At 35.2% G+C, this 71397-nt stretch overlaps 8 protein-coding genes and 1 long non-coding RNA gene across 12 annotated transcripts in view; 1 reads left to right on the plus strand and 8 right to left on the minus strand.

Moving 5' to 3' along the window:
- Positions 1–5343: 5343 nt before the first annotated feature.
- On the minus strand, positions 5344–8883 carry LOC11418331 (GRAS family protein TF80-like). The gene is made up of 2 exons (XM_003598826.3): positions 8626–8883; positions 5344–6809 (listed from the first exon to the last, which is right to left on the minus strand). The coding sequence occupies exons 1-2, from the start codon at positions 8633–8635 to the stop codon at positions 5503–5505; spliced, it is 1317 nt and encodes a 438-aa protein (XP_003598874.1). The 5' UTR covers positions 8636–8883; the 3' UTR covers positions 5344–5502.
- Positions 8884–12704: 3821 nt separating this feature from the next.
- LOC11417347 (crossover junction endonuclease MUS81) lies at positions 12705–22851 on the minus strand. Its single transcript, XM_003598827.4, has 15 exons — positions 22514–22851; positions 21144–21232; positions 20959–21037; positions 20741–20827; positions 20514–20639; positions 19456–19681; positions 18513–18696; positions 18306–18424; positions 16508–16656; positions 15937–15994; positions 15183–15341; positions 14455–14534; positions 13662–13899; positions 13301–13387; positions 12705–13124 (listed from the first exon to the last, which is right to left on the minus strand). The coding sequence occupies exons 1-15, from the start codon at positions 22705–22707 to the stop codon at positions 13020–13022; spliced, it is 1980 nt and encodes a 659-aa protein (XP_003598875.2). The 5' UTR covers positions 22708–22851; the 3' UTR covers positions 12705–13019.
- A 3373-nt stretch (positions 22852–26224) lies between these two features.
- LOC11431011 (disease resistance protein RGA2) lies at positions 26225–30905 on the minus strand. Of its 2 annotated transcripts, XM_013603589.3 has the most exons (4): positions 30739–30905; positions 28502–30371; positions 26856–28393; positions 26225–26753 (listed from the first exon to the last, which is right to left on the minus strand). In XM_013603589.3, exons 2-3 carry the CDS (start codon positions 30315–30317, stop codon positions 26889–26891), a joined length of 3321 nt encoding a protein of 1106 aa, XP_013459043.1. In that variant the 5' UTR covers positions 30318–30371; positions 30739–30905; the 3' UTR covers positions 26225–26753; positions 26856–26888. The 2 variants fall into 2 exon arrangements, with proteins under 2 accessions (XP_013459043.1, XP_003598877.1); XM_003598829.4 differs by having other exon boundaries at positions 26856–30371.
- A 388-nt stretch (positions 30906–31293) lies between these two features.
- On the minus strand, positions 31294–35297 carry LOC112420044 (uncharacterized). Its single transcript, XM_039831864.1, has 5 exons — positions 35073–35297; positions 33725–34442; positions 32703–32923; positions 32294–32603; positions 31294–31705 (listed from the first exon to the last, which is right to left on the minus strand). The coding sequence occupies exons 1-5, from the start codon at positions 35295–35297 to the stop codon at positions 31605–31607; spliced, it is 1575 nt and encodes a 524-aa protein (XP_039687798.1). The 3' UTR covers positions 31294–31604.
- A 3165-nt stretch (positions 35298–38462) lies between these two features.
- LOC112420045 (uncharacterized) lies at positions 38463–40451 on the plus strand. Its single transcript, XM_024778648.1, has 5 exons — positions 38463–38814; positions 39010–39227; positions 39379–39516; positions 39672–39809; positions 39924–40451. Exons 1-5 carry the CDS (start codon positions 38463–38465, stop codon positions 40449–40451), a joined length of 1374 nt encoding a protein of 457 aa, XP_024634416.1.
- A 3506-nt stretch (positions 40452–43957) lies between these two features.
- On the minus strand, positions 43958–48842 carry LOC11425395 (putative disease resistance protein RGA3). Its single transcript, XM_003598832.4, has 3 exons — positions 48667–48842; positions 44425–47903; positions 43958–44322 (listed from the first exon to the last, which is right to left on the minus strand). Exon 2 carries the CDS (start codon positions 47863–47865, stop codon positions 44458–44460), a length of 3408 nt encoding a protein of 1135 aa, XP_003598880.2. The 5' UTR covers positions 47866–47903; positions 48667–48842; the 3' UTR covers positions 43958–44322; positions 44425–44457.
- Positions 48843–50082: 1240 nt separating this feature from the next.
- Positions 50083–56725, minus strand: LOC11421884 (disease resistance protein RUN1). The gene is made up of 6 exons (XM_003598833.4): positions 56572–56725; positions 55119–55652; positions 53665–54763; positions 53086–53361; positions 52218–52973; positions 50083–51048 (listed from the first exon to the last, which is right to left on the minus strand). Exons 2-6 carry the CDS (start codon positions 55634–55636, stop codon positions 50212–50214), a joined length of 3486 nt encoding a protein of 1161 aa, XP_003598881.2. The 5' UTR covers positions 55637–55652; positions 56572–56725; the 3' UTR covers positions 50083–50211.
- Positions 56726–57453: 728 nt separating this feature from the next.
- LOC112419949 (uncharacterized) lies at positions 57454–59823 on the minus strand. Its single transcript, XR_003010092.2, has 2 exons — positions 59286–59823; positions 57454–57926 (listed from the first exon to the last, which is right to left on the minus strand). It is a non-coding gene; the product is annotated as an uncharacterized lncRNA (long non-coding RNA).
- Positions 59824–60779: 956 nt separating this feature from the next.
- Positions 60780–71397, minus strand: part of LOC11423848 (putative disease resistance protein At3g14460) — a 15323-nt gene continuing 4705 nt past the window's right edge. The window contains exons 1-4 of one of the 3 annotated variants that reach the window (XM_039832410.1): positions 64849–64904; positions 64637–64750; positions 61437–64546; positions 60780–61277 (exon numbers count right to left, since the gene is read on the minus strand). In XM_039832410.1, coding sequence (XP_039688344.1) covers positions 61470–64546; positions 64637–64750; positions 64849–64873 — 3216 coding nt within the window. In that variant the 5' untranslated portion in view covers positions 64874–64904 and the 3' untranslated portion in view covers positions 60780–61277; positions 61437–61469. Of the gene's footprint in view, positions 61278–61436; positions 64751–64848; positions 64973–71397 lie in introns of those variants that run through there. The other 2 variants (XM_024779727.2, XM_039832409.1) reach the window with 2 other exon arrangements.

The raw sequence follows: 71397 nt of genomic DNA on the forward strand, positions 1-71397 counted from the left end.
TCGAACCTAAAGGTTAGTGTGGCAACCCCATACGCTTTGAGTTTTACATGCATGATCATTAAACATTTCAGGTTTCAAGTGCAGCAGCCTCTTCCCAACAAACTAGTTATATAACAATCTTTAGGTTCGATTTATATGGCTGCTTCATTGAAAGAAATGACTTCTGACTTTGTTAAGTTGGAAAAGTTTGATGGGGAAAATTTCATCCGCTGGCAAAAGAAGATGAAGTTTCTTCTTACAACATTGAAAGTGGCATACGTTCTGAACATGGCAAGGCCTGAGGAGAAGGATGATGAAACCGTTGCTGAGACAAGAGACAGACAGAAATGGGACAACGATGATTACATCTGCTTAGGACATATCCTGAATGGTATGTCTGACTCTTTGTTCGATATCTACCAGAGCAGCCCTTCTGCAAAAGACTTATGGGACAAATTGGAAACCAAATACATGCGTGAAGATGCAACAAGTAAGAAATTCCTTGTCTCTCATTTTAATAATTACAAAATGGTAGATAATAAGTCTGTTATGGAACAATTATATGAGATTGAACGTATTCTTAACAACTACAAACAACATAACATGAATATGAATGAAACAATTATTGTATCATCCATAATTGACAAACTTCCTCCTTCTTGAAAAGATTTCAAACGAACCATGAAACATAAGAAGGAAGACATTTCTCTTGAGCAACTTGGCAATCACCTTCGTTTAGAAGAAGAATACCGAAAACAAGAAGGTATTAAGAATCATGTTACTCAAGAGAAGGTTCATGTTATGGAAGAAGGAAATTCAAGCAAATCTTCCAAAAAGAGAAATCATGAAAATGATAAGTCTCATCATAACCACAATGGTAATAACAACAAAAAGAAAAGGAAAGGTGAATGTTACTTTTGTGGGAAAGAAGGACACTTCAAGAATGAATGCAGGTTCTTTAAAAAGAAGAACAAAGAAAAGAATTCAAGGGCAACAAATGATGATTTTGTTGCGGTCATTTCTGAAATCAACATGATTGAAGATGTTGATTCATGGTGGATAGACTCTGGTGCTACTCGCCATGTGTGCAAAAACAAGAAAATGTTCAAGACCATCAATAAAGATGTGAGTGTTTTGTACATGGGAAATGATTCAACTGTGCAAGTCCAAGGAAAAGGGACCATAGAGATTGAATTCACTTCTGGAAAAACACTTACTCTTAAAGATGTATTTTATGTTCCTGAAGTTAGGAAGAACTTGATTTCTGTACCATTACTTAATAAGAATAGGTTCAAATCTGTATTTGAGGGAGATAAATTTATCCTCTCAAAGGGGGGTGTGTTTGTAGGAAAGGGATATTTGTGTGAGAATATGTTCAAATGTAATGTTGCAAATATTAATAATAATAATAATATGATTTCTGCTTATATTGTTGAGTCTTGTGATTTATGGCATATGCGATTGGGACATGTTAATTGAAGGATATGATGAAATCAAATCTAATTCCTAATTTTGATAAAATTTTTGATTCATTTACTACTTGCATGTTGACTAAAATTACAAGACAACCTTTTAAAAGTGTTAAAAGAAGTTCTAGGGTGCTAGATTTAATTCATTCAGATGTATGTGATTTACATGGTTGGCCCACCATTGGTGGTAAAAAGTATTTTGTTACTTTCATTGATGATTGCACTCGATTTTGTTATGTTTATTTAATGCATTCGAAAGATGAAGTTTTAGATAAATTCAAAATATTTAAAGCACAAGTAGAACTTCAACATGAAACTTTCATTAAATGCTTTAGAAGTGATAGGGGAGGAGAGTTCTATCATCCGAGTTATTTTGAATCCACTGGTATTGTGCATCAAGTAACTGCACCATACACCCCACAACAAAATGGAATAGCAGAAAGGAAGAATAGAACTTTGGTAGAAATGGTTAATGCCATGTTGTCCTATTCTGGATTATCTAAAGGATATTGGGGTGAAGCAATGCTAACAGCATGTTACATCCTCAATAGGGTTCCAAACAAAAGGAACAAAATAACCCCATATGAACTTTGGAAACAAAGAAAGCTTACTCTTAATTATTTGAAAGTTTGGGGTTGTAGAGCAATTGTGAAAGTGTCTGAACCAAAAAGAAAGAAATTGGATGAAAGAGGAATTGAATGTGTATTTTTAGGCTATGCAGAAAATAGCAAAGCATACAGATTCTTGACTATTGAATCGAATGACTCATATTCTGTTAATACAGTAATTGAGTCAAGAGATGCAATTTTTCAAGAAGATAGATTTAACTCAATTTCTTATCCCAAGGATATTGTTCATTCTAATGTTCAAAATTTAGAAAACAATGAATCTGATATAGATACATTGGATGGTTCAGAACTTAGAAGAAGTAAGAGGATCCGGAAAGAGAAAGATTTTGGATCTGATTTCTTCATGTTTCTTGTAGAAGGAACAGGTAAATCCATAAATAGTTATGGACCAATTTGCTTTAACCTTGAGAGTGATCCGGTAACATATGAAGAGGCTATAAAATCTCAAGATTAAGATTTTTGGAAAGAAGCTATTCAAGAAGAAATGGATTCAATTATGGGTAATAAAACTTGGAAAGTGGTAGATCTCCCACCCGGATCCAAACCGATAGGCTGTAAATGGATCTTTAAAAGGAAAATGAAAGTGGATGGTACCATTGATAAATTCAAGGCTAGACTAGTTGCTAAAGGGTTTACGCAAAAAGAAGGCATTGATTATTTTGATACATATGCACCTGTTGCAAGAATTGCATCAATCAGAATGCTAATTGCACTGGCATCCATCCATAAGTTTGTAATCCATCAAATGGATGTTAAAATTGCTTTCCTAAATGGAGAGTTGGATGAAGAGGTATATATGAAACAACCGGAAGGGTTTGTGATCAAAGGTCAAGAAGATAAAGTGTGTAAATTAACTAAGTCTTTATATGGGTTGAAACAAGCACCCAAACAATGGCACCAAAAGTTTGACCAAGTTGTGTTAGCCAACGGATACATCATAAATGAATCTGACAAGTGTATTTACAGTAAATTCCAAAATGGAAAAGGTGTCATGATTTGCTTATATGTAGATGACATGTTGATCTTTGGTACAAGTATAAATGAGGTTGAAGAAACTAAAGCTTTCTTATCCAACAATTTTGATATGAAAGATTTAGGAGAAGCTGATGTGATTTTAGGAATTAAAATCATAAGAGATGGTAACCATATTGGTTTATCCCAATCTCATTACATAGAAAAGGTGCTTCAGAAATTCAATCATTTAGATTGTAAACCGATCTCTACCCCATTTGACCAAACTGTCAGTTTGCAACCAAACAAAGGTTGTCCTGTGGCACAACTTGAATATTCTAAAGTAATCGGATGCTTGATGTATGCTATGACTTGTACTAGACCTGACATAGCATATGCTGTTGGAAGGTTAAGTCGGTATACTAGCAATCCAAGTAAAGAACACTAGCACGCTGTGAAAAGAGTATTAAAATACTTAAAGGGAACAATGAATTATTGTTTAACATATAGTGGAGACCCTTATGTTTTGGAAGGATACACAGATGCTAGTTGGGTAACGTATGTTGAAGATCATGCTTCCACAAGTGGATGGATCTTCAACCTTGGTGGAGGTGCAGTTTCTTGGGGTTCAAAGAAACAAACATGCATTGCCGACTCCACCATGGCTGCAGAATTTATTGCATTGGCTGCAGGGAGTAAAGAGGCAGAATGGCTAAGAAATTTATTGTATGACATACCAATTTGGCAAAAGCCAATGGCGCCGGTATCCATACATTGTGATAGTCAATCCACACTATCAAAAGCTTATAGCCAAGTTTATAATGGGAAATCAAGGCATATTGGTTTAAGACATAGCTATGTAAGAGACTTGATTTCTAATGGAATAATTTCCATCATGTTCGTAAGAACAGAGAAGAATCTTGCGGATCCTTTGACGAAAGGTCTGACAAAGGATATGGTGTTGAAGACATCATTGGGGATGGGACTCAAGCCCATATCTAATTGATTACCAATAGTGGAAACTCAACCCACACTTGAGTAGCATCAAGTCTTGGGTTCAATGGTGAAAGTACACTATTAGAGTAATTGTAGTACTTGACAATAGATACATCCCAAAGGTAAAAGTACTTGGACCATAAGAAGAAAAAAGGTAGGATGAGGTTTTCCTCTTAATGGACATATAGCATATATTTGCTGGAATGCATACTTATGGAGCATTCCCGATATAGTCTACCTATGTGAGAATGAAGTTTGGCCGCTTCACGGAGTTCAAGGGCTTGACTCTTAAATTCTCATGAAAAGGGATATATGACACAAGGTCTTCTTAATGTGTCATCTTACAAGTCTCTTTATCAATGGTACCGAGATTCTATGTGTAAGTTATGCACACTTGTTCTAATGGATAGTTGGTTCAAAGCTTGCCTACCATACTATTTGGGAATGAGCGAAAACTTAACTTACTAAGTAATGGTTCAAATCGCGAGATACCATTATCTGAAGGCATGGAATTTCCGGATTTATGTGATTTAGTATTTTGAAAATGGTGGGGGATTGTTGGTGATTTCCAAAATAATGGAATCACTTTAGAACCAAAAGTTGTAACTCTTCATGGGAACCATTCATATACATTGGAACATTATTATTTATTATTAATAATGAACCATGACATTGATTCAAGTATATATGGTTATAACCTTTGGCAAAAGGGTGCTTGATGAATCATGGCATTGATTCAAGTTAAAGAGGTGATTTCTCTCATGTGAAGAGTCATATAATGCACTATAAATGCTTGACATTTGGGCATTAGTTGGATATACAAAAACCACACAACTACACACAATTTGGACAGAATTTTGTTACATTAACAACATAATTCTTCATCATTCTATTATTCTAAATCATCCATCAATTCTCTAATGCATGAGTGAATTGCTGGAACCATAAATCTGTAAAATACTGTTAGGAGATACGCTTGGTGTGGTTGTGCAATACACGTCAAGGAACTCATAGTATCTTGAAGGGGATTTGCCGGTCATTCCTATTGCATCCAATATACATTTATTGGTGGGGGCGAATCGAACCTAAAGGTTAGTGTGGCAACCCCATACGCTTTGAGTTTTACATGCATGATCATTAAACATTTCAGGTTTCAAGTGCAGCATCCTCTTCCCAACAAACAAGATATATAACAATATGCACCTTTTAATTAACCAATTTCATACATGTCATCTACTTCAACTAGCATGCAGTATATTTATGAAACTAAGAGCACTCACATTTGTGATTAATTTTCATATTTCAACAAAGGTGGGAGCTAAAATTTATTATACAGAAATAAATTGATATTAACATTAACAACAATACAATAAGGATATGTTGTTTTACTTCTTTGAAACACTTATAAAATCCAGAAAATAAAAACATTTAATCTTCTAACTTTGACTTTCATATTCCGGCATGTATATCAAGAATCATCACCTAAATTTCCAGGCCGATACAGAAAAAAGTGGTCTGTCACTCCAACAAACAAGTAAACAATCATTTTCTTCTTTAAACTTGTATTTATGACTATATCGCTGCAATAGATTTGTCGCTTCTATCCTCCCATTGTAACTCAAAGGTACCTTCACAAATCCAGCCATTTTAAGTCTTTGAATCCATTGCTCGAGCTTCTCATGCCTTTCCTTTCTATCGACTCCCTCACAAGTAATGATGTTCTTTATTTGCTCTCCAAGAAGCATGCTCTCGAGTTTTTGTCTCTCGACTGATGTTCTTGTAACAGTAGATTCCAAGCAGTCAAAAAGTGAACCGTAAAAGTACAATGCTCGGTCGATTCTCTCCGTTAAATTACATCCATTCAGATTTGATTCCTGTTCAGTAATCACTAAAAGTTTTGGTTGTAGTTTTCGCATAGCGTTAAGAAAGATCCCCATCTTAGGTGAAGCACCTAAAAAAAGAGGTGATAATGCTGAATCCGGACTCAAGATATATGCATTGATCATGTCTCTCTCTAGCCACTCTGCAAAAGTCCTCTGACCCAAGTGCGCTGCTCTCTGCATATTGAAAGATGCTGCACCTGATGAGGAGACCATTTCATCATCAGTAGCAAGGAGAGAATGCAGCTGAAGAACAGAAGAAATTGCAACAGCATCTCCTGTCTTGACAGGCAAGTTTTCAAAATCGACATCTTCAAGTTTGCTAATTATTGGATTGAACTGTAAAGGAAAATCCAAAATCCCTGCTTCGGTTGTCAAATGAAAGCTCATTTGCTCCAATGCCTCTTTCTTTTCATTAATTCCTGTAATTTTCAGAAAGGGCGGACCTCCCGGACGTTTCTTTAAAGTTTGTATAAGATTTATCCATTGTGCTGGCTCGGAACAATGGAGATCAATAATATGCACCACCTTTTCACGTTCCATCGATTCGATAATTGCTTGATTTGTGATCAGGTATGAAAACTTCAAAAAAGGACACAGATCATAGAAGTATTTTTGAACAAGGATGTCGTCTGAAGACAATGATATTTTCGAGGAATTGAGAGCTTTGTATACGCCAGGTAAATGTTTAACTATCTTGTATCCAAGTGCTTCACTGAAATAAGTGACCATTCTTTGTACACCATTACCATGAGGTGATGAAATCTGAGAAATATACTCAAGTCCAATATCAGCAGTTTTTATGCTTCCAGATGCAACACATTTTGCACACTCAATAAGAGGGATCATTGGATTTGAGCCATGAGAGTCATATCTCAATTCCCTCAGCCAGTGATATGGCGAACCTAGTGCATAACAGCTGAGTTGCATAAGTAAGATTGATATGGATGAAGCAAAAACAAAAGATGCTCATTCCACTTAAAGCATCTATATATAATCTCCCTATTAGACAAGATAAATGATTTTTGTGCAACTAACTTTAGACAACTTTTGCGACAAATTTTTAATTGGTTAGTACAATTCAAATAGGTGGTTAATTACAAGGTGTCAAAACTCATTAATTTCCAAGGTAACTTCATTAACCCCGAACTTGGACGTGGTTCATGAGTTTTGACATCTTGTACGTTCATTAACCATCTACTAAATGTAATTAACCGCCTATTTGAAGTCTATTTGACTCTAATGTAATGACTATAAAATGAAAGTTTGTTGAAGAGATATATTAAATGTTCATGAAAAATGAATAGAAAAGGATAAACATTTTTAATGCTGGGATATCTCTCCTTAGGTAATTGATCAACTTATCAGTATCATGCAGTGTGATTATTTGTTATAGATTTGTTCAGATATAGTATTGACGTCTATGATTGAAGAAACTGTATCTATGGTATCACTTTTTCATTTGACAATTCAAGTATATATCATAAAATAATCTCCAAAGTATGATGACCAAGCTTAGTTTTGTGTTTTAGTGATGACTTTGGTTTACTATTTTCTGATATATTTTTCACACTTCTCCCTATGTTAGCTTTGAATTTTTGTTTAGGTTTTTGGTGAACTCAAATTTTTAACTACTATTGAATAATCTTTTAGTTAAGAGATTGAAGGATATGCCCTTTCAGTGTAAAGTTACTTTAATCTGGCATCCAATTACAACTCTTCAATTCGCCACATCATATTATTATTTTTTTCACAAAAAACTCAAGAAGAGGTTATGCAATTGTTTGTTGTCTTGACAAGTTGTAAAAGGTTGTCAAAATTGGGATTTTGCTTCAGGTCGAAAGGGAATAGTAAAATCATAAAATCGCAATCAAAATCGATGGATTCTACCAAAACAAAAATAAAGCTAACTATATGTTATAAATTGTCTATAGTCATAAATGATTCGAAGTTTAAAGTGCACAAAACATTTATACATATATGACTCAAAACCTAGATGCCAAATATTATTTAGTAATCATAATAATGCTAAACAACCTAGACAAAATACTCAAAGGCGAATCCTAGATGTCTGACAAAACACTTGATCATAAGTGATTAAGTGACTATTAAATTTCAAAGTAAGAGACTAGATGCCTAACAAAATACATAAAGGCAAAGTCTAGATGCAATAATAAATCGTCAATTATATTGATTATCCTCCATCACTTCAACAAATTCGTCTTCATCAATCTCTTAAGGTGAAGAGATTGTGTGGCGTGAAAGTATAAAAAAAACTTGGTCATTTATGTATTTACAGAACCGGGTCACATGTATAGACCAAGCCAATTGAAGAACCAAATTAAAATTGACCCGTATCATAAAAATAGACAGAATCCTTTAAAATCCCATATGAATTTCACGATTTTGTGCAATTTTACTAGGAATTTTCCTGTTTTGGGATTCTTATATGGATTTGAATCGTTGAAGTTGAGTAACAATGAGTCAAGCCTTCTAATCTCTAATATTTTTTTCTGTCTGATTTTAATGCAGCATATTCTTTAGCCATATTCTTTACACTACCAGTACATGCCTTTTAATCTCTATTAAAATAAGTGATCCATACGAACAATTTGAAATTTCTAATATTTTTTCATGTCTGATTTTAATGCAGCATATTCTATAGCCATGAATTTCTTGAAGGATAAAGAGAAAGAAAATTGTGGCCAAGAATGTTATTACCTGAATCCATATGGTGATTTATCTTGAAGAATTGGTTAAGCAAACCTCCAACTTCAAACTATCAACAGTAGGGTAATCTTGTAAGGGCCTAAAAGGCCTCAATGAGCAACCAAAAGAAAGGTCCCTAATGTTTCTCTGCTAAGTGTAAACCTCTACAGTGTTTATGATGTGGTGTTTTTATAGCCACAAGTTGGTTCAATTGAAGCTCTTGTCTTGAAAAGTTTCAACATAATGGACAAAAGAAAAGGTTGATTTTGTCACCTTTTTATCCCAAAATTGTCTTTATAAACACAAACATGAGCTTTGGTTGTTTTTTAGTGGTTGGTGATGAGCATTGCAAGGAAAATCTTAGGAAGATTCTCCAAAAAAATATTGGATTCATGTTGGAAGGTTACCCTACACTTGGGGAGTTCTCCTTGAAATAAAAAGAGACATACAAGTCAATGTGTAGATTTGTATGTTTTATATGCATATTCTCCAACATAGAAAGTGATTTTCATTGTGTTATACACTCTATGGAACAAATAATATTCTTCTAAGTAAACCTTCGGAATTATAAATATATATTTGATCAACATGCTTAGAAATAAGCTTCAAGCTTCATTCCAGATGCATTATCATTGGTTAATAGTTAGAGGATTTTGGAATTATATATTATCTAATAGGGATAAGCAAGGTAGAGGAAGAAAACAAGTACTATCATGCCAAAACTTTGTCACAAATGCACACTCTAATACACATCAGATTTATCATACTAGATAAATCAATTGGATTATGTTATTTAATAGTCACATACTATATTAGATCTTCTAGAAGTTCTAGGATCAATCAATTGGATTATGTTATTTAATAGTCAGGTATGCATTATTTGATGCAGTCTCACAATCTAGATTGTCAGATTAAGATCAGACACTTTACCTTGAGTTTGGATAATCCGATGTGAAATACGAAGTTGAAACTTAACCATCTAATTTTCAATTTGAATGTCTTAAATGGTGATATGTCATCATGTGAATGTAGGAAACATAAATCCTAGTTAATAGAATTCAGAAATAAAACACTTTTTTTATTCAATGACAAAAACTCAAATCAACCTTGTTTTTTCCAATCTTGGTATCCCCATCTAACTATTTTTTTAATACACATGATTGAGTGCAATACCATTATATTTTTGTGTGCAATACAGCAAGGCAAATAAAATAGTGAAAATACTACACTCGTGAGGAAAACTGAAATTCAATCCAAAACTCTAAATTCTTAAAACTAAATAATTGATTATTTCCTTAGTGGTCTATATTAATTCAACACCCTTTCATCGCTTCATATGTATGATGAGTCCAGAAAAATGAAACACGTGAATTCTTATGCACAATTTCATAAGAGAAAGATTTGAGACTCGAGGCTGATAAGAAATTTGACACCGTATAAAATACGGTGTATTTTATATGGTGTATGCGACATTTTTCATATGGTGAAAATTAAACTTTTATCTTGTCCTAAGACAGTTATATGTGTATGAGTATGACATTCTAAACCGTATTCTATAGACGTTTCCATGTTTGTAACTTTCTGCTTGGACATGGTATATTTTTCCTTTTAGTTATACTCTCTCTTTAACAACGTTTTAGTAAACATAGTTTTCAATAGTTTATTTGTCTCGCAATGACATAGTTTGGATCATAAAATTTAATAGTTTATTATGTCATGAAGCGGTTGTTTTTATTTGGTTGTATTATCATTCTTGGTAGAAATTCATTATTAGTGGGATGTTTTCCACTTATTTTCTCTGTAAGGTTTTAATAAGTCATATTTTTAGTGTTGACCCTCTGGTTTTAAAGAAAATGAGACTCTGCTAATCTGAAGTTCGTCCAAGAGGTAAGTAAAATCTTATCAAGAATTATTCAATCCAATAATCGAACTTGGGTTCTGATAAACCATTTATTCTTGGTGGAACTCATTAACCACTTGAGGCCTAATTATTTGATATTTTTACAAATTATGAGCAAGCTTCAGGTCATACTATTAACTTCATCGAATCGGTTATAGCTTTCAGTGCTAACACCTATCCAAACGATGTATCCTCCATCACAACCTCCCTTGGTGTTTCTGGTAATATTGGTAGCGAGAAATATTTAGTTCTACCATCTATGGTGGGCCGTAGTAATAAGACCCTTTTTTCCTATGTCAAAGATCGTATTTGGAAAAAATGTCAATCTTGGAGCGCTAGATCCATCTCTTGTACTGGGAAAGAAATCTTGATCAAATCAGTTGTCCAAGCTATTCCCTCCTATTGTATGGGGGATTTTCTCCTCCCCACCTCCTTATGCGAAGAGATTGAAAGGATGATGAATTCTTTCTACCGGTGTTCAAAAAAAAATGCAAGGCACGACATAAATTGGATGCATTGGGACAAACTCACACTTCGCAAAAGTTTAGGAGGCTTCGACTTTCGTAACTAGGAAGAATTCAACCTCTCTATGCTTGGTAAGCAACGCTGGAAACTTCTCATCGACTCCACCTCTTTACATGCTAGAGTCCTCAAAGTTAAATATTTCCCCCGACGGGATTTTTTGGATGCCAACCTTGGCCACAATCCAAGCTATACGTGGAGCCATCATTGGAGTATCCAAAATTTACTTACCATAGGCCTTAGAAGGAAGATCGGTGATGGTTCTAAATCAATGTGTGGAGTATGCCATGGATCCGTAACCTTTCTTCCCTAAAACCGTCTTCACCAACATTGCAAAACTTTGATGATCTTACGGTTAATTATTTATTGAATTCGGGCTTGAATTCTTGGAACAATACCCTTGTACTCGCCATTTTTACCTCCTCTAATGATGCTGCCATTTTAGATATGCCTCTTTATTCGCGCTCTACTCTTGACCTACACATATGGAAGCCTACATTTGATGGCTCCTACATTGTCAAATCTGCCTACCGTATTTGTTCGGATCTTATCCATACAAACAGCCCTTCCCATGGTTGTACTCGGTGGAAGAGTATTTGGAACATAAAAATTCCACCAAGAGTTCGTGCCTTTATTTCGCATTTGGCACACCAATGCTTGCCTACGTGCGCTAATCTCCGCAATCATGGAATTTCGTGTGAATACTCGTGTTTCTTATGATCATTTTGAGGAAACGCAAATGTATACATTTTTTGTTTGCTCGAAGTGTAATCAATATTGGAATCTACTTGGGCTCAATGACACCATCCAGGCGCTCCTCCCATCTACTAACAATTTGACAACAATGTTGTTTGCTTTATCTGACAGGTTACAAGTGCAATATCAAGTTCTAACCGCAATGACCCTCTTGAGCTTATGGAAGAGCCGTAATACCAATCTTTAAGAAGCCATTGACACAACATATAAATTAAAGAACATTGTTGTCATTAAAATAAGTTAAATTAAAGATTTAAATAATATGATACAACATATAAAATTGTAATTAAAATAAGTTAAATGAAGGGAAAAATTGAAAGCTAAAAAGTCAGCTCAAAATCATGTATCTCATTCATATATAGATGATTTTGCAAAAAAAAATTAATTCAATTGAGGGAAAGAAAAAAAAAAAAACACATTTTACACCGACTTAAGATTTTTATTTTTATTTTTGACAAAACACCAGCTTAAGATCTCTAGTTCAATTTCTATTTTTTTTTTTCATAAAAGTTTGATTATATTTTACTACACGAGGTTCCTTTTGGTTAATAAAATGCGTCCATGGTTCCTTTTGGTTAATAAAATGTGTCCGTAGATATAAATTCAATTTCAATTACTATATACTTATACTACTAAAAAAAAATACAGAATAAGTCATAATCTTAAGCAAATATTATTTTAAACTAGGTTAATAAATGTATCCCTAAATAATAAAATGTTTTTCAAAAACCACTCAGTAGCTTTTAAAATAATTAGATTGGATGTAATTCTTAAAAATTCTGCTTTTATTTTTCAGAAACTTACGCAAATACGCCAAAAACACAAAAATAAAAGTTCAAAAGTAATTTATTTTCATCAAAAGAAACTGAAATAGACGAACTATGAAAGACCAGAAAGCTCATATAGGAATTGATTCCACTAAAGTTGCGAGTTCGAAGCCTGAATGCATGTCACCAAATATAATATGATACGTCAATTACGACATTCTAACATTTGATTAATGTAACCAATCCTGCTCAGTATGAACAATACTTTGATTGGTGTTGTACACGATTTTCCTTTACAAAATATACAGATGACCAATAAACTAAAACTCAAACTAATAATAATTTTACATACACATTACAATAAAGAGAACTTACTAAAGTGAAATCTCAAAAAAATGGTATTCACCTTTGCTTATTGGATTGGCATCCAAAAACTCAATTTTGAGCTGAAATACAAGAAGTCAGCTACCCCAAACAAGCTGGAAAATGTTCCTACTAGCAGATCCATTGATCACATTATTACTTTGTCTTTGAAGCATCTGCTCTTGGGTGCGAGAATTGCCATCCTAATCAAATCAAACAATTGGAGTGGGTAAACTTAGAGGTGTCCAAGGGAAGATAAAGTTAGTTTAATGACAGAATCTTGAGAGAATCTAAACTAGAGTCCCATTATACCAGTGCTACTTCCCAAGGTTATCATGAACTAATTTATCATAATTCGGAGAAAAGAATGAGGACTCACAAGTAGTGAGTAGGCACGGGCAAGAGACATAAGTGTGGGATACAAATCCAACACAGCCATGGCAATCTCCTCTGTAACCTGTGGGACCTGCATTTATGAGTTTCAAAATAAGTCTAAATCGTCATCATTTAATAAATTAGTTACTCATCCAATTTATTAAGAAATTACAGCTCTTTATGCAAAGCATAGGCGTAAGGACAAAAAGCATGATGTAGTGACATTTGAAAGCAAACTATAGTAGAAGGTAGTGTAAATGTGATGTAAATTAAAAGGATACCCAAGGTCAACAAATTCAATTCAGCTAAACAAATTCAAGAATTGCAAGATAACGGTTCAAAATTAATTTTGAAATAGTTGGTACCTGCATAAGCTGGATGGCAAATACATCACTAACTGTCATTTTTTCGAGGTCTTGACACCTTCTAACAAATTCATCATACGGAGGACATATTGCAGAGCATTTATTATTGTCTTCAAAAAAATCTGACTTGTAATATTGATAAATTGCTTGGGTAAGATGACCATACTTCCTTAGGGTGTCACCTAAGCCACTTGTTCTCTGTACGTCAAATCCCTCCAGAATCTCTGTTGTAAAACAGCTGCACAAGGCCGGAATAAATAACATTAAATTTCGCATAACTCTTAACCAGAAAATGTAAATGTAATGATTTTTTTTTAAAGATATGACTGTGTCTTCGACAAACAAGGTGGCAGACTTAATTTCATCCAGAGGAAAGCTTAACTCAAGCAAAAACAAATAACCCATAGTCCCATATTCATCTCTTGGAACAGAATCCTAATGAAAGAACGCGCCAGAACAAAACATAAGAACTCTATCCACAACACCAAATTAACAAACAAGATCATGGAGTGATAACTGATAAGGTGGCTTAGTTGTTTGCGAGAGGAACATAGGGGTTGGAGTAAGGGTGTCATGATGGAATCAACTCCCCCCAATATCAAAATAGCAACTAACATTTGTAATTTTTTTTTTTTTTTTGGAAATTTCATTATTAAATAGTTGCTCATTCGCTCCAAGCAAAAGCAAGTCAGAAATGATACTTTCAATATTACACTACAAGAAAAAAGTGCACAAAAAATCACGCAGAAGCAACCAAACCAAATTCATGAATTCAATGAAGACATGTACTTACGCTGTTTTTATGCTTTCAGCAGCTTCAGAAGAATTTGGATCACCTTCGACAAGATATATCAGCTTCTTAAGCCCACATCTCTACAATGTCCATATGAATTTGAAAATAGGGGTCGGAGAAGTTACATCAGTATAGCATGTTTAAATTTTGCAACCGAGCAAGAGAAATAAAATAAAAATATTTCAACCTGCAAAGTGCAAATAATGTGCAAGTTCCTTATGAAAATATGCCATATTCTTAGCCACCGGTGACATTGAATGGCAATATAATGCTCTAATTCATGTACAGAATGATGAGATTCATCAACATCTTACCAAAAACAGATAGGAAATCGTAGTGAAGAAGCCATTCATTGGATGATATGTTTAACAGATTTCTAAAACCAAATGGATTTATTTTGTATGCACCGACAGTCAAAAATATTTTTACACATGCAACGAATCAAATCACCTCACATAGATATTTGTTGAGATATTTTAGAAACTAACCTATAAAGTGGCCCTATAGTGTGATTTGATCGGATGCATGTGTACAAAATAATTACACCGTCAGTGCATAGAAATTAATCTCAAGCCAAACACGCAAAACTCCATTTTCTTCAGAAAAGGAAAAAAATGCAGAACATTAATCACTGACCATATATGCATGCTCCAATACTCAAATCATCAACTTGTTCAAACAATAAAAAGTAAAAAAACAGTCCAAACTATCTTAGAAGGAATACTTACCACAAGTCGTAACTTCTGATCCTTGTAGCGGTTATCCCTAATTGAACTGCGTAAATCATCAATTTTCTTCCTCTCAACAATAAAATCCAACACATATTCACTGCCAAGAGTTTTATGGCGCGCGATCCAAATCCCATCTCCAACAGGCAGACGCCGAACCTATATATGAATAAATTTCTTGACGATTTTAACAATCTTCCAAACAGAGAAGTGAATATTCATTCACAAAATCAAATTAGTCTAATCCAAGTCCAAGTTTGTAACATTAATAAAACATCATATTTGTTTCACAATCAAATAAGTTGTCACTTGTCAGAAAAAGCTTAATTGAAAGTCTCCAACTCCATTAATAAATCAAAAGAGGTAATGGGTTCAAATTGAAGAACAATTTTTACAACTTACTGGTGGTTTATTTCTTGAAGTATGTCATAAACTGTAAAACATTTTCATTTATGCAGTGGACCACAGGGAAAAAAATTCTTAAATTGTGGTTTTTTTTCAAAAGCTTATCCAAAATCTAGACACTAAATTATACAAATGATATTTTCAAAGGAAAAACGGTCATGAAAAAGCTTAAATAATTGCACTTGTAATCAAGTAATAGATAAACAAGACATATACATAGTGACCACATGGATTAATTATAATTTTATTTGACAAATAGTAGCATCGACATTCAGTAAATAATATATATGCTTTACAGTTTGGAAATTAACAAGAACTACTTGTACATGGTAAAGAAATAAAAAATCACCTCTATTTGGATTTTGAAGTTGCTACAAATATTCTCAATAATTTTCCTAGATCGCGATCTGAAACAACCAACAATAGAAATATAAAGTTCATTGGAGCCATTAATTAGAAACAACTCACACAATGTACCAAACTGCTGTAAATACAAATAAACTCCTGCCTCCATCCCTAAATATAGGACTCTTGAGAAATTTTCTTGTCCATTTTTATAAGATTCTCTTTGAATTTTCAACTACATAAACTATTTCTTTACCAAAATACCCCTAATTATTTTACCTCTTTTCTACGATTTACTAAACTACTATCATGGGAACATAAATAAATTTTCTCTCTTAAAGGATAAACTTGTTAGAACAACATCAACATCAACTAGTAACAAATTTATTACTACTACCAACTTTTTTAATTTCCGTGATTTAGTCAATGGTGTCCTATATTTGGGGACAGAGATAGTATACATTATGTCACAAATACTAAAATGAGTATCAAATAAATAAATAAAGTATATAACATATGATACAAATCATACAAAAACCTTGAGTGAAAAAGGTCTTTCAATTTAGGTTACTAACCCCTTAGTAGCAAATTGCTCCCGATCATCCAATATTAAAATTACTTCATAAGCATCTTCAAACCTCTCCCCAAAGCTCAATGGTGGCACACTTAAAATGTTCATCTTTGATTTAATCTCATCCTTGTTTGGCTTTTGTATTGTATTACCCTAAGATATTCGCCAGGACAAGTACCAAAAAGAAACACTTCAGGAACTATATGTTAATAATGATGCATAAGTATAAATTAAGATAAAGACAAAGGAATACAAAACAAAGTTACCCACAAATTTGACTTTCAATTTGTATTTTCCACCCTAAGTATCAAAAACATTAGACCCTAATATTGAATACAAGCCATCATAATCGCCTCCCTTCCATCAAAAATAGTTGTTTACAATTAACATAATAAAATGAAGATGTGCCATGAACTTTTTAAAAGACAATTATGCTCTAATACACACATTACTTTCATGAATATTTACCTTTAATTATTTTATGGTTTAATAAAAAAAATTAGTGACTCAAAAAGCCTAAAGTTATAGTGATATAATTAGGTTCTAATGTATTTAAACCAAGGAGGATAGTACAACTAAAATAGTATAGTTAACCATGGTGAGTGTAAAGTGCAGCTCATCTTACTCTTTAAGAATATGCATTTGCAACTGAATGTACCAAATAAAGGGAACAATTGTTGTAAGGCTGTCAAACTTGCAAAGTACACATTAACTCAGCTTGTACACTTGAAAGAGCTGATAGAAATATAACATTTGAAAATGTTTAACAAGCTCACTAAATGTTCCCACTCAATGCCAGACCTAATTCCAGGAATACCTACCTATTCCTTGAGGACCATGACCAGTTTCACATATTCCATAATAATAGGGACAAATACAACATTGCAAGTTTAGAATTGATGGATAAAGGTGATATGTAGGAACAAAATGGCGTAAGATGAAATAAATCACTAAGTGGATATAGGTTCATTTCAAACTTCCAAAGCGTTGAAAACATTATTCAACAAAAGAGAAAGAGTTACACAATGGTTGCGGGAAAAAGGAAAAGGCAAAGGATTTAGAGCCTCACACTAGAAAGATGCGGCAAGATAGAGTGGACTGTGCAGTGTGCAGTTTGTGACTGGGTTCATGGATGAAGCTCATTCATGCTGCGTATTTTGCTGTGAGATGAAGATGACACTTGAATTGGGTTCATGTTGAGACACTAGTTCATGGAGAAACCATGTTTACACTGAGACTCAGACTGGGATCTGTTGAAGGTAGGGAATGTGGGATGCACCTGATTTTGTCAAAAGGAATAAGGGTTTGTTCGAGGAAGGGAAGGTTGTTTAGAGGTCAGAGCAGCTGGTCCGATGAAAAATTGAAGTTAAGGCCATAAAACATAAAGTGCGGTCCTTTAGAATCTAAACTCTTAACTCATGAGTAAACTCAAAAGTTTGACCAAGTATATATAGATCAACTTGAGACTGCCCGAGTGTGCAACGAGTTTTCAGGCGAGTTAACTTAGTCTCCCTACATAGTATCGTAGACTCACACAATTTATAGTTAACTGGTGAGTTTGACAACTAGGAAAGGGAACGAAGCAAATATCAATGCAACATGTAACTTCTATGACATTTTGCAACACAAAATTGAAATCTGTTCAAGAATGGTACTTCTTAGTGGTCAGTGGTCACCCATTTTAATAATTTTCAAAATCATTATTAAAAGAAATCAACATATTCTCCGTTTACTATCAGATTAAAAATCCAACTTTACAAGAAATGATGTTCAAGGTCAATAATAAAAGGAACAAACCATACAGCTGATGAGCAAGCTCTCATGGAAAAAGGTGGAATATCAGGAGAACATAAGTTTGCCACATTCCCACCAAAGGATGAACTCAGGGTTCTGCTCTGTTTTCCAATGGGGCCTTTGGGATCTGGTCATATATGAAATGATTTACTGAGATAAAATTTATTCATTCATCTGTGACATTAAGAAACACTGAAACATGGAAGAAGAAATACCATTTACAACAGTATTAGCATTCATCAATATTTGAGATTCTGGCTGTGAACCATAGACTTGCTCCTCTCTAAGTTGACATAAAACAGCCGGCCACAGAGATGAGACATCTTTATTTGGATGGCTTCTGGAAACCTCCTTAAAAGCACTAATAATTTGCTCCTTGGAGTAGCCCATGTTTGTAAACTACAGGAAAAAAAAAACATTTTAATTACATGGCAGCAACAATAAAAGACAAAATCATCTGCAAATGAGCTGACATGACAAGAACATGTTAATTAGATAAGGTAATCTTAATACATAAACTTCACGGACCTTCTTTTCAAAAGATGTGTAAGCTATGAAACACCAACATTGACACAAAACACGTTGAATCCCAAAATATGTAAGACACGTAGCAAGACACACACACACACACACACACACACACACAGATATATATATATATATATATATATATATATATATATATATATATATATATATATATATATATATATATATTTAACTTTTAAGTTACATTGTTTATTAATTGGACAAGTGGTATTTTATATTTCCCAATGTTCACATAAACACTAGAGTTTGTTTGTCCTCTGCTGAACTTGCGTTGCATATATTCTGTTTTACTATCAAGTCTTAAACATAGAAAATGAGACAAGAGGATGAACTTAACCATGAGAATTTACTCAGCATAAACAACTAATACAAGAAACACAGGTTTATGAAGATTTATCAATTACACTTGACTATAACTATGAGCAACGATCCAATTGTAAGTTCATGAAAATGAATTAAAAAAAGAGCACTAAATCAAAATTTATACCATAGCATCACACATACTTTAGAGATTTCCACATAAAAGGAGCAAGAAAAGGGCCGAAGCATATAGTATGAATATGAAGAAACAAAAGAAAAAACAAGGACTTTGAATAAGAGGAAGCATACCCTCTCAAGGGAATCAAGAGGAACATCCAGTGGCTTCTTTTGGCGATTCAATGGTGATGTCACTTCAGATTCCAAATCATATGCACTGACTTCTATATCTAATGAGTTTTGTTTATCCATATGAACAGAAATTTCAACAGAAGCCGACTTGTCCAGAGATTCTGCCATTCCAGATCTTTTAAGACAGTCACATGCTGCTTCCTTACCTTCTTCGGTTAGCATGTACCTGAAAACAACAAAAATCATCATTACAAACATGGAGAACTCTCATCTAAACATATCCAATTCTACATTTCATTTAAAAACTACATGTTTATATAACCATTTAAAGTTTCTAAACAAGAACCACTCTGATACTTGCTGGTTTTACAACTTGGTAAAACCTTTGTCACTAAAGACCCTCTAGAGATATTTCCCTGTCCCTTTTTGCAGGACCCCTTTCAAGTTTTCAACTAACTATGTTGCATCTATATTTGCAACATGTAATAAAAATCATAATGTAAACATAAATTAATTTTCTCTCCTAAAGGGTAAAATGGTAAAACAATATCAATTGTCAACAAATTTAATACTACTACTAACTTTCTAAATTCCTATATTTAAGGATGGAGGTAGTATCTAGTGAATAAATTTGTCCTGGTAGAATGCATTTGCTTAGCTAAGTATATTCATCCATAAAAATGAATGGACAAAGGATATCGCTATCATGGCAGCAATATTCACCGGTAATGAATTACAAAAAGATTCAGAAAAAATTCTCATGCTACTATAGAGAAGGCTCAATTTCAAAGCATATTAAAGGTAAAATATTCTCAATCCTAACAATAAACAGACAATTCAAGGTAAAATATAGAGAAGGCTCAATTTCAAAGCATATTAAAGGTAAAATATTCTCAATCCTAACAATAAACAGACAATTCAAGAAATTAGTTATAATTCACAACAAGGAGGTTCTCTTAACAAGTGCCTGCTAATTATAATAGTATATGAAAGATAACATAAAAGATCAAGAGAAAAGGTTCACGTGCAAAGCTAATATGCATAATAGAAAACCATACTTTGCTGGGCAGCTTGATTTTACAACTAATCCTTTAGATATCAATGTCTTCATGCAGCTCCATCCACTGTACCAATCCTGTGGAGAACTTCCAAAATGTCCAGCTTTTCCTTTCCCTTTTTCTGACCTGAAAATTCATTGATCAAAAGTTGTAAACATTTCCTTAGCCATCACTTTATTTAAACACAGAACAATAAGAAATAAAGTAAGAAACTATGTCAAACATACGCAATTGGTGCTCGAGATAACCCACTGGCTTCAGCAGCATCGATAAGCTCCTGTTTACGCATAAATTCATTCCCATTTGAAGTTCCCCTATTAAAAATGTGCTAAATCTTATTATAATATAACAAGTTTACCATAACAACTTCAAAAAACATATTTAACCCACCAAATAAAAACATATTTATCAGTTGTACAAGTGATGTGACAGCAGTTATATATACCTATAAAGGGTTATCAATAATGCATAAGCCACAGAGTTCCTTTGAGGCATATAGCGCTTGGTTCCTTTAGTTTTCTTTCCTATAAGATTGGAGAAAACAGAATCACTAAACATAAATTTGGACAAAATAAATGGAAAGCTAATGGAATACGGCATAAAATAAAAACTAAACAGCCCCAGGCATACCCTTTTTGGTCGAGTCATCTGGTTCGGTACCTCCAGAAGCAGTCCCGAAAAACCCCTGCATTAGCCTCAACATCATTTTCCCCACACCCCTTCCAAACAATTCCAAAAAAACAAAAAAAAAAACACCATTAGATTTGAACACCATAAAACCCAATTTAAACAAAGACTACTTCATCATTTACCATCATCATTTCACAAACACATCAATAACACACGCACGTAAAAGCAATAACAAAGCACCCAACAACGCTTTTCATTCAAAATTTGGATAATTCTCAAACAAAAAAAATATATAGTTTTGTTACTTTAAGTTCAAGTCACACAATAAATCCAATATATAACAGCATAGTATTAGTACACTACAAAACCCAATTTAAATAACCATGCCTTATCACTTTACAAACACATCAATAACACACAAAACCAATCGTTAAGCACCGAAAACCCTTTCACTCAAAATATGGACATTTCTCAATTTAAAAGAAAATGGAGCTGTTACTATAAATTCAAGTCAAAACAAACGCAATATTTCACAGCAAAATTTTCAAAACCATCCATTACAATTTATAACTACATTTATTCTTGTGAATAAAAGTTTAATTGAGTTGGGTCCCGTGAACTCCTCAAGGTAAGCTTCAAGGCTAAAAAAGTGTTGAGGTATTTACAGATCACCAACTAGAGAGGTCCTCACACTGGCAGTGGCAATTAAACCCACACCCTTATGAGATATGGATCAACTCTTTACCAACTGAACCAACCTCCATTGCCATTTTATAACTACATTGTTTAACTAACTGAAAGTTTGGTTAAGTTGGGTACTAAGAGCTCGTCAGGGTTAAGGCAGACCTCAAAGCTTAAAGAGCGTTGATGTACATTTAGATCACCCACTAAAGAGGTCCTCACACTGACAGTAACAGCTAAACGCCTAAATCCACGTCCTAATAGGATATGGTTAACTCTACCAACTGAACCAACATCCATTGCCATTTTACAACTACATTTTTTTGGCTAAATGAAAGTTTAGTTGATTTGGTTACTAAGCGCTCGCGCTTGCCAAGGTCAAACCAAGTTTCAAAGCTGAAGAGAACTAATGTACTAACAGATCACCCACTAAATTGGTCCTCACGCTGACAGCGCGAGTTAAACCCACACCCTTACAGGCGGACCAACTAAACCAACTTTCATTGGCATTTTATAAATACATTTGTAATCTATAATATCAATTCTATAACAACAAAAACTAAGATAACATAATTTAATTCTAAGATTAATTTTTTTCATAAATATATCAAATAATGCATACATTGTTATATTTTTATCACATGGGTACATGAATAGTGACAAAAAATGGAGGAAATTGAAAAACATACTTAACAGTGGAGAAATCTTTGATAGTTCGAATTGGGTTTTTGGAGTTACAGACATTGAAATGAGCTTTAGAAAGTGCCATTTCAATGTTTTCAGAAAGACCTTTCGGTGACTCAGCCATTTCTTTCCATTTGTTCTTCATGAACGTCGCTAGTTCTTCGTTCTCCGGACACCGAACCCGTGTCCGATTCTCCATTCCGGTAGGGTTCGGAATTTGTTAGGGGAGAGAGAGAGAGAGAGAGAGAGAGAGAGAGAGAGAGAGAGATCAATTGTGTGAAGTGGTTGCAGTTGTACAAGAAATCATGCCGCGCTGGGTTTCGGTTTTTCAAAATCGAGAAAATGTTTGAAGGATGTGATGTCATGTCATTGAATGGGCTTGGGTTTGGGTTTCGGATTGGGCTCGGGTTTGTATTTTTTTTTAAGTGAAATGTTAACCGCGGAGGCACGAATAAGGAATTATAAAATGAAATTTTGTCTTGAAAATTGTGTATTCTACTTTCCGGTAACCCACTAATCTAAAAAACCTTGGCAAATCCATAAAACCTCAACCAATGATTCCGGTAAACAATTAAGAGAACAAACACAAGAAATGGTTAAGAGAGAACAAATACAAGAAACAATTGAGAGTACGGTCAATAATTGATGAGTTTGGCAAAGAAGGCTCACGGTTTGTTGGTAGTTTTTTTTTTCCTTCTTCAGGGCCATCGTTTTTCCAGAAAAAATGTGGGGTGAAGAAGTAAAAGTGTGATTGTGTTTTATTTTACAAAAATGGTAAATTTGATAGTTTGTGTTAAATGTCGGGATCAAGGTATAAATGCAGGGGTGTTGGGTATAACTTCCCCCACTAAGACACTTATGCTGAATATTAATGCTTTTTAGTTGAAGCAACAAAATTTTCATGCTCCACGATAGTTAACTACCGTTGGAGTTTTTTTTTTTTTAATTTTAAATAAGGAACGGTAGTTAATTACCATTGAATCAAAGGTAGTTAACTACCGTCAGTTTTTTCCACCGGTAGTTAACTATCGTCGGGGGTAAAACGGTCATTTCCATGTATTTTTAGGCAAAAATTGATGTCAGAAAAGCAACTTTCTATTTTTTCACTCTACTTTCTTATGCACTTTTTGAAATTCTCAAAATGTTTTTATTCGATTATATAACTCAAACACATTTTGCATGATTTCAAATTATATAATTTGAAACATCAAACTCTAAAAAATAAATTATAATTGATATGCATATCTTTGTTGACCATCGTATCATCTTAATAAAAAGTGCACAATAATTTTGGAATGGTATAAATGGCCAGTAGTCATAATGGTATCATAATCTACTCCCAAATAAAAAGTGAAGAAGGAACGAAAATTTTGAAGAATGCAAGGCTATTTTTAGCCACAAAACCTAGACTATAGCTACGGTTTAAGGAAAGGTTTAAAATGTTCAAACCGTCCAAAAATACATTAAAAATGCCATGAAACGTCCAAACATTGTTTGCAACACCACATTCCATATTATGAACAAGTTATATTAAATAATCTAAAATCTTGCCCAAATTCATTCGACTTAGATAATCCAAAACTATTCCAGACTGTGTTAAAATTGACATTTTTAGGGTTTTTGTAGGATTCAAATATCATAATTAAAACCATGCCCAAAACACATAATATTGACAGAAAAAAATGTCATTAAATCAAATTCTACAACAACAATCTACATTAGACATAACAATCTCATCAATATAATTCAACAACGTAAAACAACATAATAAAACACACAAGATCATGGATCAACCAAACCAAATTCTTCGTATGGTCTATCCATGCAAGCCTTGATTTCTTCGTAGTTCCTGGGTCGAATCAAACTTTGAATATCATGAAAATACCTAACCAAGAAAAAGTCTAACTCGTTCGATTTTTTAGAACTTTACTAACTAAATATAGAGAACATGATTCTCACATCATCGTTGTTCCGGAGCTTCATCTACGTGAACTGGACACTTTGAGTTGATCGATGGACAAAGATAGTCAACATTTTCCACCCTTCTTGTGTCTTAGTGGTTGAGTCGACAATTAATTATGTCTTGCTGATCTTTCAAGTCAGACAGTTTGACATCAACAATGACTCTAAATAGATTAGGTTTTTCCCTGTTGTGATAAATTGCAGCTAATTTGGTGTAAATATTTACTAGATAAGTGTTTATGCTTTTGTGGTGTGGTTTGAAAATTAATCAAACAACCAATTTATAGAAGTTTTTGTACGTCGTGGATCCCATAAATTGTCGGTCCAATGTGGACCGCTGAAAAATTATGTAATAAACTAGTTCGGATTCTATAATCTTAATTGTATGAAATCGTTCAAAATACAAGTTTTTACATAGTTTGGAGAGATTTCAAATTATATAATCTAAACAAATTTAGGAATGGTTTTAGATTATATAATCTGAAACAGTTCAAAATATAGATAGTGGCTTGCTCAACAAGGTTGGATGGTTTCATACATTTTTATGCCTTTTTATACCATATTTTTATTTTTTCTTTTTACCAACGTTTTTCCAGCTGCTTCCTTTGACTATTGTTACATTCATATTTGAATTTTGCAATAAATATCTCCTCATTCTTCTTAATTTTTCATTCCATTTCACATTCTCTTATTTTCTTCTAACTTTTTTTAAGTCGTTTATGATGTCAATGTTTCACCATTGGTCTTTCACACTTTCATACAAAGGTTCGTGTCGTTTCGTGGAGGATAGTATGAATGATCAAATGGGGTTGTTCTACTTTGCAAATGTCCGCTTCAAATATGTCTAGATCTTAAATTACTAGTCACAATCACCTTCTCCAACTCCAGAATCTATGATTGCACAAGGAATGATGATGAAGACCTTGGGAATCTAATTGAACTTACAAATAGGTGGTCAAACGATACTTCCTGAGTCATTTTCCTTGATTATCTTTTTTGAACATTGCATTATAAACTTTATTCTTGGTAAGGTAGACGACATAGAATTGTCCGTTTGTAGAACTACTAAGGTAAGAGATGGTATGTGGTGTACTTCTAAGATTCACAAGAGAAGTTGGAGCCTTTAGATGACAATTTAAGAATCCTAATTCTATTGTGTTTCAATTATCTCTGAAAGAGTAAGACCTCACTATGATAACCTTGATAAGTGTCAAATTATTGTTATTTTTCATAGCACTTATTGACTTGTTTTGCAAAAAAAATCTATTATAAAATTCCCAATTTGATATAAATATTGTTTATATCAGTAAATTGTGCCAAAAAGCTATTACGTCCAATTTCTACACATTTATATAGGTTAAAGAGAATGACCACACCAATGCGGAGTAAAGGAAGGAAAGCAACACGCACCAAAAACTTACTGGCAGAAGCCTATAGTCTACAGAACACAGCCAGACCCGTGGCAGCCCAACCGGGACAAGAACAGAAGCAGCCTAAACTCATTCTTGCTATTCAATATTGAATATATTGTCCATACTGTTTGAATTTGAAAATGAAGAATGCCATGAGATTGTTTTAAATAATTTGTGCTAATGAAGCACTGAAATTAGAGGCTCAAGAAGTTGTATACCATGCAAAACATATGATGATGATGATATTGATAATCTATTTGGTATATAACATGAATACATCAGAGAAAAATCAGAAAATTCTTCTAGACAGTCACTGTTTCTGTTTGATGCTATGTCAACAGATAGAAACTAAATAACCAAATTTCATTGATAACAAAGAATTTGCTTAAAACATGGTCCGACTATGATTAGAAAACACCAAATTTCACTGATAACAAAGTGCCATGACATTCAATTTTTTATAATAATTTTGATCAGCTCTTTCTAACAATAAAAATGTAAAACTGAAAATCACAGATAAAGATCATATCAACACCATATAATTGGTAGATGCAAGTTATTCTGGTCAATGGGTTGGCACATATTGAAAAACAGACAATTAATGGTGTTCACATGAAAGTCACAAAGAGAAGATTACAAGCACAACAAGTCGCAGTGTCTACACATCCAAATGACGAGCCTACAATTGGACCATGCATGAGCTTTGTGGAAGTGGAATAAACAGCTACATACTTCTAGTTGTGTGTAAGAGCAGTGGTCATGCCATTCATTTGGTCACGAATGAGAATGGATGGCAACAAAAGAGCATGGTTTCAGGTCACATGTAAGCGGTCAGAAAGAGCATTGCAACATATATCACAAACACCGTGCACTGTTCAACATAAAAGATAGTATCTTATGAATAATTTTTACTATTTAAGAGAAAATATACTAATGTTTGACAAGTATAAACAGATTGGGAAATGTGGTGCACCTGGCTACAATAACATCTCATCTCAGCCGCCTATCAGGAAATTGTCACATCAGGAATGTGACTAATTGTATGCCAACGCTCTCCTTCCTCCTTTTGGTACTTCTGCTTAATTAATGGGCAATCATGAATGGACAAAGTAGAAAGGGAACTGGGTAGACCCTCCTCTGGCAAGCTGTCAAGACAAGGGCAGTCTTCAATACATAGAGATTCAAGTGAGGTCATGTGGAGAAGACCCTTGTAGTTTATTATTCTTAGGTTGGAACAATTTGTTAACTCAAGAGATTTCATAGTTGATGGCAGCAGACTCTCCTCCGGAAAGGACTCCAAGATTTCCAAATCATCACCAACACTGAATTGTTTCAGAGAATTGAGTTGGAACAAACCCCACTCCTCTCTCGAAGCCATCAACTTAGGACATTTTTTTATTTGGAGGCTACATAGGTTGGAAGGCAACTGCCTCCCAGAAAATGACTCCAGCCATGGATAGTCGTACAACATGAGAGAATTAAGATTGGTGAACAAGTGCAGTGGAAAAGGCAAGGAAGAAGAGTGCCAACTTGTTATAGTTAGAGTGCGAAGAGAATTGCAGCTGCACATGTCCAAAGAGGACCATTCTAGATTTGGACCAAAGAAGTCTTCAACTTCCAACTCTTCAAGAAAGGCACAGTTCAACAAAATTTGCTCTAGGGTTGATTGAATGACCTGAGTTCCACAAAGGATGATTCTTTTCAATTTAGATGGCAATTCATTTATCAAAATGTCATCACATCTCTTTAGTTCTAGCTCAGTGATATTAGCAGCCTTGGGAATTGAAGCCGCCAACTCTTGGCAATCAATAATCTCCAATTTTTGCAAAGAAGGGAGGTGTTGAGGAAGGGCACTTTTCAACTTGGGACAATGTTTTATACAAAGCTTTTGAAGCAAAGGGAAACCTTCAAGACATAACCATTCCTTCCATTCAGCCATGTTTTCAAATCGCAAAGTTTCAAGGGATCTAAATGGAACATCTGATGAATTATAGCCGAGAAACTCTGTACCAATAATTTCTATTCCATCACAGCTTGAAATGGAACACTTCTTGAGAGAGGGAAACTGCCCAAGCGGTGGCAACTGGGAATGGATTTTACATCCCAACAATTCAAGAGATACTAAATTTGGTAAATGACGATCCCCAAGCCAGTTTGGAAAGCTACCGCCTCTGTAGTCTTTGATGGTTAGACTCGTGAGGTTTATATTTGGTTGAAGAGCCTCCAAGACAGAGGCTTGTGCTTCAGTTACTGATCCATCCATTTCTCTCCATTCATTGTATGACATACTTAAATCTTCTAAATGTTCTTTATCTTCCAAATTTGCTGCCACAGCATGTGCAGGATCATTGACATTTTCCAACCCTGAAATTTGAAGCTTTCCATGAAGTTGGTTGAGTTTCCCCAACATTTTAATATCAAATCCACGCTGCTCTCCCACAACAAAATCAGTCAGCATCTCAAGATTGTTTAACCGTTCTATCTTTGTTGGCATCTTCTTAATATGAGTGCCTGTCAGATTAAGATGACGTAAACTGATGAGCTTGCAAAAATCTGTTGGAAGTTCAAGCAATTTGAAACATTCTTCCAATAAGAGTGTCTGTAAATTATACAACATACAAATGGAATTAGGTAAGCTTGCAATCTCAGTGTGCGAAAGGTCCAGATAGCGCAGAAGCTTTAAATTTCTTATCCCATCATCTAGCAGTAAGAGGTTGCAACCAGAGAAGGACAACATCCGCAAAAGTTTTACTCTTGAAAACAAATTATGTTGCACAACGGTGCTTATCTTAAAGCGGTGGGGACCATAGCCCTGTGCGTCTACTATCAAACTGCGTAGTCCATTACATCTATGAAGATACTCTAGTTTTCTATCACCATCTTCAAAATCAAGGCAGCACCAAATGTGGCGCGCCCGAGGTTTGTGATATTCCTCAAGTAGAAAGGGCTGTTTTCCTGCCATTGATTTCGCTAAATCATTGACAAGATCATGCATGACGAAGTAGTATTTGTCAGCCCATAATGGCATAATTACTGATTGTTGGAAAAAAGATATTGACACCAAATGATTGAAGAATTCATTACCTAACTCTTGTTCGCTTTTGTCTCTTTTGTGACACTTCAACAAACCTTCTGCCATCCAAAGTTTAATTAGTTCACCCTTCTCAAGCTCATAGCCCTTGGGAAATATAGAACAATAAGCAAAACAACGCTTCAGATTGGAAGGGAGGATAAGGTAACTCAATCTCAGTAACAAGTTAATGTAGATTTCACCCTCGGGTAAACGCCACAAATCAGTCTCCAATACCTTAATCCATTCAGATTCAGAGAATTTTTTTAGCAAGAGATTCCCCAATGTTTTCAGTGCTAAAGGCAACCCCCCACACTTTTCTACTATTTTCTTGCCTATCAATTCAAGATTTGGATATTCAAATACATTCCTACCTTGAAAAGCATATCTCACAAATAAACTCCAAGAATCACTCTCCTCCAATTGCTTTAAGTGTATTAGCCGGGTGGATCTCATGATTGATGCTACTTCCTTGTCATGTGTTGTCACAATCATCTTACTTCCTGAAGATCCACATTTCAAAAGAATTTGTAACTCCTCCCACGTATTCTCGTCTATTTTGCACACACCATCTAGAACAAGCAAATATTTCTTGCCCGTTAGCAACTGCAGAAATTGATGTTGGAGTATTTCAAAGTCTTCACTATTGTCTGTTGAAATATGAAATGAGCTAAGATTTAATCCGGTGGGACTAACAAGATTAAAAGATTCTGGAACATTCACCCAAGCTTTAAGTTCAAAATGCTCCGTGATCATGTCGTCATTGTAAACAAGCTGGGCGAGAGTTGTCTTACCCATCCCCATCAGACCCACTATACTAATTATGGGTGCAAGGTTGTCACTGTGAATGTCAGAAAGTAAAAATTTAATTAATTCCTCTTTCTCATGCTCTCTACCATTCATGACAGATTCATCTATCAAAGATTTAGTTCTAAATTTTCTTAACAATTTCTGACTGACTCTAACTCGATAACGACCGCTAGTTATATCTTTAAGTCCTAATAATTCCTTTTTAAGTGTAAGTTGGTGCATCTCCATCAACAATACTTCCATCCTATATTGACATTGATTAATAAAACCTGAAAGAATGCGTTGTATCTTGCCCATTTGTTGTGCGTCAGTCGCAATCACATCCAATAGTTGATCTAATTCGTATACATAATGTTTGAGCGAAACTAGCCAACTCTTTATTCGTGGGACTCGGTACTGCTTCATCTCTGCGTCATCCAGCACTTCATATAACAAATCCAGTGTGTTTTCAAATCTTGTTATCTGCCTTTTTTTGAAGTCTGTTGAAGCTAACCTCTCACGAATCACTTGAAAGGCAGACGAAAGAAATGCCCCAGGAAAAACAACCATTGCCATGATATAAATTAAGCAGTATTCTTCTGAGCGTGGTTCGCAACTCTGGGAGGCTATCTGCAAGAATAGATGGTTATGTATCCTTCTGTCTAGTGAAATAGAACAAAGTTTATATGGCTGATTTTTTTTTTTTTAGTTTTGATGAACATAATTTTAATTATTGAGTGAAAAATACATAATTTTAGTGATATTTCATTTACAAAAAATACCTAATCAACAGTTAAAGTCTTCTATTGTATAATTGTGGTTGGACTCAAGTGGTTAATGAACTATAAGGACCAATCATCTGAGTTTAAATCTAGCTAGAACAATCTGTTAGGAACCAAATGCTAATTTCCCTTTATACTCGATAGGTAAAAACTATATCAGTATTATTAGGATATAATTAAGAGAGACAGAGAGAGAGAGAGAAAGAGAGACAAACCTGAGCTTGTTTTCAACTGAGTGAGACTGAGATTGGTAACCAAAAAGAGAGAATATAGAATGAATGAGGGAATTGAAGGCAGGTATTGTAGAATAGAAGCATAAAAATGATATGATACACTTTTTATTAGATTCAACGGAACAAGAATTCCACACCTACCAGGATGTTTCTTTCTTTTATTTGTTTATTGTTACTTTATTACTACACATGTTTCAAGAATATATATTTAGAGCTGTCAAAACGGGCGGCCCGGCCCGTTTAGGCCCGGCCCGGCCGGGCCAAGGGCTTTTAAGGGCCGGGCTAAAAAGCCCGGTTTGAATATGGGCTGCAAAAAATGAGCCCGAGCCCGGCCCTATACGGGCTCCCGGGCTAACGGGCCAGCCCTGGCCCGTATTTTTTTCCTTCCCTTTTCCATTCTTTTAAGTACGAAATACATAAATATACCGGGCTAACGGGCCAGCCCGGGCCCGTATCTGTTTTTTTTTCTTTTTCTTCCCATTCTTTAATGATTGAACATAAATTATAATAACTTAAATATACACAAATTTATGTTCATTTTCCTGGAGGTAAGCTTGATATTACCGGGCTGGTGTTTCATTTTCTCCATGCCAACTCCTGTTGGTTAATGTACCCTAAAATCCAAAACTGTAATTAACAGAGACAGGCATCATGTAAAACAGTAGAAGTATCTATTGTTTAATCCTTCAACTAGGATGACAATCCTTCAACTAGGATGACAATAGGCTTCCATCAAGCTAATTATCCAGAATGAAGATTCTAAATTCAAATTACTAATTATCCAGAATAAGTAATAACAATAACATAACAAAAGTTTTAATCCAAAAAGTCACTCCCAACAAAGTCACTTAATCTTCTTCAAGGTTCACAACATCCACAGTACTATTTGATGCTTGTCCACTTCCATGAGTTTCATCTTCTTGAACATCATTGTTGTCATCATATAATTCTACAAATTACGAAATTTGATTGTTAAATATAGAGATTAAAAAATCACTTCAGTATTGATAACTAAAAATAAATTAATTCTGTGAGAATATTGCATACTAACTATCTAATCTAGCATACTAACTAAAAATAAATCAATTCTATGAGAAATTTGATTGTTAAATATTGAACAAAAATCAATCATGAAAGTCCAAGAATATTGCATACTAACTATCTAATCTAGCATTCAAGATTTAAAGCAACAACAAAATGAGCAGATGCTTCCTTTCATCTAGGCTCAAATGGCTCATTCTAGCATACTAACTATCTAATCTAGCATACTAACTAAAAATAAATCAATTCTGTGAGAAATTTGATTGTTAATGTTAGATACTAACTAAGTTTTGAAATGAGCAGATGCTTCCATTCAAGATTCAAGATTCAAGATTTAATGTTAGATGCTTCCTTTGAAATGTTTTGATTCATAAATTAAATTGTCATATAAGTTTTCATTCATGAGTTTCACATCAAACTCATTTCAGTCAGTTCTATTGACAATAATATAAACTATAAAACAATTGTAAAAATGATAGAACTATAAAAACCATACCTTCAAAACCATGCAACCAGCTACGTGCGCACAAGAGAGCCTGAACAGAATCATCTTTCATTGAACTTCTATACCTATTCACAACTCGGGCGCCAATACTAAACGCAGATTCTGATGCCACCGTTGTTATTGGAATACTCAATATATCGCAAGCCATCCTTGCAAGATTTGGACTTCTACGACTTCTTTCCTTCCAAAAAGCTAAGACATCAAATTCTGCAGATAGAGGCATCCGCAACTCATCTAAATAAGTATCAAGTTCTGATTTTCCGGTGTTGCTACTTGATTGGCTTTCATACTCTTCAAATTCCTACAAATCATCCAACCTAACCAAGTTACAAAATATTCATACAAACAAAAACAAATAATTAATAAAAGAATAAAATAAAGAAAGAATGTATGAACTTACATCATATGAAGATGACGTAATTCGAGTTCCTCCACCATAGCTAGGCTGGACTTGTGAAGAGCTTAGATTAGAAGGAATTCCATTCTTGATGTACTCGGAAAAAAGCTTCCCCAAAGTCATCTTAACTTTTTTCAACTTCTCCTCACTAGTGAGTGGGTCAAGTTTTTCATAAGCAAATTTCAAAAAGTTAAACTTTTTGGTTGGATCAAGAACAGCCCCAACTGCCAAAACAACATTATAGTCACTCCAATACTTATCAAATTTCACCTTCATACTTTCAGCCATCTTTTGAATCAAAAGATCTTCACTTCTCAAATAAGATCTTATGAGGCACTCAATCTTCCATATTTCACCAAAGTACAGATTTGATGTAGGATATGAAGAGCCGGATATCAAGTTTGTAATAGTGAAAAATGGCTTCAAAATCTCACACATTATTTCAGCCCTTCTCCACTCCTCACTTGTAGGACAACATTTAAAATTTGAATCCCGTAAACTTAAGCTATAAAATGCACGACGATAAACAAGCGCACTCTGTAGCATTATAAAAGTGGAATTCCATCGAGTAACACAATCTAATCTCAATCCTATGGTTGTATCAATATCACCAACAGTTCTAACACATTCGGAAAAAAGTAGTGTTCTACTTTCTGTTACCCTCACATAAGCCACACTTTGTCTAATCTTATGCAAAGCATCGCTAACTACCTTGAGTCCATCTTGAACAATGAGGTTCAAGATGTGAGCTGAGCATCTTATATGGAAAAATTCTCCATCAAGCAACAAACTATTTGATAACCCTAGATGCTCTTTCAAAAAGTTAGCCATACTGTTGTTTGCAGAAGCATTATCTAAAGTGATGGAAAAAATTTTCTTTTCAATGCCCCAATCATCTAACATTTCTAAAACCTTCAAAGCTAAATCTCGCCCACTATGTGGGGGTTCCATGTGAGCAAATGCTAAAATTTTACTTTCCAACTTCCAATTCACATCAACATAATGAGCAGTTAAAGAAATATAACCTTCATTGCTGCATGCCGTCCAACAATCAGAAGTCAAGCAAACTCTCCCTCGAATTTGAGCTAACTGTGATTTCAGCTTTTGTTTCTCATCACGATAAACATTCAAAATATCTTTGGCTATAGTATTTCTACTAACAAAAACACAATCATCATTCAAAAACTTTTGGTATTCTCTAAACACCCTCCACTCAACCATATTAAATGGTGCACCATGTGTAATCATGATTCTAGCTAAAATTTCTCGATTAGCCATAGGGTCAAACTTTTTCTTTCTCAATTTTCCTTCAGCATCAATCATCATTTCACCCACATCATGATTTTTGATAGTCTTTCTACAACTAAGTACGTGACGCTTTAAATGACTAGTTCCGCTTCCTGATTCACAAGTCAATAATTTGTGACACGCCTTGCATCTACATTTCTCTACTCCATCTACAATACCAACTTTCACAAGATATAGCCACACGTCAGATGTTAGGGCTTTACCCTTGCTCTTGACCTTGCCCGTAGCCTTGTCCTTAGCCTTAGCCTTGCCCTTACGCTTCTTATCCTTTGGATCAGAAGACACTTCTTGTGTATTTTGATCAATTGGTGGTGGTACTAGTGGAATTTCCCTAGCTTGGCTCTCAATTTCCCCATCAACGCACATATTCTGAAGACTTCCACTACCATCAGTATCACTATCCCTCATATTTGAAGCACAAACAGATTGTAATTCCTACATAATTATATGCCAAATTATAAATTCATTAAAGATTACATAATAGAACACTAGAACAGACTATGTGCGCAAAACAAAATAGAACAGACTATGTGCGCAAAACAAAATAGAACAATTCATTTAGAACAGACTACCATCACATCAGTACGACAGTACCGACCCAAATTCATTAAAACATAGTTTTCAACTTGTCATTTAGAACAATTCAGTACCGACCCAAATTCATTTAGAACAGACTACCATCCAATTTCATTCAGTACCGACCCAAATTCATTAAAACATAGTTGTCATTTAGAACAATTCAGTACCGACCCAAATTCATTTATTCAAACCTATTCAAACCCTAATTTCACATTTTAAGTTTTTAACAGATAAACAAAGAAAAAGAAACAAACCTCCAAAACGATGAAGAAGAAGAAGAAATAGAGGTGTTGAGCTTGAATTAGAAACTTGCTGAGCCTGAATTAGAAACCAAGAAAACGATGACTATCTGCATAAATTGTTTGCTTCCAGAATCCTGAGTCATATCATTCAATGTCCAGAATCCTGAGTCATATCATTCAATGTCCAGAAAGAGGAATGAAGAAAGGAAGAAACGACGAAAATGAAGAAAGGATGAAAACGAACCTGTGTGATTTCAGCTGCCAGAATCGGAATCGCACGGTGTGAGCTTGAATCCTTGATGATCGGAATCGCGCGGCGCGGCGTGAGCTTGATGAATGGAAGAATCGGAATCGCGTGGCGTGGAGAAGAAAAGAGTTTGACGGATGACGGTGTGTGACTGTGAGAACTGAGAGAGTGAGGCCGCTTGAAGCCTTGAACGCTGATGGCTGATGTCACATACTCACACATACGTGAGTTGTTGAGTTAGGGTGGGTAGGGTTTTTTTAATTTGGGCCGGATCCCTAATATCCAGGCCCAGCAGACACCACACGAAAAAAAAAAAAAAATGACCCATTTTAATTTTTTGCGGGCTGTCGGGCTGCCCGTGGCCCGAACGGGCTCCGGGCTTTTCCGGGCCGGGCTAAAAAGCCCTGGAAAAATTCGGGCTCCAATTATTAGGCCCAAGCCCTATATTTTATGCGGGCTTTCGGGCCGGCCCATACGGGCCGGCCCATTTTGACAACTCTATATATATTTGTTGAAAAATGATGTACATTTCTACATATTTCCACTATAATAGTACGTTAAAAAGATATGGAATCACTCCTACTTGAGTAGTTAGTAAAATAAACTAATACCACATTTGTATAAGAAAATGTCATGAACATTTCTATTGATATTTGGCATCAAAAGGTATAAAAGATAATCTAGTATGAAGATCTTGTCACCCATATTACTTCTTGACATAACTTTTACTTAAACAACATAACTTTGACCATATACATAGATGATACATCGATAGTTATAAATAATTGCGTTAAATCTCCATTCAATTACTTCCATTTAGAAATTTTTGACAAACTTTACCATTCTTTTAGCATGTGTCAAATACAAAAAAAAATCTCGTGGGACTTTGCGGATCATATTTTCCATAAGTGCATTAATATATGGATAGTTGCCTCAATTACCCTTATTCTATCATTTACATGGGTACATGAACAACTTGCAAATTTTTCCCTTCATCACAATTATAAATACCTCTTACCTTATTCACAAATATTAAAAAATAATTGTTGAATTTGAAAGTGAGAAAAAAGGGATTGAATTTGAAGGGCGGCATTTAGTCAAGCAAACCTAACGATCAAACTTGACAAATGAAAAATAAGTAGTCTTTATGTAACCTTTTTACTTCAACATAATATTTAAAGAAATTTTGATAAAATATCCTCTGTATTTTCAACGTTGCCAAGATCTGAATCTTGTTTCAACTATATTATCATCCAGAGTATCAAAATGACATATTTACATACTTGTACAACTCAAAATAGAACACTCCTAGAATTCAAATAACCCCAAATACATATACATAAACAAAAGAGACATCCATCAAAGAGCCTACCAAAAAGAGTGACATTGCTGAACTTTGAGTCTAAGAACAAACACATAACACATATGTTAGTAGCACAAACGAGAAAAAATCTACCACTGTGACAAAATAAAAGTGACTTGCAAACTCACACTTTCAAATTTGTAAAATTGACACCTAAATCATTGATTTAATATCTGATGAATTAAAACTGATATGTCAACATGAACTAAACGAATACTGCAACAAGACATCAAACCAAACAATGTTGCACCAAGACGACGGATAAAACATCCAACTCAAACGACAAAATCACAAAAGAAAATTCAGATCAATGCAAAAATTACTTCTTTATTAATTTAGATAAATGGAGAGAAAGCGATACAAAGGGTTGCATCCCAAGTCTTAAAAATGCCCTAAAATAACCCCTCTAGACACAAAAATAAAAATAAAAATTGGACGTTCCAGTTCCAAGTTCCACGATGTATTTTAGACTTGACTTTTCAAAGTTATAGCATGAACTGTATGATATTCGAATGCCTAGATTGTAAGAATTTGTGATGTGATGATACATATACAAATGAGGTGATGTGGCACTAAAGTAAGGCAAATGAATGACTTCTCATATTTACACCTATTTTTAAATAAAAAATATCTTTTAATCATTTACACATTTTAATGAAATATATTTCTCATTAAAACTATGCAAATTTGCTTAAAAAAAAATTAAAACTATGCAAATTCTATGGTATTTTCAAAAATTTGAATGTATTGGTACATCAAATTTTTAAATTAATAGTTATGAGTTTTTTTAAAGAAAAAATTATTCTCTATCTTTTATAATTATAATAACTAAATATTATTATACTAAAAACGTCGGCGAAATAAAATATAATTTTGCTGAATTTTTATTAATCGTAATAGAGAATATTGCTTATTCTTTACAATAAAATGTAACAAATTTAGTATGTTTTTTATAAACAATGAAATGATATTTTTTTTTATTTCTTTTTTTATAAAATGATATTATCTAAAATATAAATGTCGAAAAGTATCTTTTTATTTCATAAAAATAATCGTTAATGTGTATATTTAAGAAGCTCCAAGAGTACCGATACGCCTTAGTTTGCGAATGTATCCTAGAAGTTCACTTAAAACTATACCTAAAAAAACTCATTAAACTAAACAAAAAAACAAATAATTAAATCATTTCAACCCCAAAATTAAAATAGATCGTGAAAACGACCAATCCCCAGATTGAAAATAAGAAGAACATTTGTAACCAGGGGCGGTTTCACCGCCCGGCGACACCGGGCGGTCGCCCGGGCTCGATCGATAATTAATGGCGGATCTTCCTTAGAACCCATGGTACCGCAATGTTTCTATATATATTATATCGGGCATTTTATTTACATATTTTTCAATTAGCGCAGTGGAGAAGCAGTTGCTATTTCTCTCGGACGTCGCGGGTTCGATTCTTCCTTCTTGTCCCTTTTTTATATTTCTGTATATATTTACTTTTTTGTCAAAAAAGTTCCATGGTGGGAATCAAACACACACCTCTGAGCCATACTCATGCAAATTAAACCACTACAGCAGTTAACAATTTTGATTAATTTTTCAAACAGCTTAATATATATTTCATAGAATTTTGGTACCCCGAGAAAATAACTCAAGATCCGCCACTGCCGATAAATCCTTCAAACAACTTAATATGACGATCCTTTTTTATTTTTATATATGACTATTTATCTATATATATATATTTTTTTTTTTTGAAGGAAGGAATTTATATATATATTATGTCACATGTGAATTTGCGATAAATTTTTCGCCCAGGCTCTATGTAATTCCTGGCTCCGCCACTGTTTGTAACAACCCAAGAGAATCAACAACGCCATAGCCATCCCACAGGCGCTTACCAAATTCAAAATTTGAAAAGGCCTAATTGCCTATTAATTTCTATTTGCACTAGTATTTGTTGGCAACAATCCCGGCATCGATGGTTACGTGAAGGGGATGCGAATTCCAATTTTTTTCATAACATTATGTCTAGTAATAGTCGTTGTAATGCTATTCCTTTCGTCTTTGTGGATGGTGTGTTGGTTGAAGGGGTAGACAATGTTCGGTCAGCAGTGTTTCAACATTTTTCTTCTCATTACAAAGCTCATACTGCTAACCATCCTAGTATGGAGGGTTTACAATTCCGTTCCTTATCTGTTTGCGAAGGGACTGCGTTAACAAAACCTTTCTCTTTGGAGGAGGTGAAGGTGGCCGTTTGGGATTGCGATGACTTCAAAAGTCCGGGACCTGATGGCATTTCTTTTCGGTTTGTTAAAGAGTTTTGGGATCTGCTGAAGAGTGATGTGTTGCGTTATTTGGTGGAATTTCACAGGAATGGTAAGTTAGTAAAAGGAATTAACAGTACATTCATCGCTCATATTCCGAAGATTGATTGTCCTAAAAAATTGAATGATTTTCGGCCCATTTCTCTGGTTGGATGTTTGTATAAAATTTTGGCTAAGGTTCTGGCAAATAGGCTTCGATTGGTTATTGGTTCGGTTATTTCTGATGCTTAGTCGGCCTTTATTAAAGTTCGTCAGATTCTAGATGGAATTTTGGTGGCCAATAAGGTTGTTGATGATGCAAGGAAACGTAATAAAGAATTATTACTTTTCAAGGTTGATTTTGACAAAGCATATGATTCCATTGATTGGAGTTACTTGGATTTAGTGATGGTGAAAATGAATTTTCCGACTCTTTGGCGTAAGTGGATTAAGGAGTGTGTGGGGACGGCCACAGCTTCAGTGTTGGTTAGTGGGTCTCCTACAGATGAATTCTCTTTGGGGTAGGGGTTTAAGGCAAGGAGATCCTCTCTCACCCTTTTTGTTTCTTTTGGCGGCAGAGGGGTTTCATGTGTTGATGGAAGCTTTTGCAAATAATAATCTCTTGTCTGGTTATAAGGTGGGCAGCCATGAGCCGGTGGTGGTGTCTCATCTTCAGTTTGCGGATGATACAATTATCTTATGCGAAAAATCTTGGGCTAATGTCAGAGCTTTGCGGGCCATCTTATTGCTTTTTGAGGATCTCTCTGGTCTTAAGGTGAATTTTTCTAAGAGTCTTTTGGTCGGGGTTAATGTTGAAGGGTCGTGGTTGTCAAGGCTTCTATGGTGATGAAGTGTAAAATTGGTACCATTCCGTTTATGTATCTTGGTTTGTCTATTGGCGGGAATGCTAGTTGATTGAATTTTTGGAAGCCGCTTATTGATCGAATAAATTCTAGACTGTCGGGTTGGAAGTCGAGACACTTGTCCTTGGGTGGCCGTTTGGTTTTACTGAAATATGTCCTGTCATCACTCCCTGTTTATGCTCTTTCTTTTTTAAGGCTCCGTCAGGTATTATTTCCTTTATCAATTCTATTTTAAATATTATTTTTTTGGGGGGGGCGGGGGAGTGTAGACCATAGGAAATTTTTTTGGGTTGACTGGGATTCTATTTGTCGGAGTCAGGAGGTTGGAGGATTGGGGGTAAGGAGAATAAAAGAAATTAATTTGGCATTGCTAGGGAAGTGGTGTTGGCGGATGTTGGTGGAGAAGGATAGTTTGTGGTTTAGGGTGTTGGCAGCTAGGAATGGTTTAGAGAACGGAAGGTTGAGGGTTGGAGGTCGTGATAGTTCTTTGTGGTGGAGGAATGTTGCGAGTTTGAGATCGAACGGGTGGTTTTCTAGTAATATTTCTCGCTCCTTGGGTGATGGAAAAGATACCAAGTTTTGGTCGGATGTTTGGGTGGGTGAGGTGTCGTTAAGGGCTAGATTTTATAGGTTATTTGAGTTGTCGTTGTTGAAGGATGAATCTGTGGCGGTGATGAAAGAGTTAGGGTGGGGGGTGGATGGAGGGGCGTGGAGGTGGAGACGTAGGTTGTTTGTGTGGGAGGAGGAGTCGGTGGAAGAGCTTATTATTTTACTTCAAAATGTGACTTTACAGGTTCATAGAGAGGATCAATGGATATGGAAGCCAGACTTGTCTTCAATGTATTAAGTTCGCAGTGCATATACATCTATTATCGCACAAGATGTTGTCGTCACAATGGGGAGAACACCTTTTATTTTGTATAAGGATGTACCGCTTAAGGTTTTGTTATTTGCGTGGCGTTTGTTTCGTGATCGACTTCCTACAAAAGATAATTTATTTAGGCGTCAGATGTTGCAATTCGATGATCAATTGTGTGTGGGTAGTTGTGGATTGTTTGAAATTTCCACTCACTTATTGTTTCATTGTACGTTTTTTAGTACAGTTTGGAATTATATTCTTCAGTGGCTTGGAGTTGTTACGGCATTACCTTATGATGTCTTTGGGCATTTTACTCAATTTCAACACCTTGGTGATGTCTTTAAATCGAGGCAATCAATTTTACAGATTATTTGGTTTGCAACAGTTTGGGAAATTTGGAAGGAAAGGAATAGCAGAATTTTTAAGGCTATAGATAGCTCAATCTTACAGGTGGTCGATAGGATTAAGTTACTGACTTTCAAATGGTTGAAGGCGAGGTTTATAACTCTTCCCTTCAATTATCATGGTTGGTGGATTAGTCCGTTTACTATTTTAGGCATAGGTTAATTCTTTGGTGGATCCGGCATGTTGTGCGGTGTAGGCCTTTGTCTTGTAATTATTGTATAGTCGTTGTTTAACTCTTTGGGTTTTCTTCCTTGGTTCACCTTGAGCCAGGAAGCCCTATGTTGTGGTAATATATCTCATTTTAGTCTCTTCAAAAAAAAAAAAAAAATCTATTTGCACTATATTATTATTATTTTTTTTTTATAAAAGTAAACGGTAGTCATTTATTTAAATTGATAAAGTACATGATACAATACAAATTAAAACTAACTGAAAATAAATATGATTATATTCAAATTTTTGAATTTGCAACATCGACGATGTCTAAAATCGTTGATTAAATATGCTCTTGCTCAAAACTAATCTTTCAACTTGAATTAAATAAATACGGCACTAAGATACTTAAATATTAATGCCATAAAGAAAACACACTTTTTTTTTTGGTAGTGAACAATATCATTTTTTTTTGGTAGTGAAAGAAAACACACTTTTAACAAGAACACATGTAAACGGGTATTTAAAGACCATTTGAAAATTACACAAATAAAGGGGGTATTTAAAGGTGAAACAAAACTTTTGATTATAATTGGACAAAACCACTCAATATCCATGCAACCTAACAACAAGAACATAATTTAACCATAATTCAACAACGTAAAATAAATAATAAAATACAAACTCTTCCAGATATCTATGAAAGATCTGGCCAAGTAACGTCCAATCTGATCAATCCTTTAGACCCATATTGATTAAATATTGAGAATATGGTTCTCACGTCGTTGTTCCTGATCTTCAGTTGGGTGAAATGGACGCTTCCATCCGAGACGATCGATGGATGCCGATACTCAACATTGTCCACCCTCTTTGTGTCTTCGTGGTTGAGTTGACGATTGATTTGGTCCAACTAAACCCAAGCAATTTAACATCAACCCGAACCCTGAACCGATTGAGTTTCCCCCGTTGTAGTAAATTGTAGGTAGTTTGGTGTTTAGATCTATCGGATAAGTGTTTATGATTCTTTGTTTTGTTTTACAACAAATAATCAAAAATGTCTATTTATAAAAGTTTTTGTGCGTCGTGGACCACATAAATTCTCAGTGTAACCTGAATCACACAAAGAATCTCTAGAACGACGACAATTAACAACCGCAGCTGGCTACGACAGTTACAGAGGCCAAGATTGATAGCACCTCAATTTGTATGTGTTTTTTTTACTATTTCATACATACATTCAATCATTATTCATACATTTGATTCAACCGCTCATTCGTTCATTTAATAAATGGAAACACAATTTATTGGAAAACAAATTCATTCATTATAAAAAATTAGGTGTTGGTGACATTAAACCAAATTAAAATGCAATCAAATAGAAAAAAAATTCATAATTTACAACCAAATAAAAAATATAGTCTCAATCACGGTGCTCTGCCCTGCCTCAACCACCTCCTCCATATGGTAATCATATATGTAGTGGTTGTGGTGAGCATCTCAGCCTTAATCCTTAAAATAACATCATGCATGTCTTTGTATGTTTGACCATCATGCAATCCCTCAACAACCATGTTTATGCAACTTCTAATGATCATCAATGAATCAAGATTATCCCTATAGTATGTTACTACTCAATGATTACCTCCACATTATCCATCCAAAATTAGTTTGGTAATCTAATACCACCACATGAAGTGGTGCTTGAACTACCATGAGAAGCTCCATTATTGTTAAACTTAATCAAGGGGTAAACATGCAGAAGCCAAATAGCCTCTTTGATTTTAGGAGCATTTGTCAGGTGAATTTCAATAGAGAAATTTTAAGGATAAAATATCCAGACATGTTGGAGAGACGTCAAGTGTAATTACCATTTTGCATTGAGACGATCAATCCACATCACAGAACAAGTAATTAGAATATTAAGAACGTAGCTGGTATCAATTTGTACACCAATAATGTAAAACTTAAAAGATATCTTAATCCGAACATAGTTGTGCTCAACAATCTTGTTGGAGAGTTATTGATCATTGTCCCTTTTACGTTTAGAGTGATCATAATGTCATTGTCCGTTCGGTTTTAAAGTGGTCTGCATACCATAGTCCCTTCCGTTTGTGAGTGGTCTTAATGCCATATTTGTAGTTGCTGAGTGGATTCTACCATATTTTCAGGTGCAATTTTATAACAGATCCTACAATGCAGTGGGAGTCCGATACAATTTTAGCTGAGTTGTTTTATCTTGGTAACGTTGTGGTTGATAATATGTTAGCACAATTTAGGACAACATCGTGAAACGTCTCAAAGAGAATGACCTAGTACGCGACTCAATCCCATAATATTTTTTTGTGACAGCAAATACTTATGTGATCCGGGAAATTTTCTAATGAAATCATCAAAGAAGGTATGACTATAGTAGATGTACATAAGATGACCGAAATATTTTTTCTAAATAACTATTTGCTATTTGTGTTAACATGATCCTAAACTTAAGTTGTGACAAAATTTTGACATGATGGTACTTGTGTCCTTCCTCTACTTTTTTTTTTTGGGGGGGGTGTCCATCTTGTATTGTTGCTAGTGTTAATATTGATTGGCTAAAAATAATATATCTAATTGCCGTATGACTTTTTTGTTTACACAAGCACATCAGATGTAACACCATGTTGTTAAAGTCTAACTCACCTATTAACAATGACAAATATGAATCCATGTAAGAAAAATGAGAGAAAAATTCTTGTAGACAGCCACTGCTTCTGTTTGATGTTATGTCAACAGATAGAGCCTAAAGAATTTGCTTAAAACAACAAATTTCACTGAAAACAAAGTACCATGACATTCAATTTTTTATTTTTAATAATAATTTTGACCGCTTCTTTCTAAAAGTAAAAATGTTAAACTGAAAATCGCAGTTAAAGATCATATCATCACCATAGGCAAGTTATTCTGCTCAATCGGTTGGCACATATTGAAAAAACAGACAATTAATGTTGTCCACATGAATACCACATGAATATTAATGAGACCCCAAAAAAGGGATACAAAGTCACAAGAATAACATAGAGAAGATTACAAGCACAACAAGTCGCAGCGTCTACACATCCAAATGTCGAGCCTACAATTGGACCATGCATGAGCTTTGTGGAAGTGGAATAAACAGCTACATACTTCTGGTTGTGTGTGAGAGCAGTGGTCATGCCATTCATTTGGTCACGAGTGAGAATGGATGGCAACAAAAGAGCATGGTTTCAGGTCACATGTAAGCGGTCTGAAACACCATTGTTACATATATCACAAACACCGTGCACTGTTCAACATAAAAGATAGTATCTTATGAATAATTTTTACTATGTAAGAGAAAATATACTAATGTTTGACAAGTATAAACAGATTGGTGAATGTGGTGCACCTGGCTATAATAACATCTCATCTCAGCCGCCAATCAGGAAATTGTCACATCAGGAATGTGACTAATTGTATGCCAACACTCTCCTTCCTCCTTTTGGTACTTCTGCTTAATTAATGGGCAATCATGAATGGACAAAGTAGAAAGGGAGCTGGGTAGACACTCCTCCGGCAAGCTCTCAAGGAAAGGGCAGTCTTCAATATATAGAGATTCAAGTGAAGTGAGGTGGAGAAGACCCTTATAGTTTATTATTCTTAGGTTGGAACAATTTGTTAACTCAAGAGATTTCATAGTTGATGGCAGCAGACTCTTCTCCGGAAAGGACTCCAAGATTTCAAAATCATCACTTACACTGAACTGTTTCAGAGAATTGAGTTGGAACAAACCCCACTCCTCTCTCGAAGCCATCAATTTAGGACATCTTTCTATTCGGAGGCTGCATAGGTTGCAAGGCAACTGCCTCCAGCAAAACGATTCCAGCCATGGACTATCGTACAACACCAGAGAATGAAGATTGGTGAACAAGTGCAGTGCAAATGGCAAGGAGGAAGAGTGCCAACCTGTTATAGTTAGAGTGCAAAGTGAATTACAGCTACACATATCCAAAGAGGACCATTCTAGATTTTGACCAAAGAAGTCTTCAACTTCTAACACTTCAAGAAAGGCACTGCTAAATAGAATTTTCTCTAGGGCGGATTCAATGACCTGAGTTCCACAAAGGATGGCCTTTTTCAAGCTGGATGGCAATTCATTTATCAAAATGCCATCACATCTCTTTAGTTCTAGCTCACTGATATTATCAGCCTTGGGAATTGAAGCCTGCAACTCTTGGCAATCAATAATTTTCAACTTTTGCAAAGAAGGAAGGTGTTGAGGCAGGGAACTTTTCAACTTCGGACAATGTTTGATACAAAGCTCTTGAAGCAAATGAAAACATTCAAGACATAACCATTCCTTCCATTCAGACATGTGCTCAAATCGCAAAGTTTCAAGGGATCTAAATGGATCATTTGATGAATTGTAGCCACAAATCTCTGTACCAATGATATCTATTCCATCACAGCCTGAAATGGAAAGCTTCTTGAGAGAGGGTAACTGCCCAAGTGGGGGCAACTGGGAACGAAGTTTACATCCCAACAATTCTAGAGATACTAAATTGGGTAAATGATGAACCCCAAGCCAATTTGGAAATCTACTGCCTCTGTAGTCTTTGATGGTTAGCCTCATGAGGTTTATATTTGGTTGAAGAGCCTCTAAGACAGAGACACGTGCTTTAGTTACTGATCCATCCATTTTTATCCAATCATCGTATGACAGACTTAATTCTTCTAACTGTTCTTTGTCTTTCAAATATGCTGCTACAGCATATGCAGGATCTTTGACGTTTTCCAACCCTGAAATTTGAAGCCTTCCTTGAAGTTGGTTGAGTTTCCCCAACTGCTTAATATCAAATTCACGCTGCTCTCCCACAACAAAATCAGTCAGCATCTCAAGATTGTTTAACCCTCCTATCTTCATTGGCATCTTCATTATATGAGTGCCTTGCAGATTAAGATGACGTAGATTGACGAGTTTGCAAAAATCTGAAGGGAGCTCAGTCAGTTTAAAACAACCTTGCAGTAAGAGTGTCTGCAAATTATACAGCATACAAATGGAATCAGGTAAGCTTGCAATCTCGGTGTAAGAAAGGTCTAGATAGCGCAGAAGCTTTAAATTTCTTATCTCATCAGCTAGCTCTATGAGATTGCAACCAGAGAAAGACAACACCCGCAAATATTTTACTCTTGAAAACAAATTATGCTGCACATTGGTGCTTATCCTAAAACGTTGGTTGCCATAGCCTTGTGCTTCTACCATCAGACTGTGTAGTCCCTTAATTTTAAGAATATGCTCTAGTTTTCTATCACCATCTTCCAAATCAAGGCAGCACCAAATCTGGCGCGTCCTTTCAGGGATATCTTGCAGGTTATCACCCTCTATTCTTAAGCGAAATTCTCCTGACACTAATTTCGCTAAATCATATACAAGATCATGCATGATGAAGTAGTATTTACCAGCCCATAATGGCATAATTGTTGATTGCTGGAAAAATGTTATTGACACTAGATCGTTGAAGAATTCATTACCCAACTCTTCTTCACTTTTGTCTCTTCCGCAACACTTCAGCAAACCTTCTGCCATCCAAAGCTTGATTACTTCACCCTTCTCAAACTCATAGCCCTTTGGAAATAAAGAACAATAATCAAAACAATGCTTCAGATTGGAAGGGAGGTTAAGGTAACTCAATTTCAATAAAGGGTTAATGTTGTTATTACCCTCTGGTAAACGCCAGAAATCAGTCTCCAACATCTTAACCCAATCAGGTTCAGAGAACTTTCTTTCCAAGAGATTCCCCAATGTTTTCAGAGCTAAAGGCAACCCTTCACACTTTTGTACTATTTGTTTGCCTATCAATTCCAGATTTGGATATTCAAATACTTTTCTTCCTAGAAAGGCATGTTTCACAAATAAACTCCAACAATCACTCTCCTTCAATTGTTTTAAATGAAGTAGTTGCGTAGATCTTATGATTGATGCTACTTCCATATCATGTGTTGTCACAATCATCTTACCTACTGAAGATTCACGGCTAAAAGGAAGTAGGAAATGCTCCCACATATTCCTATTTTTGTTCCTGACATCATCTAAAACGAGCAAATATTGCTTGCCCATTAACCTCTGTTGCAACTGATGTTGGAGTATTTCCAAGTCTTCACTATCTGCCGCCGAAGAATGAATTGACCTAAGAATTGATTGGGTCAGACGAACAAGATCAAAAGATTCCGAAACATGGACCCAAGCTTTAATTTCAAAATGCTCCACGATCATGTCGTCATAGTAAACAAGCTGGGCGAGGGTTGTCTTACCCATCCCAATCACACCCACTACACTGATTATGGGTACTTGGTTGCGACTGTCACTGTCGGAAAGTAAATAGTCGATTATTTCGTATTTCTCAAGCTCTCTATCATATATGAAAGATTCATAGACCAAAGATATAGTAGGTAATATTCGGGAAGTGGCTCCATCTTCATTACTAGCACGAGTTGCATCTTCAAGTCCTAAATAACTTATTTGATCTGCAATAAACTTTAGCCTCTTCAGCAATACTTTAATCCTAGATTCAAATATCTTCTTTCGTTGTACATCAGTAGCAATCATATCCAATATTTTCTCTACTTCCTCTACCTCAAGTTTGAGATCATTAAGCCAATTCCTCACGTTCTTGTTACGGTACTGCTTTGCCTCTGCGTCATCCAGCACTTTATTGATAGAAACCAGTGTGATTTCAAGTTTTTTCTCCACATCTACATGGACGTAATCTCTGAAATCTGTTGAAGCTAACCTCTCAAAAATCACTCGAAAGACAGACGAAAGAAATGTCCCACCAACAACCTCTGACATGATCTGAGCGAGCGTGGTTCAAAACTATGGGAGACTATCTACAAGAATAGATGGTTATATAATCTTCTATATACTTAAAACGAACAAGTCTACAATGGTAGTATAGTATTGTTTTATTAACATAATTTTAATGATAAAGTAAATAAAAAGACATGATTATAATGAAGTTTGATTTCACAAAAAATACCTAGTCAATAGTTAGAGTCTTTTATTGTATAATCTGACTTAAGTGATTAATAAACTTTAAGAAAAAACCGCCCGAGTTTAAATCTAGCTTTAACATAAATTGAATTCTAAGGTTTCCCTACAATTGAATTCAAACCTTGCATATATTATACATTGTTCCTACCAACTGAGCTAAGCTCACTAAGACCATTAGAAAATAGTCTATTCACAATAACAAATATTCATAGATACTCTAATGTACCCCCACTGTTTCACAATACTTGTCCATTTTAAAGAAATTATACATATCAAATAAATGTTTGTCATTTTTTATAATTTTTTGTGTTTTTTCTCTAATACCCTTACTCATTTATTATTTCATTCTGTTATTTCTCTCTCAACAATAAAGTTAAGGATATTATTGATAAATCAATGATTAATGTTGCATTGAAACTTAAAAGTGACAAGTAAAGTGAAACAAAATTATTCTCCAAAATGGACAATATTGTGAAACGGAGCGACTATATACATATACATACTCTCTAATAACAAGCTAACAACTCATAACTTAATACAATCCTTAATCAGATACCTCTGAATATACAAAGATTATGAATGTAAGAGAGGGAAAGTTACCTGAATGAGACTGGGATCAATCGCCAAAAAGAAAGAATATAGAACGAATGAAGGAAGGTGATGTAGAATAGAGGCATAAAAATGATATGAGACACTTTTTTTGTTTCCCGCGTCAACGGAACAAAAATTCAACACCTCACCTACCATATTTATGTATCAAGACTACGACTTAGTGTACCTTAGTCGTTTTAAAGTTGTGTGCGGTTCTCAAGGAAATGATTCTTTGAGTTGATTGAAATGGTGAAATTAATATTTTCTCCGTCCCGGTAGGGAAGCATCTAATGACTAAAATTTTGTTTAACGTTATCAAATTACGAGATGCATTTGTTATTTTTTTGTCTAGAGAAAATTTTTGTTTCTATTTAACTGTCCCTTTTAAAGTTCAATTTAACATTAAATTTTGTTTTATCAATATTGTTCTTAGTTATTTATTACAGAGAGAGAAATATATGAAATGAAATATTAAATAAATAAGGTCATTATAGTAAAATTATAGCTTATTGCATCAAATGTAGTATCAATTGTTGATGGTCTTGGTTTGTGTAAAATATCAAAATGTGACAGTTAAAAAGAAACGGGGATAATATTGAAATATAAAAAGTCAAATTTAATACATATTCAAATGACAATTTGATAATATAAACACATAAAACTTGTTCAAAAAAATATAAACACATAAAAGAAACACATTAATAGCACTAACAACATTTTTTAAGAAATATGAAAAAGGTAAAAGAGGTTTATATATAGGGATGGATGGAGTATAATTTACTAAAACACCAACACTCTTTTTAATTGTAGTTGTTGGAGTGAAATTCAATAAATAAGGGTATATTCCGATGTTTTTGGTTCAATTTGTGACCCGAGATCACCCCTATTTATATTTCTCTCTATTTCAATCTAAATGAGTGATTTTAAGATAAATCAATGTTTTTTTTTCTTCGTTATTTTGTCGTTTGAGTGTAACATTCTTTGATTTCCCTATTTTGATGTGGTGTTCAGTTGGTTTATATTGAAAGATCAAATATTCAATCAATGATTTGAACGACAACATTGTAGATCCAAAGGCATGAATATTTCCGTCATTTTAAGTTTATCATTTTTTTTTTTTTGAGAGAAAGTTTATCATATTGTTTATAAGTCATTTTGTCATTGTATGCTATTAACTTAGATATTGTGAGTTTGTTTGTAAATTCATCCTTTACATTTTTTATCGATGTTGAATAAATGAATATCATTTTATATTTGTAAAAAAAAAAAGGAATGGATTTTTTTGTTTATAAAATAAAAAATGAGCAATGCATTTTCTATTAAGGACGAATGTCATTCGTGAAATTTCGAATGGACAGACATTGTACTATTTAGCAGCAATCTTCAGGTCGCTAAACTACTTGGCCAGAAAGAAGATAAAGATAGTATGCCCAATGCTTATGACCAATGACCACTTCATTCACAGTTAGTGCATTCATATGGATTTTTCCTTCCCACAAAAATATTACAAAACATATACAAGGAAATTCAAAATTTGGACAAAGGAGTGCACAATTAAAAATTATTGAGATCTCTATTCCGATTCAAGCATAAACATTCTCCCAATTTCTTTGAAAATCTTACAAATATTTTTGTATTTCTCTTAGGTAATGGCCCATTGTTGATGATAGGTGATGGTTCCATCTTCACATCAAGTGATGGTTGCACTTCATCTTCAAGTAATGACTCCCTTTTCACATTAGATGATGGTTGCACTTCCAGTTCAGGTAATGGCTCCATCTTCACATCAGGTGATGCCTCCCTTTTCACATTAGACGATGGTTTCACTTCCAGTTCAGGTAATGGTTCCATCTTCATATCAGCCGATGGCTGCACTTCTTCTAGTGATGGCTCCGTTTTCACATTAGATGATGGTTGCATTTCCGGTTCAGGTAATGGCTCCATTTGCACTTCACTAGATGGTTTAACTTCCACAGTAATTGATGGCTCAATTTGCATAGCACTTGACTCGGCATATGTTAGATAGACAACTGTCTTCTTAACAGTCAATCCATGCCCAAAAGCTACAAAAATCCCCACACTGTCCCCAACTGCTAAATTTGATATTACACTCTGCCAATCTTCATCGTTAAAGGACATTACTGTGTCTCGCTTGTATATATGAAACGTGCATTTTGTGTAATTAATGATCAAAACACCAGTGAGACATTCAGTTTCCATGTTTTCAGGTGTCGATGAATAAACAACATATAAAGTTATTCCCTTCAAGCAACCATCACAATCCTCGGGCACTTCAAACCGTACTGAAGGTCCTTCATTTGTATAGGCTAACCAAGAAGGATAATTGTCGCCCGGAAGGAAAGAATCACTAGAATCATTGGTTGTCAATCCCTGTATCATGAACATATGCTTTGTTATTATTTATGTAATTATGCTATGAAAATGGTCGTTTTGTACCATTTATAGTGTCAAAATAGTGCACCTTCACTACACAGAAAAATATATACAAGGTAACCCGCTTTAATGAAAACAGGCAATAGTTTTGTAACACACCCATCAACAGTTACAGATTTATGCTTTGATAATAGCTGTAAAACTGATATGTCATACGCCATGCCATACACATCTTTTAACTCGTAATTGCCAATATTCTCATGTTATTATTAATTACTACAAGCTCTTAACTTCAATTTTTTCTAGTTGTTATCCTTAAAAGGTAATGTTATGGAGACAATTGGTTTACTTTCCTAAATTCCTACCAACATAGAGGAAAGAAGTGTTTACGCAGTTCTTGGTCAATAGTAGTACTATACTAAAAAAATATCTGATAAAAAGACTTAGGGAAAAAAAGAAGCAAAATGCATTAAACATTCTCAATCAACACAAGACGTGTACTGGTCAAATCAGAATACGCTAACAACAGCAAAGATCCGTCCCAAATACAAACAAGAAAACACATAACAGCCAGCATATCCCAATTTAACTGCACCATATGCTAACTAAAAAACAAATGCAGCCAAATATGAACACCACCTTGAAACATAGCCACAGTAAATACAAATACCAAACACAAAAAATGCAGGCCAGGATTCAACCAGAGCCACTCCAATTCAAAAGAAAAACCCCTTAATGCTTCCACACAATGAACTAATGAATCCCTTAGTGCTTTGTAATTCATAATAAGAAGATCCAATACATTGATCACTTCAACACAAATATAATTTTAATCTTAAACCTGCATAGCCTCAAGAATTATTCAACTACCCTTTTCAAGTTAAACATATGTACTGTGTATGAGTAAGCTCAGAGAATGAAGAGAAAAATGTAATAAATATGAACATTAAACAAATAAAAGTAACAGAAATGAAGTTAAAGAAAAATAAATTGATTTAATTTCTATGTCACATGCCGGATGATACTTTATCTCATAGATATTTGAATAAATCTGTATCTTCAAGAAACTTTTACAATATAAAGAAAAATAATGAAAAATAGAAATTCATTCCATTTCCCTTAAACAATTATAGATATCAGTAAAGGTGAGAGGATAGAAGAGGAACCTGTGATAAGCTCTTGCCAAGAGTATCGACGACTATGTGGCAACTTCCCATTGTAATCAAAAGAGATTTCAAGGAAATATCCGAGATTTTTGATGCATGTGATGTTTCCGATTCAGTAAGATTTGCACCATATAGACCATCAAGAAAACTTGTTAATTTTTGAATTAGTTGAATCACTGATTGGCATTCTACCCTAACGCTTCTATGTTCTGAACAACTACTGCGCATTGATGATTGATAACCCAAAACCAAATTATTACTCTCTACATCCAAGGATGTGAGGGGAATATATGGCAAGGGATTCATTGTTGGTGACATCCAAGACCAAATGAGAGAAGGAAAAATATCACGTGATAATCCTTCATATCCGCATAGGGATATATACACAATGCTTTTTGATCTAACAATGGAAAAGGGTGCTTGTTTGACGCCAGTATTTGCTGCAACTAGAGTTGTCAAGGATTTCATTTGCACTATATCTTCCTCCAATTTGTCAATCTTTGAACAACCAAAAAGAATGAGAGTTTTCACAGATATCAGCTGATAGATCTCCCTTGGTAGATTGCCAAGACTTGTACAGTCCTTCAAATTTATCAGAAGAAGCTTCTTGAGAACTCCAATGGACGGGTGTATCTCGGACAAACTTGGACAATCCTTCATAATGAGCTTTTCTAGATTCGGTAATTTTGAAAAGTCAGGGGTACTTTTCAAGTACTTGGAATGACTGAGATTGAGTATTTTTAGCTTGTCCAACAACTGCGAGAACATAATTAATTAAAGAAAAGTTAGAGAGGAAAATGCGAAATGAAAAGGTAGCAGGAGATACTATTGTCATCAACCTGAGTTTTATAATAAAATGTTATCATACCTTGGTTTCCTTCCAAACTTGTTTAACATTGCTAAATTTTAATTCTAAAACAACTAGATTTCCTTGATAAAAGTCTTTCGGTATACAGTTGAAGGTAGATCGTTGCCAATTGACCCATCTCAGCTGTTTGGAAAGATGTGCAAATTCTCCGGTGAGGTCAACACAATCAAGTTGCAAAAGTCTCATGTTCTGCATCTGTTGGAAAACATTGGTACTGAAGCTATCTCTGCCTTTACTTTGCAAGTTCAAAATCAATCCCTCAACTTTTTGTGTTCCCTGCATGTGAAGGAAAAAGGCTAAGAAAAGAAGGGAAAATGTTTTTGGTTTGACTTGAATGAAATGGTTTAAATTGCTTGAGAGAAACCTCACTAGCCTTGTAATTACAATCAAATCCCAATCTATAGGGATATTTACATAATAAAAGGAAACAAATCTTATACAAATCTCAACAGTTTATGTGTTAGAAAATGATAATAAAACAAAAGAGGTGCGGCCCAAGTACACTTGTAATCAACATCAAAAGGAAACAATTTTATGCAAGATAATCAAAAGTTCCAACTGTATAGAGTCAGTTCTTACCGTATTCTTTGTCAAAACACTATGTGCATCCTCGTGAAGCCACAACCGACTACGCTCCCCTGGATCGTTTGTTGAACTTCCACGAACAATTTCTCTTCCCATGTCTCTTATTAAATCATGCATTCCAAGCTTGTTATTCTTTTCAACTTTTAAAAGGCTCCTCTCTATGAGGACAGCTATTCCTATACCAGCAAAAAGTCCACAACCGTTTAGTATCTCGGTAACATAGTCTCTGTCCTTGCCGATAAAGAAACAACATACATCAAGAAATATAGCCTTCTTTGTGTCATCTGTCAAACCATCATAGCTTATTTTCAATTTCTCTTGCACTTCTTCATGGGGAATTTTTTCTAACTTTGATAGCACACTTTTCCATTCTTCTTTTGTCCTTTCAAATAAGTAAGATCCGAGGACTTCAACAGCCAAGGGTAATCCTCCACAGTAATTAACTACATTTTTTGAGAGATCACTGAAGTTTGCTCTTGGAGTTGCGTTTCTAAAAGCATGCCAACTGAAAAGCTCAAGGGACTCATTTTCATCCATTTCTTTCGCTGTACAGACACAGTCAACTTCAAGTGACCTAAGCACGTGTGCATCTCTGGTTGTAACAATTAGTACACTTCCCAAACCTAAACATTTATAATTTCCACATAGTGCTTTTACCTGCTGAACTTTGGTCACATCATCAAGTACAATGAGCACCTTTTTTGCAGAGAGCCTTTTGTTGATTGTAATTGTCCCTGATGCAATGTTGTGTATCTTCTCCTTTGTTTTGAAGAGATCTGACAGAAGTTGTTGTTGCAAACGAATATACCCTTTATCTGATTCGCATGTTTGTCTAATATTCTCAATGAAACTTCTATGCACAAATTTGCGATGAATTTTATTGTAGATGCCTTTGGCTGTGGTAGTTTTACCCAACCCGCCCATTCCCCAAATCCCTACCGCAGACACTTTGCTTGATTGATTTTCAATCGACAACATCACTTGGTCCACACGGGACTCTAGTCCAACTGGGAATTCTGTTGTAGGCAAGAATGTGTTTTCCAGCTTTCTCAAAACTTCATCAACAATTTTATTCACTAGTTCACTTTCACTCCTTCAAGTTCAATTAAATAACTATGGTTATAAAACAGATAGAATGAAAAGGATAAAAATGATAAAAAAAAAAAAAAAAAAAAGAAGCAAGAAACCACAAGAAATGATTGATTATAAATAAACTATCAATTTGGTCCCTAAATTATTACTCTCTTCTGTTTGGTCTCTGAAGTTTTGAACTATAGAAACATAGTAAATAGTACTTAAACTATTTTTATTTCATCAAGTTAGTCCCTAAATTATCATTCTCTATCATGTTTTTAAACCAAGTAATGTACTAATGTGATGCATTGATAATAGCTTAAGGACTACTTATTGTATTTGAGCAAATTAAACGTTCTTTCTTGATTTTATACCTGAAAATGCTGGAATCCCATCCGGAAATATTTGCAGCTTGGGTAAGAGCACGCTTCCATGTCCGCAAAAGTTCTTGCCTCTCTTTTGGTGGGTGAATTCTTTTGGTAATAGCTTCTAAAGCTTTTCCAAAATCACCCACCTGGCGACGAACAACAGAAGGGTCAACATGGTAAAATATGGGGATAACCACTGGACTGTTATTATTAGTTTTGCGGTGTTCCATGATTTTCACGAGTTCAACAAGACACCAACTAGATTCTGTGTAGTGTTCTGAGAAAATAACTAAACATATTTGAGACCCTTGTATAGCTCGCAATAGTTCTGGTTCTACTTCCCATCCCTTTTTAAGCTTTTCATCATCAAGAAAAGTGTTGATTCCCGCGTTTGAGAGAGCAGCATATAGATGAGAAACCAGGCTCTTTCGCGTGTCTTCCCCTCTGAAATTTATGAACACGTCGTAGATCCATTGTTGAGAAATCAAATTGAAGGATGATGATGAAGATGACATCGATTCCATGAAGTCAACACTGTTACTGTAAAGACAAAATTACAGGGATAGTGTTAAGATTTAGAGTAGTATACTTTCAGCTTAGATTTCATCAAAGAAAAATGTTTGGTGGACACAATGATGTATACACCTTGAGATATAGAAATACGCTTAGCTTACACAAGACGCGCAAAGCTAGCCTTAAACATACAAAAAGTAACGCATATAGACAAAACACAACAATATGCACATAGGCAACCAAAACCAAAACATGCCTACAAAAACCGACCCGGAAGGGATCCACAGGCAGGACACACTAAAAACTAACTGTAAGCACCCACTGAAAGCACAAACAGAACAGCAAGTATCGAGATAGGTAGACTGTTACTGCAGCAGAAAAGCAACCACAACTACCCAGTGCCCAGGCAGCAAAACAGCCGCATCAACCCCGCAGGAATCAAGAACTCTAAAAACAGACCTGCAGAACCCGCCCCACAACACCCTTTTATCTAATCATAGTTAACTTGGTTCTTAAGTAAAGTCCTAATCAACAAGTAACTTAGTTCAAATAAGTTTTATGAAATTCTTTTAAAATAGCTTTTAAGTTTATCATTTTATTTTGCACCCAAAAAAAAAAAAAGTTTATCATTTTAGTTAGGAATGAAATAATCATTCAATGTTACCGAGTAAAGAAAAAGAAAAAAAAAATTGAAATACTACTTTTTTGTTCATAAATCAAACAAATAAAACCATACATACTTGAGACATTGAGAGGAGTACACTTCAATATCCAATCTAACACCACCAAATCAACCCAAATGATTTTTACATCGTTCGAGTTCAATATATTAATTAAATGAGCTCAAGTACAAATTTAGCTTATTTAATTCATAATGAATTGAAATATATTAGAAAGAGTAAGTTGATAAAGATAACAGATATATGAAAATAGTAAAGAAAATTACCTGAGCGAGTTGTTTCAAGTTTCAACTACAGAATGAATGAATCAGGAAGAAGAAGAGGTTGTACTTGTAGAAAGAGAAGAAGTATAAAAATGAAAATACTTTTAATTTGTATGAGATGAGATGAATCCAGCACACACGACTCTGTTTCGCGCGTCAACGCAACAAAAGTCCCCCACCTACCATATTATTATCAAGTTTTATTTTTTATTCATTTATCCACTTGCACTTTTTCTAATATTTTTTCTTGTGTTAACCCTCCAAGTTTGATCGTGAGAGAAGTTTAATTTGATTGATAATTGTTCCACTTCAAGAATTAAACTTGATTATTTCCATAATAATTTGTAATTAACCACTCCATAATTTGTTTTTTAACAAAAACAAAAAATGTTCATTCATTCAAATCAATAGAGTATATTGTTCAACACCGCTATAAACGTAAAGGATAAATTTGTGAACAAACTCACAATATCCACAATAATACTCCCCCCGTTTCAAAATACATGTCCAACTTTTACAATGTACACTATTCACTTGACTTACTTTAACCATATTTTTTAACTAATGTATAAATACAAATATTAACATGTAAGATGTTGTTTGATTTGTCTCGAAAAATATTTTCAAAATATTAAATTTTTATAATTTTTTACTTTAGATAATTAAAGAGATTAACGGTCAAAATTGTGCATTGGCATATGTGAAGTGGTTGACTTGGACATGTATTTTGAAACGGAGGGAGTAGTATACAACGACATAATGACTGTAGAAATATATGATAAAATTAAATTGACTGGAATACATGTCTCCATATCTACAACATTGACGCTCAAATCTATGATTGAATAATCGATCTTTCAATATGAATCAAATGAACACATAACGGAAAATCAAACAACATCGCACAAAACGACGAATAATATACCACCACACTTAGATGATGAAATCACGGAGAAAATGTCACGACCCAACTTCTAGCCGTGACCGGCGCACAGACTACTGATACATAAAATCTGGCCAGCCTAACAAACCACACTTGACAAAAATCTTGTGAATAAATAGTACACTCTGAAACCAAAACTTACTATAATTTGGCAAAGTATATTTCTATCTTCAACATTTTCAAATTAAAAACCTTGCTTACAAACATATGCCATCAAGCTGAATTTGAGAGACTACATATCCAAAGTTTGTATATCCCAAAATAATAGTATTCCTAGACTCAAATAGCTGCAGATACACCAACGACTCAAGATATAATTCAAAAGAGTCGTTCATCAAGGAGTAGAGGCCTACCAAAAGAGGGACTCTGCTGAATCGGTAATCTTCTAGAAACATAAATTCACCTGATTGTAAATCTGAAGAAAAAAAAAAAGTAAGATGAAGGGTTAAGTCACAAAGACTTAGTGAGAAGACAACAACCACTACCAACTAGAAGGGAAACACACAATGGCACGAATAGTTATTTTTCTCAAATCTAATTTTTAACTTACAAGGCTAGTAACTGTATAAAAATATAATAAATTCGCAATCAAGTGTACCATGAAAATTCATAAAACTTGGTAATTTTATCAAACCAAATAAGGCTATATCAGAATTTCAATGTCGTCGTCAAGAGGTGAAAACCAAATCCACAACTTTAAAGAAAATATATAAATCGATTATAATGAAAAAGAATCGAGATAATCAAGTCCAAATAGAATATAAAAATCGGGCTTAACGAAATGGAACCAAAATAATCACTTCAAAGAAAATATAAAATCATATTCAATTTCATAATACCAAAATAATCAACTTTAAATAAAGTTTAGAAATCTAACTTTGGTGAAAATAATCAAAGGGGTGAATCGAGAACTAGCTCCATCTCGTTGATAGCCATCTCCTCCTAATGGTGGCCTTTCCATGGGGCGGCTCCATCTAACGGATAGCTCTTTTCTCTCGACTCAAAACAAAGTGTAAAACATTTTCAATTAGGGAGTTTACCTCTCATTGATAGCCCTCTCCTCCTAATGGCGGCCTTTCCATAGGGGCGGCTCCATCTAACGGGGTAATTCTACCTAATTGAAATCACATACTAGGTGCACCTAGGTCGTCGTCATTATAACCATAATTTTCAAAACACCATTCTTAAAACACAATGCTAAGACCATATTTCACAACATAACAAAACTTATTTCAAAATACGTATCATCAAAACTCAATTGAAAATCTACTACTTATAATCATAAGTAAATCCAAATTCAAATCCAAATCCAAATCGCGTACAAATTAATATCAAATCCTTTCAAAGACGCATATTTCAAAACCACGTTTCACAACATATCAAAACTACTGGGAAAATACATACAATCAAATTCTCCATTTCAATCCCTCTACTTTATAAATCGCAAGTAAAATCCAAATCCAAATAGAGCGCATATTAATATCGAAAGTTTCCAAAAACATATATTTCAAACCGTATTTCCCATATCTCCAAAACACATGTCAAAATATATGCATCCAAATCTCAATTTCAAACATTGGCCCAACAAATCATAGATAAATTCAAACAGAGACCATAATAATATCGATGACTTTAAACATGAGCATCATTGAGAAGAAAAAGTTCAAAGGGTGTGTTCCCCATTTTTTTTTATAAACACTTTAACATAGAAAATTATAAAAATATCAATAATATTAATAGGGAAAATATGCGATAATGATCGTTATCAACTCACAGTTATGACGAATCAACTCAATTGCGCTGCAACAACTCCTTATTGTACAGAAAAGACAGCAACAGTTCCCTTCTCATAGCCTTCTAAGTGCATCGACACTAGCTTCTAAATCTCTTTTTTTGCTTCAATCTTCAAGTATTAACATTCTTCTAGCTTCCATCAAATTTCTAGCTACCAAATCAACTCATAAGCATGGCATACAAGCCCTCAATGTAGGCCACAAGAACTAAAACAAAATTGGGGTTTGATTTGTAGTTCGAATAAGTTTTCTAGTTCAAGAAGAATTGAAAGATGGTGATTCGGTGATTAACTAAAGGAACATAAGTGTGATGCTAGATATTGGTGATTTGGGGTTGTCCTTGTCTATCTCCTTTTTCATATACTATGGCTGGCTATCCTATCCTAATCTATTAATGACTCTTAAAGTTTGAAAATTGATGGCTTGAATGAGAAAATGTAGAAGAATGAAATGAAAAAGGATGATGAATAATGGGGTAGTGGGAACACAGAGAAAGGGAAAGGTTAGATGGAAGAGTGGAAAGAGAGAGAAAACTCTCGATTCTTCCTTACATCTATATATATATATATATAAATAAATAAAAAATCTTTTTCTGAACACATTTTCTTTTTCTTTCTTTTATTTATTTTTTATTTTGAAAAAAATGATATGGTGCGTTTCAGAAAAAACCTCGATCTATGTGAAAATCACCTATCTAGATTGAAACATAGAGAAAGAGATGAAAAGGGGTGATAATAAACTAATGACATGGTATATGATGAACGGTGATATTTTTTTCCAATTTTTTTAATATAGAAAAAGGTTTTTCTAACATAACATTTAGAGAAATGCTAGGTTTGATTTTTGTTGGAGAGAGAAAAAGAAAAAGAAGAGAGAGAAGAGCGTTGAGAAACAACATAGATGGGTTTGGATCTGAATCAAGTCTTCAATATGATGGAATTTCAATGGAATTTCCTTACTTATATAACTGTTAATATTAGCCATCAGTGTCTGAGTTGATTGTTTGACAAACAAAGCGTGAACGTGAGCAAACATCCTTGGATTTGGAATCATAAATGGATATAAAGAAAACTTTGTCAGTAGGGAAGTCTTCAAACTTATAACCCTAGAGGTTGGAAACGAGAGATGTTCTAGAAAATAAAATTATCAGGAAAGATGAATAATTTTCCTTACCTAGTCAAAATCTTCAAAAATATTGTGGAAAACTGAGTTATTTTACAAAAACATGATTCATGAGAAATGTTGTATTAGTATTTTATCAAAACCAACGATCTCTACCACACACAGAGGTGCATGCACATGTTGAATAACACGCAGCGCGACATTGGAACATCAAAGAAAGACAGAATGGTCTTACTTAGCCATCTGTGAACCGCATTTCCTCATCTCCGTAAATGTCATCATTCAAATTCTAACAGAAAATTACATATAGTTATGCTGTAAGCATTAACATATAAAAAGTCTTGTAAAAGATATAAACAAACATAATTGATCTACATAATAATATTGAAATACTTCTGAATAGACATGACTATCTTTAAAGTGTAACCTGAACCAAATTTTGTTGAATATACGGAATGTGAAAAGGTGGTTCACATAATTGATCTACATTATTCTCGGCCAAATGAAAATTACAGAAATTCATTAAAAGAAAGAGGTACTGGACCAGATGAGCCTTCATTAGTGCTGAAGCAGGGAACTTGGATTTTATGGGAAACAGTCACAAGAATAACGAAGATGGGATTATATAGTGAATTATATTAAAAAGAATTACAAACGCATCAAGCCTCAGCAGTGAACTCATATCCAAATGGGGTGCCTACAATTAAACCAAGCATGTGTTTTGTGGATGTGGAACAAACAGACAACAGTGACATCCTTCTGGTTACGTGTAAGAGCAGTGGTCGTGCCATTCATCTGGTCACGAATGGGAATGGATGGCACCAACAGCATGGTTTCAGGTCACATGTAAGCTGTCAGAAACAGTATTGCAAAATATATCAGTATATCACAAATACATGCACTGTTAAGCCTAAAAGGCTAAAACATAGTATCTTGTGCATTACTTTACTATTTGAGCAAAAATTCACTATTGTTTGACTAAAATAAACAGATTATTGAATGTGGTGCACCTGGATACAATAACATCTGATCTCAGCCTCAAATCAAGAAATTGTCACGGAAGGGATGTGACAAATTCTATGCCAACGCTCTCCTTGCTCCATTTGGTACAATTTCTTAAGTAATGGACAGTCATGAATGGACAAAGTAGAAAGGGAGCTGGGTAGATCCTCCTCCGGCAAGCGTTCAAGACAAGGGCAATCTTCAATATATAGAGATTCAAGCGAAGTGAGGTGGAGAAGACCCTTGTAGTTTATTATTTTTAGGTTGGAACAATTTGTCAACTCGAGAGATTTAATAGTTGATGGCAGCAGACTCTCCTCTGGAAAGGACTCCAAGATATTCAAATCATCACTAACACATAATTGTTTTAGAGAATTGAGTTGGAACAAACCCCACTCCTCTCTAGAAGCCGTCAAGTTTGGACATCTTTCTATTCGGAGGCTGCCTAGGTTGGAAGGCAACTGCCTCCCAAAAAATGATTCCAGCCATGGACACTCATACAACGCGAGAGAATGAAGATTGGTGAACAATTGTAGTGTAAAAGGAAATGAGGAAGAGTGCCAACCTGTTATAGTTAAAGCACGAAGAGAATTACAGCTACACATGTCCAAAGAGGACCATTCTAGATTTGGACCAAAGAAGTCTTCAACTTCCAATTCTTCAAGAATGGCACAGTTAAATAAAATTTGCTCTAGGGAGGATCGAATGACCTGAGTTCCACAAAGGATGACTCTTTTCAAGGTAGCTGGCAACTCATTTATCAATATGTCATCACATCTCTTTAGTTCTAGCTCACTGATATTAGCAGCCATCGGAATTGAAGCCGCCAACTCTTGGCAATCAATAATCTCCAATTTTTGCAAAGAAGGAAGGTGTTGAGGCAGGGAACTTTTCAACTTGGGACAATGTTTTATACAAAGCTCTTGAAGCAAAGGGAAACATTCAAGACATAACCATTCCTTCCATTCGGACATGTGCTCAAATCGCAAAGTTTCAAGGGATTTAAATGAAACATTTGATGAATTGTAGCCATAGAACTCTGTACCAATGATTTCTATTCCATCACAGCCTGAAATAAAAAGCTTCTTGAGAGAGGGGAACTGCCCAAGTGGCGGCAACTGGGAACGGAGTTTACATCCCAACAATTCAAGAGATACTAAATTTGGTAAATGATAATCTCCAAGCCAATATGGAAAGCTACTGCCTCCATAGTCTTTGATGGTGAGCCTCATGAGATTTCTATTTGGTTGAAGAGCCTCCAAGATAGAGATTTGTGCTTCAGTTACTGACAGATTCATATCTCTCCATTCATCATATGACAAACTTAGTTCTTCTAAATGTTTCTTATCTTTCAAATTTGCTGCCACAGCATCTGCAGGATCAATGACATTTTTCAACCCTGAAATTTGGAGCCTTCCTTGAATATAATTGAGTTCCGCCAACTGCTTAATATCAGATCCACACTTCTCCCCCACAACAAAATCAGTCAGCATCTCAAGATTGTTTAACCCTCCTATTTTTGTTGGCATCTTCTTAATATGAGTGCCTTTCAGATTAAGATGGCGTAAGTTGACGAGTTTGCCAAAATCTAAAGGGAGCTCAGTCAATTTCCAACATTCTTCCAATAAGAGTGTCTGTAAATTATATATCATACAAACGGAAATCGGTAAGCTTGTAATCTCAGTGTACGAAAGATCTAGATAGCGCAGAAGCTTTAAATTTCTTATCTCATCTGCTAGCTCCGAGAGACTGCAACCATGGAAAGATAACATCCGCAAATATTGTAGTCTTGAATACAAATTACGTTGCACATCGATGCCTATCTTATAGCGTTTGTCACCATAGCCTTGTGCTTCTACCATCAGACTGTGTAGTCCTTTAATTTTATGAATCTGCTTTAGTTTTCTATCACCATCTTCCAAATCAAGGCAGCACCAAATATGACGTGTCCTTTTAGGGATATCTTGCACGTTTTCACTCTCTATTCGGAAGCGGAATTCTCCCGACACTGATTTTGCTAAATCATTGACAAGATCATGCATGACAAAGTAGTGCTTACCTGCCCATCGTGGCATAATTACTGATCGTTGGAAAAATGATATTGACACTAGATCATTGAAAAATTCATTACCCAACTCTTCTTCACTTTTGTCTCTTCCACAACACTTCAGCAAACCTTCTGCCATCCAAAGCTTGATTAATTCACCCTTCTCAAACTCATAGCCCTTGGGAAATATGGAACAGTAAGCAAAACAATGCTTCAGATTTGAAGAGAGATTAAGGTAACTCATTCTCAGTATCGGGATCATGTTAAATCCAACTTCTGCTAAACACCACAAATCAGTCTCCATTATCTTAACCCACTCACGTTTAGAGAATCTTCTACGCAAGAGATTACCCATTTCTGTCACAGTTAAAGGCAACCCTCCACATTTGTCTACTATTTTCTTGCCAATAATTTCAAGATTTGGATGTTGACTCGCATTCCTATCATGAAAAGCATGACTCACAAATAAACTCCTACAACCACTCTCTTCTAATTGCTTTAAATCAAGTAGCCGGGTGGATCTCATGATTGATGCTACTTCCTTGTCATATGTTGTCAAGATTATCTTGCCTTGAGAAGATCCATGGTTAAAAGGAAACAGTAACTGCTCCAAAAATTCTCCGTTCCTTTTATAAACACAGTCAAGAACAAGCAAATATTTCTTGCCCATTAGCAACAGTAACAATTGACGTTGGAGTATTTCCAAGTTTTTACTTTTTGGTGGAGAACAAAATGACCTGAGAATTGATTTGGTGAGACCAACAAGATCAAAAGATTCTGAATCATGGACCCAAGCTTTAAGTTCCACATGCTCCATCATCTTATGATCATTGTAAACAAGTTGCGCAAGGGTCGTATTACCTATCCCAATAAGACCAACTATACTGATTATGGGTACCCGGTTGTCAGCATCACTGTCACTGTCTGATAGTAAAAATTCAATTATTTCCTCTTTCTCATGCTCTCTACCATATATGGTACAATCATCATCCACCCAAAATGCATTTGGAAATATCTGCGGAGTGACTCCATCTTTATTACTTGCTTGAAGTCCCAATCTATCCTGTTTCTCTGCAAGAAACTCTACCTTCTGTATCAATGCTTCAATCCTAGCCTCAAATCCTCGATTACTAAAAAGTGAAAGAAAGTGTTGCATCCTGCCCTTTGGTTGTGCGTCAGTAGAAATCACATCTAGAAGTTGGTCTACTTCATATACCTCGTGTTTGAGATCATCAAGCCAATTCTTCACGTCTCGGTTTTGGTACTGCTTTACCTCTGCATCATCAAGCACTTCATTGATAGAATCCAATGTGATTTCAAAAATTTTAACCAACCCATCATCGAAGTAGTCTCTGAAATAACTTGAAGACAACCTCTCATGAATGACTTGAAACACATACGAAAGAAATGCCTTACCGGCCATGATATTAATTAATTGAACAAAGACAGAAGGATCACAGATCTGAGCGCGGTTCACAACTCTGAAAGGCTAGCTATCTGCAAGAATTGGTGAAACAGAACAAGTCAATATGATTGAATGTTTTTGTTTTTAACATAATTTTCTATTTATGTTAAAAATACTGGAGGGTGTTTTAGATTTTATCTTGAAATTGAAGAAAAACGATGTAACTAAGGATTTTAGAGTTGAAGTAAACTTGTCGCTGCTTGGTCCATAAACCACCTCTACAATTTTGAATAGACACAAGTAGTAGTAACTATAAATTATAATCTCACTTGTAAAGTAAAGAGAATTCAATATCAAACATTCGTTAACGGACCTGTCTGACAAAGATCCTTCTCTGCATAGCAAAGAAAATCATATTGTTCCAGAGATAATGGACTCACTGTCTTTGGACTCATTAGTGTGGTTTTCAAAATTAATTATTAAAAAAAAAGTGTGGTACTATAGGGGGGGACGAGGTCCAAGCAGGGTGCCATATAAAGGGGGGGATAGGGGAGATTGGTACGACGTGAGATCGTGAAAGTGGAAAGCGCAGGAACAGGCTTACGGACAACGGGACAGACAGAGGGAGAATCAGCGCCAGCTAGGGTTGAGGTTTCGACGTCAACAGCAGTCTAGGGTTAGGGGAAGGTTTGGCGATGCAGATCAGTATGACACGGATGAAGAGAACGATTTTGGCAATCAGGAATGGTCCAACGATGGTAGGGTTACGGTGAATCATATTCGTCCAGTAAGGGTTAGGGCAGGCGATAGCGTGCGATACGAGGATGGGCATGTACTAGAACGACGACATTCTATTTCCAGAACCAACAACAAGGCTGTGCGGAATGAACCTGGTATCGTAAACGCTCAGTCATGCGATGAGAAGCAACGTTTAGTTGTGAGTAATCAGGCTCCAAAGAAGAATGTTCAGGTGAACCAGAATGTTGTTTCCTTCTATTTTACAAATATTCCGCTTGATATATCATATGTTTCACTGAGACAAGGCTTTGAGGTATGTGGTATTTTGGAGGATGTTTACTTGGCACGTAAACGTAATGTTAATGGTGGTGCGTTTGGTTTTGTTCGTTTCGGCAAAGTGAAGGATGTAGAGAAGCTCTTGAAGGCTTTGAACAATGTTTGTTTTGGAGATTGGAAGGTGGTGGCTAAGGTGGCGAGTTTTGTAAGGAATGTTGGTGGTAGGGGAGAAGGTAGCGTTAGGGGAGAGGGAGAAAAAATTAGTGAGAGAGGTAAAAACTTAGAGGGAGAAAAAAGAGAGTTGGGGGGAAGGAAGGTTGTTGATGGTGACATTCAAGGTGAAGGGAGGAGTAAGGGGCTTGAGGGAGATGTAGCTAAGAGAGAAGGGGTGGTTAATAGAGGAGAAGTTGAGGTAAGGGTTGAGAAGAGGGTGCATGTGAGAGAATCGGTTGGTGCGAAGGTGGTGGTAGGGGAGGCTGCGAAGATCCACATTCCTAAATATACTTCTATGGATCAGGATGTTTTATGGGCTAGTAGAGGGGTGGTAGCTACGGTTTTGAATGGAGACACAATTCCTGTGTTGCAGCGACGTATTTTTGATGCGGGCTTTGAGAATCTAGACATTATTCCTTTGGGAGCCGATAAGGTTTTATTGAGAACTGAAGATGATAGTGATGTTAACTTATTATTGGCTGAAGCATCGGAATTCTTTGCAAATTTTTTTTTTTTGGTCAAGTAGCCTAGTGGCTAGAGCTCACACAATTTAATTGTGGAGAAGTGGAGTGTTCGGGGTTCGAACCCCGGCTCCTGCATATAATATGCAATATCCCTACCAACTGAGCTAAGCTCACGGGGTGCAAATTTTTTTTTTCTAATATTATGAAATGGAGGAAAGATATGGTGGTTCGTGAAAGAGGAGCTTGGGTAAGGATCTATGGGGTGCCGTTACAAGCGTGGAATTTGGATTTTTTTCAAACTTTGTGTCTATGACTGTGGCTGTCTGTTGAAATTGGATGATTCCACGTTGGATAAAGTCCGGTTTGATTATGCTCGGGTTCTTATTTCTACGCCTTATGTGGATTTAATTATTTATGATGCTAAGGTGATGATAGATGGTGTTATTTTTTATCTTAAAATTGTGGAGGAGGGAGGGTTTTCGTTGGGAGAAGATGCTTGTTTATCGTAGGATGATGAAGTTAAAGAAGAGGAGGACTTGGAGGAGGAGAGAAATATTGGGGATTTTCATGCTAATGGTGAGGTTGATAATTTGATGAAGCACCTTTCGGAGGAATGGCAGAAGGAGCAGCAAGACCTTCAGGTTCACAAGGTTTCGCTTGTCAACGACATTCCTTCCCTTGTTGAGAGTCTTGAAGCGGGTTCTAAAGGGGTTTCGAAGGGTTCTTTGGAGGTTTCCTCACTAAAACTTCGCGCAGCTCAAACAGTTCCTTTACAACAAGCTAACAACAATGTTGTTCTTGTGGATGACATCGCTCGAGTTGAATTGGATCGGTCTTCTTCTCGTGATGCTAAGAGGAAGAAGCATTGTACGTCTTCATGTCCTCCTGGTCGGGTCCATGCTGTCTCGGCGGGTCCGTGGAGTTGGGAATGGGCACGTCAACATAAGGAGTTGGTGATTGGAGATGCAGCGCCTACTGAAATTTCAGGCAATAACAATCAGAATTCTGGTGCTAACAAAGTCACGAGGAAGAAGGGTAGTTGTTCTTTTCGGCATTGTGCAATTAATTTGAAGCGTATTGCGCGGTTATCAAAGGAAGACCGCAAGGTTGTTTTGCGAGCTTTGCGTAAGAAGAAAAGGAGACATAAGGTGTTGTCAGCTACTCATGTTAATCAGGTAACTTTGCCCGATAGCTCTTCTGTTAATGATTCACAATCATCTGTTAATAATGACTGGTCGAATTGGTTAGTACTTCATGGTAATAGCAAGGCTTTATCGGATGATGTTAGGGGGATGGGTAAGTTGGTGAGGGTGAATTTTCAAGGGGATAATCAAAATAGGTTTGATGTGTTGTCAGGAGCTGGTAGAAAAAATAAAGAGGGTGATGGTGGAGAGAGTTAAGGTCGAGGGTTGGGATGAGGAGGTGAGGGTGTTATGGTGTTGTGGAGTGAGTAGTGAGGATGAAGATTATTTCCTGGAATGTTAGGGGCTTGGGTGGTTTTGAAAAAAGAAGGGAAGTAAGTAACTTGGTGAGGGAGAAAAATCCGTTTATCTTGTGTTTACAAGAATCTAAACTATCTGTTGTAAATGATATTGTGTGTAAAGGCCTATGGAATGATAACCATGTTGACTTCTCTTTTCAACCTTCGAGTGGAGCTTCAGGAGGTTTAATAACTCTTTGGAATTGTGAAGAGGTTGAGGTGTGGTCTTCGTTTAATTTTGATCATGTGTTAGGAATTCAAGGCCAGTTTGTGAAGTCGGGTGACAAGTTTACTATTCTAAATGTGTATGCTCCGTGTGATTTTAACCGGCAACAAGTGCTTTGGCATAATATTTCAGCCCGTTTGACGTCTTTGTTGGAAGAGAATGTTTGTGTGTGTGGAGACTTTAATGCGGTTCGTTGTCCCGAGGAACGAAGAAGTGTGGGCAGCGCTGTGAACTATGCTGGTAGTGCAAGTTTTAATGCTTTGATTGATGATAACGGCCTAATAGATTTACCGTTTCGGGGTCGTAGGTTCACTTGGTATTGAGGTTGATGACAGTCAGTCATTCACTATTTTTAGAGCCTTTTTCATGATATTTTGAGTTCACAAGCAAGTTTAAACAGCAAAGAAAACAAGAGAAATATAAGATTTTGAAGAAAGCAAAATCGTGTCACGATTGTCGAAAACGTGTCACGATTTGGAGCACATGATGAGGTTCATTCAACATTGGTGAAAACGTGTCACGATGGCTATTTCGTGACACGATTTTAGGAACATGTGGCACAAGGAAATAAATGAAAGCAAGAGAAAATATGATTGATACAAAAGAGCCACATAAAATAAGGAGGAGTTGTAAATCATTAGGTGGTGTGAATAAAAAGTAATGAGAAAAATATATTGGGCTTAGCAAATCAAAAGAAAGAAAAACGTGATTGGCTTGGAGGAAAAGAAAGAACTTAGGTTTGAAACATTATAAAAGAGGCCAAACTATTCAGGTTGCAATTCAATTCACGCTTTTGGAGCATTACGGCGGAATCACGGTTTGGAGAAAAGCCACGCTTTTGGAGCATTACGTACACACCTTAGAAAAAAGTAGCATCACATATTGAAGAAATTCCTATGAGTGTAACATCTCTCTCTGTAACTTCTTTTAACTTTGTTGCTTAATTCTTTTATTATGTGTGGTTAGTCTCCTAGAGATTAGATCTGAGATGAATCCTTGTAACCCTAATTGATCTATGTTGATGTGAAACTCTATTTATTATGAATGACAATTTAGTTTTTATTCAATTCGATTGTGCTTAATGCTTTTTATATCCTGATCAAATATAAACATGATTTACTAGAAAATCATTCATAAGAATAGGTGCAGTATACCAATTAGGGGAACATAGATGATTCGAAAGACCTGATCTCATCTCTCTCTTATTCTTTTCAACTCTATCTTTATATTCTGTTTATTTAATTTTATGCAAACCAAAACTACTACCTCACGCAAACAAAATAATTTACACATCCTAAATATTAACTTTATTGCTAAATTGAGATTAACACAGTCTTCGTGGGAACGATATTTTTACTACTTCGATAGTATTTAGTATACTTGCTAAAAAAATCTATCAGAGGTGATGGGAGGTCGATGAGTCGGATTGATAGATTCTTGTTGTCAGAAAATTGGAGTTTGTCGTGGCCTAATTGTTTTCAGATGGCTACATCGAGAGGTTGGTCAGATCATTGTTCTCTCTTGTTGTGTGTTGATGATGCAAATTGGGGACCTAAACCGGTTCATATGTTAAAATGCTGGGAGAATTTCACTGGTTATAAATCTTTTGTTTGTGAGACTTGGAATTCGTCTCATCTTGAAGGTTGGGGTAGTTTTGTGTTGAGAGAAAAACTAAAGCTGATCAAAAGGGATTTATCGGTGTGGCATAGGACTCACTTGAATAATTTACCAGCTAGGATATCAGTGTTGAAGGATCGTATTGGATTTATTGAGGTGAAGGGAGAGTCTTCGTCTTTGGAGGAGGACGAAATCGCCGAATTGCATGGTCTTTCTGAGGAAGTGTTCGCTCTATCTCGGGTCAATTCTAGTATTTGTTGGCAACAATCACGTCTGCAATGGTTATGTGAAGGGGGTGCAAATTCAAATTTCTTTCATAATTTTATGTCTAATCGGAGACGCCGGAATGCTATTCCATTCTTTTTGGTCAACGGTGTTTTAGTGGAAGGGGTTCAAGATGTCAGGGCAGCGGTGTTTGATCATTTTTCTTCTCATTACCAAGCTCATAGAGTTCATCGGCCAAGTATGGATGGTTTATTTTTTCGATCTCTTGCTGTTCGTGAGGGGTTAGATCTGATCAAGCCTTTTTCTGTTGAGGAGGTGAAGAACGCTGTGTGGGACTGCGAAAGCTTTAAAAGCCCTGGGCCTGATGGTATTTCTTTTGGTTTTTTAAAAGATTTTTGGGATTTGTTGAAGGGTGATGTGATGCGTTTTTTGGTGGAATTTCATAGGAATGGGAAGTTGGCTAAAGGGATAAATAGTACATTCATTGCTCTTATTCGAAAGGTGGAAAATCCTCAAAGTCTTAATGAATTTCGGCCCATTTCTTTGGTTGGCAGTATGTATAAGATTTTGGCGAAGGTCCTTGCTAATAGAATCCGTCTGGTCATTGGCTCTGTTATTTCTGATGCTCAGTCGGCTTTTGTTAAAGGTCGCCAGATTCTTGATGGGATTTTGATTGCAAATGAAGTTGTTGATGATGCTTCTAAACGTAAAAAGGAATTGCTTCTTTTTAAGGTTGATTTTGAGAAAGCTTACGATTCAATTGATTGGTCTTTCTTGGAGGAAGTGATGGTGAAGATGGGGTTCCCAATTCTTTGGCGTAAATGGATTAAAGAGTGTGTGGGGACTGCTACTGCTTCGGTGTTGGTTAATGGCTCTCTAACAAATGAGTTTTCTTTAGGAAGGGGGCTAAGGCAAGGGGATCCTCTGTCACCTTTCTTGTTTCTTTTGGTGGCCGAAGGTTTTAATGTGCTTATGGAGGCTATGGTTGCAAGAAGGCTTTTTCATGGCTATTGTGTGGGTAGTCATGACCCGTTGATGGTGTCCCATCTGCAATTTGCGGACGATACGTTAATCTTATGCGAAAAATCGTGGGCTAATATTCGAGCTTTGCGAGCTACTTTATTGATTTTTGAAGAACTCTCTGGTCTTAAGGTTAATTTCTCTAAGAGCCTTTTGGTAGGGGTAAATGTTCCGGGTTCTTGGTTGTCAGAAGCGTCGCTGGTTTTGAATTGTAAGGTTGGTACTATTCCTTTCTTGTATCTCGAGTTGCCTATTGGA

Source organism: Medicago truncatula, chromosome 3, assembly GCF_003473485.1.
Source record: "Medicago truncatula cultivar Jemalong A17 chromosome 3, MtrunA17r5.0-ANR, whole genome shotgun sequence".
Classification (NCBI taxonomy): Eukaryota; Viridiplantae; Streptophyta; class Magnoliopsida; order Fabales; family Fabaceae; genus Medicago; species Medicago truncatula.

Bases quoted from the DNA above. Each gene is read 5' to 3' on its own strand.
- LOC11425395 (XM_003598832.4), bottom strand. From the start codon at position 47,865: ATGTCAGAGGTTGTTGGTGGGACATTTCTTTCGTCTGTCTTTCGAGTG.
- LOC11417347 (XM_003598827.4), bottom strand. From the start codon at position 22,707: ATGGAGAATCGGACACGGGTTCGGTGTCCGGAGAACGAAGAACTAGCG. The intron at 18,697-19,455 runs GTATGCTTCCTC...TTTTTCCTGTAG, and splicing joins CTCTTGATTCCCTTGAGAGG to TTTACAAACATGGGCTACTC. The intron at 14,535-15,182 runs GTAAGTATTCCT...TGGACATTGTAG, and splicing joins ATCAGAAGTTACGACTTGTG to AGATGTGGGCTTAAGAAGCT.
- LOC112420045 (XM_024778648.1), top strand. From the start codon at position 38,463: ATGTCTAGTAATAGTCGTTGTAATGCTATTCCTTTCGTCTTTGTGGAT. The intron at 39,517-39,671 runs GTGAATTTTTCT...AATTTTTGGAAG, and splicing joins AGGATCTCTCTGGTCTTAAG to CCGCTTATTGATCGAATAAA. The intron at 39,810-39,923 runs GTATTATTTCCT...TGTCGGAGTCAG, and splicing joins CTTTTTTAAGGCTCCGTCAG to GAGGTTGGAGGATTGGGGGT.
- LOC112420044 (XM_039831864.1), bottom strand. From the start codon at position 35,297: ATGTGTGAGTATGTGACATCAGCCATCAGCGTTCAAGGCTTCAAGCGG. The intron at 32,924-33,724 runs GTTATATTTCTT...TTGTTTTGGCAG, and splicing joins GACGGCATGCAGCAATGAAG to TTGGGGCTGTTCTTGATCCA. The intron at 32,604-32,702 runs GTAAGTTCATAC...GATGATTTGTAG, and splicing joins TTACGTCATCTTCATATGAT to GAATTTGAAGAGTATGAAAG.
- LOC11431011 (XM_003598829.4), bottom strand. From the start codon at position 30,317: ATGGCAATGGTTGTTTTTCCTGGGGCATTTCTTTCGTCTGCCTTTCAA.
- LOC11421884 (XM_003598833.4), bottom strand. From the start codon at position 55,636: ATGGAATCGATGTCATCTTCATCATCATCCTTCAATTTGATTTCTCAA. The intron at 53,362-53,664 runs GTAAGAACTGAC...CTTCACATGCAG, and splicing joins GTGTTTTGACAAAGAATACG to GGAACACAAAAAGTTGAGGG. The intron at 51,049-52,217 runs GTTCCTCTTCTA...TTCATGATACAG, and splicing joins TTGGCAAGAGCTTATCACAG to GGATTGACAACCAATGATTC.